This window comes from Alnus glutinosa, chromosome 5 (genome assembly GCF_958979055.1).
Source record: "Alnus glutinosa chromosome 5, dhAlnGlut1.1, whole genome shotgun sequence".
Lineage (NCBI taxonomy): Eukaryota > Viridiplantae > Streptophyta > Magnoliopsida > Fagales > Betulaceae > Alnus > Alnus glutinosa.
The window spans coordinates 2,515,847-2,579,387 of NC_084890.1; the positions used below are offsets into that span (position 1 = coordinate 2,515,847).

The 63,541-nt window shown below is 36.2% G+C and overlaps 7 protein-coding genes across 12 annotated transcripts; 1 reads left to right on the forward strand and 6 right to left on the reverse strand.

The window, feature by feature from the left end:
- Nucleotides 1-2,777: 2,777 nt before the first annotated feature.
- On the reverse strand, nucleotides 2,778-3,224 carry LOC133869817 (uncharacterized). The gene has a single exon (XM_062306896.1). The coding sequence runs from the start codon at nucleotides 3,164-3,166 to the stop codon at nucleotides 2,798-2,800; it is 369 nt and encodes a 122-aa protein (XP_062162880.1). The 5' UTR covers nucleotides 3,167-3,224; the 3' UTR covers nucleotides 2,778-2,797.
- A 14,595-nt stretch (nucleotides 3,225-17,819) lies between these two features.
- On the reverse strand, nucleotides 17,820-20,642 carry LOC133868652 (uncharacterized). Its single transcript, XM_062305589.1, has 4 exons — nucleotides 20,127-20,642; nucleotides 19,592-19,737; nucleotides 19,394-19,504; nucleotides 17,820-18,603 (listed from the first exon to the last, which is right to left on the reverse strand). Exons 1-4 carry the CDS (start codon nucleotides 20,611-20,613, stop codon nucleotides 18,019-18,021), a joined length of 1,329 nt encoding a protein of 442 aa, XP_062161573.1. The 5' UTR covers nucleotides 20,614-20,642; the 3' UTR covers nucleotides 17,820-18,018.
- A 1,587-nt stretch (nucleotides 20,643-22,229) lies between these two features.
- On the reverse strand, nucleotides 22,230-27,033 carry LOC133869788 (uncharacterized). 3 transcript variants are annotated; one of them, XM_062306861.1, is made up of 5 exons: nucleotides 26,860-27,033; nucleotides 25,137-26,095; nucleotides 23,613-23,755; nucleotides 23,421-23,531; nucleotides 22,230-23,054 (listed from the first exon to the last, which is right to left on the reverse strand). In XM_062306861.1, the coding sequence occupies exons 2-5, from the start codon at nucleotides 25,315-25,317 to the stop codon at nucleotides 22,473-22,475; spliced, it is 1,017 nt and encodes a 338-aa protein (XP_062162845.1). In that variant the 5' UTR covers nucleotides 25,318-26,095; nucleotides 26,860-27,033; the 3' UTR covers nucleotides 22,230-22,472. The 3 variants fall into 3 exon arrangements, with proteins under 3 accessions (XP_062162845.1, XP_062162844.1, XP_062162846.1); XM_062306860.1 differs by having other exon boundaries at nucleotides 25,137-26,187; XM_062306862.1 differs by lacking the exon at nucleotides 26,860-27,033 and adding an exon at nucleotides 24,617-24,717 and having other exon boundaries at nucleotides 25,137-25,275.
- Nucleotides 27,034-28,081: 1,048 nt separating this feature from the next.
- Nucleotides 28,082-31,460, reverse strand: LOC133868591 (glucan endo-1,3-beta-glucosidase 1). The gene is made up of 4 exons (XM_062305521.1): nucleotides 31,061-31,460; nucleotides 29,651-30,967; nucleotides 28,578-28,605; nucleotides 28,082-28,476 (listed from the first exon to the last, which is right to left on the reverse strand). The coding sequence occupies exons 1-4, from the start codon at nucleotides 31,134-31,136 to the stop codon at nucleotides 28,293-28,295; spliced, it is 1,605 nt and encodes a 534-aa protein (XP_062161505.1). The 5' UTR covers nucleotides 31,137-31,460; the 3' UTR covers nucleotides 28,082-28,292.
- Nucleotides 31,461-35,241: 3,781 nt separating this feature from the next.
- Nucleotides 35,242-38,140, reverse strand: LOC133868619 (5'-adenylylsulfate reductase 2, chloroplastic-like). Its single transcript, XM_062305551.1, has 5 exons — nucleotides 37,980-38,140; nucleotides 37,637-37,777; nucleotides 37,367-37,493; nucleotides 36,021-36,828; nucleotides 35,242-35,936 (listed from the first exon to the last, which is right to left on the reverse strand). The coding sequence occupies exons 1-5, from the start codon at nucleotides 38,062-38,064 to the stop codon at nucleotides 35,706-35,708; spliced, it is 1,392 nt and encodes a 463-aa protein (XP_062161535.1). The 5' UTR covers nucleotides 38,065-38,140; the 3' UTR covers nucleotides 35,242-35,705.
- An 8,187-nt stretch (nucleotides 38,141-46,327) lies between these two features.
- On the forward strand, nucleotides 46,328-50,185 carry LOC133869565 (lactoylglutathione lyase GLX1). The gene is made up of 9 exons (XM_062306601.1): nucleotides 46,328-46,485; nucleotides 47,076-47,218; nucleotides 47,325-47,449; nucleotides 47,932-47,996; nucleotides 48,085-48,297; nucleotides 48,668-48,715; nucleotides 48,799-48,906; nucleotides 49,007-49,159; nucleotides 49,868-50,185. The coding sequence occupies exons 2-9, from the start codon at nucleotides 47,103-47,105 to the stop codon at nucleotides 49,907-49,909; spliced, it is 870 nt and encodes a 289-aa protein (XP_062162585.1). The 5' UTR covers nucleotides 46,328-46,485; nucleotides 47,076-47,102; the 3' UTR covers nucleotides 49,910-50,185.
- Nucleotides 50,186-51,494: 1,309 nt separating this feature from the next.
- On the reverse strand, nucleotides 51,495-57,355 carry LOC133869538 (arogenate dehydratase/prephenate dehydratase 1, chloroplastic). 4 transcript variants are annotated; one of them, XM_062306565.1, is made up of 11 exons: nucleotides 56,673-57,355; nucleotides 55,760-55,827; nucleotides 55,588-55,680; nucleotides 55,260-55,460; nucleotides 54,587-54,667; nucleotides 54,397-54,492; nucleotides 52,790-52,867; nucleotides 52,623-52,712; nucleotides 52,466-52,533; nucleotides 52,008-52,112; nucleotides 51,495-51,914 (listed from the first exon to the last, which is right to left on the reverse strand). In XM_062306565.1, exons 1-10 carry the CDS (start codon nucleotides 56,959-56,961, stop codon nucleotides 52,019-52,021), a joined length of 1,158 nt encoding a protein of 385 aa, XP_062162549.1. In that variant the 5' UTR covers nucleotides 56,962-57,355; the 3' UTR covers nucleotides 51,495-51,914; nucleotides 52,008-52,018. The 4 variants fall into 4 exon arrangements, with proteins under 4 accessions (XP_062162549.1, XP_062162548.1, XP_062162546.1 ...); XM_062306564.1 differs by having other exon boundaries at nucleotides 51,495-51,911; nucleotides 56,673-57,354; XM_062306562.1 differs by having other exon boundaries at nucleotides 52,008-52,089; nucleotides 56,673-57,349.
- Nucleotides 57,356-63,541: the final 6,186 nt, after the last annotated feature.

Genomic DNA, 63,541 nt, shown 5'->3' on the forward strand with positions numbered 1-63,541 from the left:
TTGAATCTTATTTACTATCTTTGTTAAATTGGTCTATCTTGCATGATTTTTATTCGAGAAACCTGTAGAATGAAAAGTTATATGATGAAAATGATGATGTTCCCAGTGCCCCACCTATTTGTTGTTCCATTCATGAAATTAAACAAGGTGCTGAGAGAAGTCCAACATCTAAAGTATGTAGTACACTACGTGTGGCATGTTCATGTGAAGTTTCAAACAAAAAGGATCGAAATACATTAGAAACCACATCCAGTGTTAAGCCGGAGAATGTTATTGGGAAATGAAACGGGTGAAAACATGAGGGTAGTTTGGTGAAGTTGAGAACAAAAATCACACATGCAACATTTTCCGTCAAGGAACACATAATCATCTAACGAAATGGCTATATTGCAAATTTTAGAAACTTGGTTGAGGTGCATTGCGAATTTTTCACTTTGGAGGCAAGATTTAAAATGCGGTGAAACTTCGCGGGGAGGGGGGGTAAAGTGTAGTTTTCCTTATAATTATATAATTTCTCATTTTGTTGAGATCTCAATTTTGACGAGCTCTTGTTGAGATCTCAGCGAGAGTGTAGATCAATCACTTAACAATTTTTCTTATAAAATAATTTTTTTAAAAAAACCAATTGCAAGGACCTAGCCTTAACGTGGCTCCGCCCTATGTAGGATATATATTTATATCATTCCTTGTTTTGTTGAGATCTTAATTTTGACGAGCTCTTGTTGAGATCTCAATGAGGACGCGAATCAATTATTTAACAAATTTTCTTATAAAATATATATTTTTAAAACCTATTCCGAAGGTCACGGAACCTACTGTCTTTAACGTGGCTCCACCACTGACCGGAGTTCAACAGGTACATAATGTTGAGTATCTTTTCTCAATTCGCTCCTCCCATTCTGATTCATCACATTCGGAGAAACATGTGTGGTGTCCTCAACTACAAAGACCTCAGAGTTGTTTGATGTAGTCGTTGAATCAAAACCCTAGTGGAGTTTCTATTGGAGAAATTCAGGATGAAGTCCTTGTAGCTTTATCATAAGCAAGGGCAGCTTCTAGTGCGTTTGCAAAAGTACCAAGCCACATCCTCTTTCCCCCATTTGGCTGCCAAATTTCTGCAACTCACTTACCCCACGTCCTCTGTCTAACTCCTCTGTATTTGCATTTTGAGTTCTTAGGCCCTCCCTGTCCTTTCATGCATCCTTAACCCAATAGCTTAAACTTTACGAATGACTTGAGTATCAACATTACAAAGTCAAGCTAGGTCTGATTCTCTTTCGACTTGGGAAGAGTCTCAACCACGAACATAGAGGAACCCCCCAGCGTGGTGCTATTTCCGACCACAAACCGTATAACAATCCCTTTCTCTTTCTCCAGTCTTCCATCAAGAGTAAAAAAAAAAAAAAAAAGGGAGGGGGGGGGGGGGGGGGGGAGTGAGATGGGGAAAGAGACATGTAACGCCCGGAAAATCAGAAAATAAAAATACACAGAGGTTAATAATCTTTAAATTACTTTTCTCCTTGTTGTTTAATCTAGACAATGTGGTTGTTTATTTTTATGAATAATACTACTCTTCACAATCATTTCACATCGGCTAATGTGAAATTCTTTTCTTTTCTTTTTCTCTTTTCTTTTTTTTTTTTTTCTTTTTCTAAGAAAGACTTTCCCTGAATTTAAGCACTTGGAATTATGTACATTGTCCAAAATATCAATTATTATCATTGTTATTTGGAATATTTAAGAAAAAAACATTTGCATGGTTTATACCTTTCAAGCAATCTTGTTGTGCTAAAACTAAAACATATATGAATTAAAATGTAACATGGAGTCATAAATATTTATCTAAAAAAACATGGAGTCATAAACAACAAATAATTATCTGTCTTAATAGATCAAATTTATACCTTAAATATTAGCAAACTAATCCTTTACTTGAATAGACAATGCTCATAATGTAACTTTGTTAAGCATAGAACTTCTGCGATGATAATCAATCATTGAAGATCAATGAAATCTATTCAACATATTTAAACAGAAAATAATGAAATGGTATGTTATAGAGTTTTATTCTTATTGCTTCTATTACTTGTTTTTCAACCAATCCACCTTCAAAATCTCTTATTTTTCATGAAAATTGAAAAGGCAAAGGGGTAACACAAGGCTGGTCACCCAAGTTATGTAGGATGCAATTTTCCCCTTTGTTTCCTTTTGATCAAAGTTTACAATATTGAAACCACCATAACTAAAGCTCAGACTAATATCTGAAAGCAACAAGGCATTTCATTTCTGTCTAAAAGATTCCACAATGAAGAGCAACCAAAATACTACAAAGAGAGATCGAACAAATAAAACCCAGACAGTAAGAAACCAAACAACCTTAATTATAGGTCTTTCATGATATAAACCATACCAACAAAATGCACAGTGTAGTTACATAACATAGCAGATTAGTAGTCGTTGGCAATAACAGTCATCATAAGCATCACAAATCACTTCACCAAACCTTTGAGGTTATACAGAAGCTGCATACAATCAGGAGATCACAGGAAGATTACAAAAGCTGCACACAACAATACAAATCCCAAACTTCTCTTGAACAAATTATCATGACAAACCAATGATTTACTGGCAATTAACCTTCAAGAGCAAGCTATAATGATCACTAGGCAACACAAGGAGCATCGACCTCTGGACCCTATTTCTTACCCTCTTTTACTTGCAATATGATAGTCCTGATATAGCCTCCATTCCTATCATGTCAATTGCACTTATTGAAATCATGCAAATCGAAAACGAATCAATCTAACCGCTTTTGCAAAGGCCGGTTAGCAGACAACATCAGATTGGACCCGGTATCATATGTCCATCCCTTTTCTCCGGGCCTTAACTCTGCCCAGGAATCAAGCCATCCATCAGATAAAGGAAACTGCTCATCCAAATCGTCATTCCAATTCATGTCACCACCAAAAACCACATTTAGATATTTCTCAAGAAGGTTAAGGGCCTCCTTTGCTTGAGCCACACGTTCCTCACTGTACATCTGATCCCATTTTGGAGGGGCAGGGTAGGTGCTCTCAAGATGGCTTGTGGCTACAATCAACGGTTTTCCCCCTACTTCAATCTCTGCCATGCACAGTTCTCTCGGCATTTTAGAATTGCTGAACATTTTGCGGCTGAAGGATTTTACTGGAAGTTTGCTCAACTGCAAATGACAAACCAAGTTAGGCTCCCACTCTCTTGGAATATGGAAGAATAATACATCTTGAGAGTCGTAACCCAAAGAGAAGATATAATTATAGAAGAAAAATCACAAGAACAACCATGTAATTGGCTTGACCTCCTTAAAAGGTCAAATGGGAGTGAAAGATGTGAAATTTAATCATTTGAGAAAAGTAAATTTTTCAAGAGTTTGAATAGCATTTGATCTTACAGCTTTGAGCTCAGATTTCTATCCATTAGACATCAGTATCTGTTACGTGCCTAAGTGCTCAAACACATAACTGATAAGTAATGGTAGTTCGAGGAACTCTAATACCTCCCAAATCAACTCAAGAGCTGAATATTAATAATCTTTGCTTACCTTTATTTATCAACCCAATAGGTTTATATAGAATTACAAAGAAATGCGATAAACATAAACTACTTCCATAGAGATGTATCCTATGACTATCCTATCACTAACAACTATTAATAAAGATAATACTCAACTACTTAGGGATAACATACTATCCCTTTATCCTTACTTAAAGATAGACTCTACTAAATAAATAATAACAAAATAACAAAGATATAATAATAACCAAATAATAACGAAACATGACTGCTTGTGAACTCTTTTGTTCTCATCCCCATCTGGTACGTAACATTCTATTCCCCTTAAATTGGACCTTGTCCTCAAGGTCCTAGGATATCTTGAAATCTCAAGAAGTGGATTTGAACTTGGAATTGCAGATGTCTTGAATAGACTTTATCCTCTTCCTAGGCGGTCATTCACCAGTTGAGATTGCTTGTTTGTCACTGAGCGTCCAGATCTGCACTAGTCGGTGGTCTTTAATGGTTTTGTGTGGGTTGGAGACGGTAATTGTTTTTTGGGTCGAGGGATAAAGGTTCTACAATAGGTGGGTCTGATAATTTTTTTGGGTTATGATTGGTGGCCTGTGGTTTTGGTCAAGAGGTTGTTGGTTCTGTAATTGGAGCGATTGAATTTTTTGTGTTTGTGGTGCTAATGGGTTGATTTTTGGTGGTGGAGTTTCTGGTGATGCAATGGGGTCGGTTTTGGGTGATGCTTGTGTTATTGAGTTTTCCAAACTAACAAGGTTTGTGGTCGTTGGATCATGGTGGTCGATAAAGGGGTTGTTGTCATTATGGGTGTTCGGTAGAAATGACCACTGCGAATGAATTTTTATTTCAACAGATATCTCCTCCATTCGCTTCATCATACTCTCTTGTCCCACACCCATTTGGGTCAACATCTCTTCTTGATCAGATTTCATGGATCTTAGCTGCTTCTCTGATCGTTCCCAACGATGGTCGTCCATGGCGAAAGTAACGTGGTAAAACCTGGCTTTGATACCAATTGTTACGTGCCTAAGTGCTCAAACACATAACGGATAAGTAAGGGTAGTTCGAGGAACCCTAATACCTCCCAAATCAACTCAAGAGCTGAATATTAATAATTTTTACTTACCTTTATTTATCAACCCAATAGGTTTATATAGAATTACAAAGAAATGCGATAAATATAAACTACTTCCATAGAGATGTATCATATGACTATCCTATCACTAACAACTATTAATAAAGATAATACTCAACTACTTAAGGATAACATACTATCCTTTTATCCTTACTTAAAGATAGACTCTACTAGATAAATAATAACAAAGATATAATAATAACCAAATAACAAAGAAACATGACTGCTTGTGAACTCTTTTGTTTTCATCCCCATCTGGTACGTAACAGTATCCTTCATAAAATAACCATCCATGGTTTTTATAAGATTGAAATTGCAACTAAGGTTCAACCTAGATTTGAAAAGGATGCATAATATCTAACCTGCATGCATAAATATCGTAGTGTACCAGCCATTTCATCTGAAATTGAGCAATTATATGCCTTCCACCAACTTGATTGCCTAAAAATGTAATATATATAGGGTGTAACCTCCTGCCCAACACACATTATGAGCATAAATATGATAAACAGTTAAGTGGAGATGACCTATGTGATGAAACCCAAATGACACACCTGGAACAAATGACATCTAGAGCATGCAATTGAATAATGTCAACCAGAGCGTCCATCCTCTTATCTATCATCAGATCTTGGAACCAGACGTTATAACTCAGAATTTTCAGTGTACTCAAAGCCATAACCAAACCAGTGTCCCCCGCCACACATTTGGTTTTTAGAACTGCCTTATCATTAATAACAAAAGATTCCGATATGGCGATATAGCAATATTGATATTAAAATAAGCGAGATGGAATATCTGAGTTGACCAGTAAATACAACATGCCCTAAAACAACTCATTATGATTGGAATCAACATCTTCCGTTCTTGCTGGGAACACGGCAGGGAAAGGCATGCTTTTGTAACCACTTTATATTTGGATAATATTGTTACAATGCATTTAAATTTTTCTTTTATCAGTTTCCACTCCAATTAGTTGTCTGTGCTATTGGCATTTCAATTATGATTTTTGTTTATTTTTTTTTAGGGAAAACTTCACAAAAGGGTATCGATTATAACGCGTTTTGACGAAAGGGTACTGAATTAGCAAACCTCTCGAACCCGGGGTTTTAACTATCAAAATGAATCTCAAAAAGGCATTCCGTTTGGTTTCGGCGTTAAAACGTGACGGAAGTCGAGTCATGTGACTTCCACGTGACTTTTTTAATGCGTTCTACCCGTTTTGTCCCCACCTAAACAAATAAATTATGTTTCTTCCCACCTTCCCCATTTACTCTCTCTCTCTCTCTCTCTCTCTCTCTCTCTCTTTGTGTGTTACACGCACGTAAAAAGTTTCCCTATCTTTTTACTTGCCAAATTCAGTGGGTGTTCTGTCCATGCTCAACACCTCACTATTGAGAACTATCTATAGCTCAATATACATGCGTACATGTGTGTCTCTTAATATTTTGAATGCTTTGTGCTCGGTCTAAATCTATCTTCTTTGGACATATCCAGAGTTTGTACTGGATTTGCATGCTTATCATTTTTGTAACGTCCGAGATATTTTGTAGAAATTAAAATACAAAATTTAGGTAAATAATTGATAGAAGTTAATGTAATGTTAGTATAATGCAAAGAAAACATAAAATAGAAAATAAAGAAATAGAAAAGGAAAATAAATAAATGGAAATAAAATATAATAAATATATATATATATATATATATATATATATATATATATATATATATATATATATATATATATATATACAAATGAAGGGCCGTACGACCCTTCATTTGGATTTAGGTGGGGCGCACCTGCGCCCCACGTGAATAAGAGGAGGGCCATTCGGCCCTCCTCGAAAGAAAAAAAAAATATATATATTAAAAAAAAAAAAAGGGAGAAAGTGAGGCGCCAGGTGCCTCACTTAAAAGAAAAGAAAAGAAATGAGAAGGGCACTCCAGGGAGAAAAGAAAGAAAAGGGGGAAAAGGGGGAGAGTCCAAGATTTTATCAAATCAGTGAAGATCTAGACCTCAAATCTCAAGTCTAATTTCGGAAACGTGATCTACACGTGTGGATCTACGTTTTGACCGATTATTTTGAGGTAATTTCGTAATCCCTAATCTTTGTCTAAGTTAGGTCAATTTTGAGTGCTAGACTAAATTGTTAAAATTAGTTTGAGGATTTTGTGTATAGTGAATTCCTATACACTATTTAAGCCATGGGTTGTTGGATTAAAGGATTTAAAACTCTAATTTTGTTAATTGTTGAGGTGTAGGCATAAACCCTAAATTTGATGAGTTGAGTTAAATTTGAGACTTTTAAGTGTTTAAACCTTAGATTATTAATTAGTCGATTAATTGCATTTAGGGTGTTAACTAATCCTAAGTTATCTATGGGTTTCAAAAAGAAAAAGAAAAAGAAAAGAAAAATAGGTATTTGTGGGGCTGGGTCCTAAAGTTAGTAATTTGTATAAATTGGATATTTTAATTGTAAACCTAAGAATATTTCTATGTACATGTTTAGTTAGTTAATGGATAATAAAGTAAACCCTATAATTTTATGGGTTAGTAATTGTAGATAATAAAAGGTTGAATGGAACCTTAAAACTTTATGGGCTCAACTTTTAAACATGTACAAAGAGAAGCACGAGTTTAGGAGTATGAGTGCTAATGTAAGGTGCAATCTAATGCAGCTATACATTGCGCAGCCTTGCGTGAGGATAATCCCGCAAAGCCACGGACTTTGCAAGAAGGTGAGTATTCTACTCACTAAGGAATCCTAGGAACTTAGATTTACGTATTGTTGCATTTTGTTGCATTTATGATTATAGAATTTGTTGGTGAAGATATATGTAATTGAATTGTGAGTTATTGGATTGGGAATTAAAATGGTAAGTTGATATTGATAATGATTGGTTATATTTATGATTATGAAATTTATTGAGAAAATTGTTTATGATTGAGTTGAGATATATTGGTTTGTAATTGTGTGGATAAACGGATATTGAGGAATCTTGGTTGTTTATGATTATGGAACTTATTGAGAAAATTGTTTATGATTGATATGGGATATATTGGTTTGTAATGGTATGGATAAATGGATGTTGATGAATCTTGGTTGTTTATGATTATGGAAATTATTGATAAAATTATTCATGATTGAGTTGAAATATATTGAATTGTAATTGTACGGATAAATGGATGTTGATGAATCTTAGTTGTATATGGTTATGGAATTTAGATGAAGATATGTGTTGATGATTGAGTTGTAAAGTGTTGAATTAAGAATTATGTTAAGGTGGTTGAGATTAATATGCGGGAATTATTAGGGATTGAATGACATGATGTTGAATATATATATATAGGGTGGAATTGTGGATGCGTGTAGATGGAAAAATTGTTTGGACATACATGTGTAACAATAGGGGTATGATAAGGTAATTTGGATTTATGAGAACTCGGTAGTTGATAGATGGTAAGTCCAGTGTTGTAGTATCTGTCATAGTGGTAGGCCATAGTGTAGTAGATCTTGGCTGAGATGAGTGGTAGGCCAGAGGGTAGCAGCTCTTGGCTGAGATGTGTGGTAAGCCTAGCATTGAAGTGCTAGCATTAGTGAGATATGTGGTAAGCCTAGTATTGAAGTGCTAGTTCACGTGAGATGTATGCCCTGCGGGTCGTAGCTTTATGGGCGATGTTGACAATAAGCCTAGCATTGAAGTGTTAGCACTTTGTGAGACATGTGGTAAGCCTAGCATTGAAGTGCTAGCACATGTGAGATGTGTACCCTGCGGGTCGTAGCTTTACGGGCGATGTTGACAATAAGCCTAGCATTGAAGTGCTAGCACTTGTGAGATGTGTGGTAAACCTAGCATTGAAGTGCTAGTACACGTGAGATGTGTGCCCTGTGGGTCGTAACTTCACGGGCGGTGTTAACGGTAAGCCTAGCATTAAAGTGCTAATAATTGTTAGATGTGAGAAATATTTTTATGGTATGCGTGGTATATTGTTTGTAGAAACCGTGATAATATATAAGTGTGTGAAGAATAACGTAACTTGTACTAGATAATGTGTTGTTATGTGAACTTAATGATTTGTGAATGACGCTGTTGAGCCTTGTATGTAATTATGTTTGTGTATAGTGTATACTTAGTGAGTTTTATACAACTGAGGCCTCGACACTTCTTACTGAGGTGGTGAACTCACACTTTCACCTATACGGATGTGGCTACTACCACAACCGTATAGGTGAAGCTTCTTTGGATGCAGGTATTGATGATGCGGAGGAGGACTCCGTTGCACACTATGTGGAGTACTACGACTAAGCACGTCGCTTGAGTCGTAGGAGTGTCGGACTTGGATAGTCCCTTTTGTGTATTTTTTATATGGCTAGTGTGACTTATAACACATAGATGTAACCATTCTTTTGTATGCATAATTTTATGCTTAAGTCCCCTTTGCGTATTTTGTATATGACTAGTGTGACTTGTGACACGTAGAGGTAGCCATTCTTTTGTATGCATAATTTTATGCTTAAGTCCCCTTTGCGTATTTTGTATATGGCTAGTGTGACTTGTGACACGTAGAGGTAGCCATTCTTTTGTATGCATAACTTATGCTTAAGCCTTAAGCAGATAGACATTAACAGGCTCTTTTGTGTAATGAACAACTTATGATTATAATGTTGACTTCCGCAGTTAGATTTCGTATTCCACTGCATATATTATGTAACTCTGATATATCAAGTACATGTTAAGGAATGTGAATTATGAGTTGGCTGGGTGACACGTAGTCATGCCACTGTGATGATTCATTGTATGTTTTAAAAAAAAAAATGGGTCGTCACAATTTTCCATGCATTATGTTGGTTTTTGTGCGTGAGAAGGCTAGGAAGTATGCAATAGTTAAAGAGCTTGATGAGCCTGTGAGTCTAAAGGATGGAACTGTTGTCCTCCAATTTGAGACGCGCTCCAGGAAGGGCTTGAATGTGGTGGTGCATATCTCAAATATCTTCGACCACAGGAGGCTAGATGGAAACCAAATGAATTTGACAATGAGTCGCCTTATACCATAATGTTTGGACCTGACAAATGTGGGGCCACAAACAGGGTTCACTTCATTTCATACCTCTGAATTGCATCTACTCAAGATCAAGAGTATCATTTTGCTCTATTTTAATTATGAAAACGACGAACTTGACACCCATCAAACGAAATCATGTTCGTTTGTGAAAAACTTGGTAGTACATTAAGCATATACTCTTCCATTTGCTTGGCGTACAGATATTATATAATTACCTGAAGGAAGCCCCAGCCTTTGCATTGAAGATCCAGCTTCTTGAGCTCTTCTTTGTCCCCTTTTGCATTGCATCTCTCGTCATGATTCCTTACATATCGATGATTCGACAAAAGCTCAAATTGATTTTACGCCACTACTCCTCATACCCAGTCAAGCCAAACATAGCACAGTTATTGCCCAATAGCCTTGTTGTAGCCACGCTTGGTCTGGTGGAGAACACCTTGTTGTGGACAGTGAAGCAATCTTTGATGAGAGATTCTTCCATAGATTCAGGCTTTCATAAGTCTCAAGATTTTGCTTGGAAGTTTGTGGCATATTTGCTGAAACGGTAGACTAAATTCCAATACACATAACCCACCAAAATCCAAATCACAGTCGCACGATCCATTCTTCAAGCAATCTTGGCTTCAATGGACTTGGGCTTCTTGGGCTCCGGAGGAGGCAACTTCTAGACAGTCACAGTCAGCACGTCGTCCTGGCAAACCGCAGAGATGGCATCGGTGTTGGCATTCTTAGGCAGCCCAAACTTCCTATAGAATACACAGAGTAGATGGAAGCCATAAAAGTATAAAATCCCACATGGCTCTGTTACACTCTGTTTTAGGAAGCTAAAACAGAGGAAATTCTTCTACTTTGACGTAAGCCTAGATTCCTGAATAAGATTCTTCTACTTTGACGTTGAGATAGTTCGCAACTCGTAGCATGCATGCAGCACAAGAAATCGTATCCTCTGATCAAGAACACTGATAACAGCTCCGACAAGTTCATTGAGCCTTTTTATCCCATGGCCACGCTTGTCTACTTCTACGTTCATTGAGCCTTTTTATCTCAAATTCGTGATGATAACCTCGCCGCATAAATAATTGAAGATATGAGCGATAGCTTGTGGGAGCATCCAGAGGTATGAAATTTGTCAGTCTGTTATTACTCCTTGGAATAATATCGAATGTCAAAAACCCAGTAGTGATAACATATCAGATGCAGGGATCCAGAAATGTCATGCTCTTTTGATTCAGGAACTTTGTTAGTTGTGACTCGTGAATATTTGTTGTAATCACAATATTTTATAATGATTTCAGTTATTGTTGTATGTAAGTTAAAATGGTCTGTGTAAGCTCAAGTCCTGCTTACCAGAGCTTCTCTCCGGTTGGGTTGATGACGACAATTACAATCTTCATGTGTGAGTGGAGAGTGGGTCCAGCTTGAGGAGTTGTGTTTACATGCATGAAAGTGAGGGGCAAAACGGACAAACGACATTAAAAAAGTCATGTGAAAGTCATGTGACTCGACTTCCGTCACGTTTTAACGCTGAAACCAAACGGAATGCCCTTCTGGGACTCATTTTGATAGTTAAAACCCCGGGTTCGAGAGGTTTGTTAATTCAGTACCCTTCTGTCAAAACGCGTTATAGTTCGATACCCTTTTGTGAAGTTGTCCCTTTTTTTAATAAATAGACACAATCTTGAAAATACTTCAGCTTTCATTACAATAGAAAAAACTTTGAAAGCTTTCATATTCTGTTTATTTTGTTTTATCAGAGATATTGAATACAAAACTGATACAGTATCAATACATGTAACCAAAGAAAAGACCACCAAAATGAGTTCAAGAACCAGTTTAGTTGTTTATTTCCAGCACAAGGTTCAGAGGCAAATTTCCCCACAAAGGAAACATAGAGAAATATTCTCTAGCTAAGAGAAGAGTCCGTTGTCGGAAGTCTTAGTGTTTGCCACACTCTAAGGTTTCTGAAAGCTTGTTCTGTTTTGGGTTACTATGAAGTTAGAGCTCATTTCAGTTGCAGTGTACTTGACTTTGAAGGACATTTCCTCTTCCCTGTAAAATCTTCTTGAAATTCCCTAATTATCTTTTGCACATATATAACAATAATATAGTAAGTACATAATTGATGAGAAGTTTGGCAATAATATAGGAAAGTGCAAGAAATGGTATTATCTACAAACCACGTTGCCAGATATATCAGAACATAACACATCACCATCACCAAGCAAAGATCATAAACATGTTCTATAAGTGAGAACTGGAAGCAAGTCTTGAGCGCCACCTTAAAGAAGAAAGAAGATTTGCAAATTCAAGTTAGGAGTTAAAAGCACATAAACCGGAGCAACATTCAGATTCTCAACAAAATAAAGTCAACAATCTCTTTGTCAATATGCAATCAATTTCTTCAAATACTGATACAACACCAGGATTCTATTAGAGAAACAGAATACAACCACATTAAGATTTTAGGTTCAATAGTACTAGAAGATTAATATTTCTTGCAGGCACATTTAACAGATCATTAAATAGAATAAAAATAAATTGATATTTATGGATCCAATTTTATCAACCTTATCAGGATTCATCAGCACTGTCAAAATTATATGAAGTGATGAATTAAAAGAGGATGGGGACTATCTCATAATTATTTGAAGTGATGAATTAAAGACGAAATGCTTAGGGACTGAAAACTAGACAAACCTTTTCTGGAAGAAGGCAGATACATCCCACTCTCTAGAGGAGATCTACCAAAAAGATCAGACTCCACTTGATTCATCATGTTAATTATATATCGATACTGGTCAATAGTATCTGGGGTCAAAGATGATGCAGATTTAGATGAGGAGGAAGATGGCTGAGAGTTTTTGTCTGGGCACTGCATAGGCTTGTAGATAGATGGCTGACATCCACCAGATTGATGAGAATCCTTACAACTTCCACCCGTTCTCTTTGTCTTATCATTCTTCTTCCTGGAGGAACAATCCAGCTTCTGGCATCCAGTTCCATAGCAATAAAGACATTCATCTCTTCCAGTCTTGCTCTTATCGCTGTCTTCTAATGATAGAGATGACAATTGAGGATAAATTAGTCCATGCTCCACAACTAACAACTCTCGCACAGCTTCAGAAACACTGGGAAGAGTGGAACGTTGAAGCATATGCTTTCTAGTAGGCTCAAATTTATCTGGTAAAGCTATGAGAAGCTGCAGTAACCGAGACTCCTCGCGGTACTTCTTGTAGCTCTCTAAGTCACTCAATTCCTTTGGCTCCATCTCGGCTAACTGCTGCCAATAACATTGCATTAGACAATATAGTCCCGTTATGGGGAAACCACTTTGTTTCACAGCCTGAATCTCCATCTCCAGCCGATACTTTTAAGCAAAATTAGACTCATCATCATGGGCATATAATCTGGCCAAGTAGTCCCATGCACTCCTGGCAGAATTATACTTCGCCAAACGTTTCCGGAGGGAATGATCAACATACATTTCGATAATTGACAGAGCTGTTGCATTCATAGACTCCCATTGCTTTAGCAAATTGGCATAATTCTTATCTTTCAGGTGAGGACGAGTCACTGACCCACTAACATGGTCCCATAATTCTCCTTCCATCTCGAAATTGCGAATCATATATGACCATAATAGATAATTGGTTCCATCCGATTTCAGGCAACCAGCATCGTCCGAGTCAAAATCCATAATCAAGAATGAATATCTCAATCGAAGAGCAAATATAGCTCAAATCTAACACCTACAAGAAACAAGAATTTGACTGATGCTTAGGCCTGAGGAGTAAGAGGATTGAGAGGACCATAACTGTTGTTATTTTTTTTCTTTTTCATTTTTCATAGACGACAAACAGTCTTCATCCACAATTTTTTTTTTTTTTTTTTTTAGAAAAAAACGTAAATTAATAAACTATATGCTTCAAAACCATAAATAACATCCAATAACTCATATTAATATGTCATGCAACTGATAATTCAGCATGCTTCCATTATTCCATATCCAAATTCTCATTTCTCTGAAGAAAGACAAACAATCCAATTCGGCACAGAAAGAGAGCCAGGCCTTTCTAAAAGATAAAATCTACGTTCAGACAACTAAATCAGTAAGAAAAAGTCTAACACAAAACCAAACAACACTTTAGTACCAAGATATGTGAAAATTTGATCTAATCTCAGAAGGTAATCCTATAATATTATCAGTTGTGTACTAAACTGATATAGAACCTACACCATGTTAAAATGGTTCTAACAAACAAGAACTTTAACACGTTCGTAGGAGTTAGGGCTGAGGAGTAACAGGATTGAGAATTTGAGAGGACTATCACTGGGTCTGGAGCAGCTGCTACTGATAGCCTCTTTCTTTTAACATTGACAAGAAACACACTGCATGCAACTCCAACTTTACTCTCAGGAAAGAAAAGTCAAAGAGCTTGTTTGGCAAAGGCATATACAAAATAGAGTAGTAGACGGTTAGTAAAAAATGATGATGTGATATAAAATAAAAAGAATTTGTATCAAAAAAGTAAAAAAAATTTGTATTGTAGTGAATTTTTTTATTTGAATATTAATAAAAAAAATTATTGATATAATATAAAAAGTAAAAAAAGAGAGAATGTTTTTATGTTGATTGATGGTAGAAAATATAAAAAAGTAAAAAAATATATATATATATATGTGAACAGTAACAGCATTATGCTGTTCGATAACTTAAAAAAAAAAGCCCAGGTCGAGGTGGTCCTTAGCGAACCAACTCATTGACTTAAAAATGATTTTTAAGCGTTAGTACCAGCTTAATGCATTCTCTATCTAAAATTTAGACCATAAAACTTGTTTGGGAAATTCTTAACCCTAGGATAGGTGAGTCGGATTGGGCCCTCGGGCTATATGACTTCGGAATACGCGCTCAGAATATATAGAAGATCTCGGATTAGGCACAGGTCGGGTATGACCAAAATCCTTTGCATTTATTAAGATTTTCAGCATTTATGAGCATTTATGAACTTGGTTAAATCAAGTTAAAAGACTGACTAGGCATCAGTATTGAACACCGCGCCTAGTCACTGTCACTATACCAGATTACTTCACCTCATGATGAGTGGTTGGAAATTGTAGAGAAAGGGGATCACACACATGCAAGGCAATTTAGAGAGCCTATAAATAGAAGGCTTAGCAGGTATTTCCGCCGCAGGGGGAGAGGGGGCGGGGAAATTAATTTAGAAGGGAGAATTTTTGAAAAAGGCAAACTCTTTTTAGCAAAAATTAACTTAGGCATCGGAGGGGACCCCATAAGGGTCCCTTAGGTTTGCTCATTTTGCAAAATTCTTGAAGAAAGCTTAAGGAACCTGTAGAGAAGATCCAACCAAGAGCAGACACATCACCAAGTCGGAAACTGTAACAACAAAACTCAATTTATTTTTTTTTTCATTTTTCACTTTTCAAAACGATTATATATCAATTTATCTATTTTTTTTTTATTCTATTAACATAATACTTTTAATATTAAATAGATCTTTCATTCTCTCTCACATTCAGCCTTCTCTCTAGCAAACAATGCAGATCTTTTATCTGCTGTTGTGCTCGCACAGAAGAAAAGAGGACGGTAGAAATTTAGATCAGTATTATAACTCAATGTTAATAGGATAGATCTTAGAAATGAATGACAAATAGATAAGCCAATGCTTGAGCACTCATTGATCAATGCCCTTGTATAAACGCGGCATCCTGTAATTAATGTGATAGAGTTAAGGCCTATCAGTCTATTATTATTTTTTTAAGTTTTACATTTGTAACATATGGAGGAGGAGAAACAATCAAACAAACGATATTCTTCAGCTTTTTGAGTGACAATAACAATTTCAAAGTGTTCTTTTCAAGAATACGCCGTTCTTCCGTGCGGTTATCTTTCAAGAAGTTTGTTTCCAAAAAGAAAAAACAGCAACAGCAACAGCAACAGCAGCAGATCATAAGCGAGACTATTACAAACTAATATTACATTTCAAAAAATTGTTCTATATTATCTACCTCACCATGGAGCCATAAAAGGAATGAACAACAAACTATTGAAAGCTACGACTACCAAAACGTGTAACCCCTTGTTGATTGCACTTATTCTGTAGCTGCATAAAGATAAAGATTGTATTATATGGAGTACATGAGAGAACAAGAGAAAATGTACAAACATGTGGAGCCCATTTTGCTTGCAATAATATTGAAGGAAAGCGACCACATGACATGCCCAAGGCAAAATCTTAACCAGGACAACATTTCTAGAATCTTTTGCAGTGCCGGAACATGTGTATATATTAATATATATATATATATATATATATATATATATATATATATATATATATGGGGTTCACAGACGAACCAATGTCCAAAGGAAGATCATTGTTCAGAATCCTTCACACTTCCGATTAGGAAATGCAATTAACAAGCCCTTTTTCCAACATTCCAGTCACAGAAGAGACAATGTGCCTCTGCCAGGTGAGGTGCCACAACACCATTCAGTCTCTGAAGCCATCTGATGCCCTGTGACCACTGATAATATCGGAATGCCCAGGTTCAGAAACACAACTTGGCAATTTGACCTTTGTTCCCCTAAGAGATGGTCCCAATGTATGGGAAATTGGCTTTCCTGATCGTACAGCTATTGGTTACTTCGTTCCTGATGTGAATCCGATGTATGTCAACAAGTTATTTCTTAATAGCCCTGAGAAGTAAGCAACTTTGGCCTCTCTTTTGTAATGCTCTAAATTACTGGTGAAACACGTAAGAGTAGTAGTAATACTACATACTACACCATCATTCCATTAGGCTGATGTGGCAATGCTCATCAGTCATTGAGTTTTTTGTTTTTTTAATAATGACTAATAGACACTGTCACATTAGTCTAGTAGAATGAGAGTGTAACATGTAGTATTACTCAACACATAATATATATATTCCTTAAGCTGAGTGTATCAACATACAGGTTCAGGCAATATGGCTTGTGGGACAGATACACTGACATACACCCTGAACTAGATCAAGTTTTTACTATAGGCATCAGTGATCCAAAGAAAGTCTGGTTTTTTGCCCATGTAGACAGGTGTTTCCTTCTCTTCCTTCTCTCCTTTACATAAGAACCTAATATAAATGTACTTTCACCTGTATTTCAATTACAGTAATTTAACTAATTTGAGAAGGAGAGGCATTATGTTAGTTGGCCAAAATGTTTTTTTCTTTTGAAATTCTGCACTTCAAAATGAACCTTTTGCCTTGACAAGGGGAGTGAATTTTTTCAGAAAAGGAGCAGATGGTAAGTATCTTCAAACAACATGGAAAATACAGTTTAACCTTGATTCACTAACCAGTGGAATTTACAAGCTGCGACTGGCCATTGCATCAGCAACCCGTTCTGATTTTAAGGTAAAGATTGCAGAAATTGTGAGAAAATCACATCCCTCAGTTTGATCAATTTCTCTTAAGATTTTGCCTTTGATACTGTCTTGCAGGTCCATGTCAATTATATGGAAATAGAACATCTGGTGTTCCAAGTTATGAACCTAGGGACAGATAACACGGTTTGTAGACATGGGATTCATGGACTGTACCGGCTGTTTAGCATCGACGTTCCCTCATCATTTCTGGTCAAGGGAGATAACTCCATATTTCTCACACAGGACAGGGGTGGAGATGCACTCTGAGCAATCCTCTACGACTATCTTAGACTAGAAGCTCCTGCATCTCCAGAGAGATCTAAGCGGTTGAATGAATAAAAGCAGGGGATAAAGCCTAATTCAAACAGGATTAATATTGGCTTAAGTGTTCCTCCTACCATGGCAAAGGAACATAGAACTTCAACAAAGAATACTGTCTTTCGGTCCTTGCCTACCACAAAACTTGTTGACTTACTGTTAAAGTGAGACTTATTGATAATAAAAAGCTTATGTTGCGATTATTTTAACAAGCATACAATCAATATTACTAGAAAAGAGAGCTTCTTAGAGAACAAACAATTAAGTTCTGGAAAATCTGTGACTTGAGGCTAGGGATGACAAGACAAAATAGTCAATTTAACAGTCCAATAATAGCAATAATATTTGGAAGTACATCATTCTTTGCAAAAAGTTGCATACAGAAAGCAAAACAAGATGCCCCTCATTTACATCATTTCTTTTTTAAATCTATACAAAACTGCATGTAAGAGCATGCACAGAAGCATCGACAAAAAGAAATCACTAGTTAACAAAGCTTTACCATAAACACATTACTGTTTCGAGATGGTTAAAAGCAAGCCATAGTGATCACTCGGCAGAACAGGAAGCTCCAGCTTCTTGATCTCTTTCCTCACTTTCTTATCCTTGCTATATGATAGACCTGGTATCGCATCCATCCCAATCATGTCAATACCACTTATCTTGAAATCACGAAGATTACAAATAAATCGATCAAGCCGCTTCTGCAATGTACGGTTACCAGCCAACATCTGGTTGGACTTGGTATCATATGTCCATCCATTTTCCCCTGGCCTTAACTCTTGCCACGCATCAACCCATCCATCAGGAAAAGGAAACTGACCATCTAACTTGTCATCCCAGTTCATGTCACCACCAAAAACCACGTTTGGATTCTTGTTGAGAAGGTTGACTGCCTCCTTTGCCTGCTCTACACGTTCCTTGCTATACATCTGATCCCATTTTGGAGGGGCTGGGCAGGGGCTCTCAAGATGGCTAGTAGCGACAACCAAAGTTTTGTCCCCCTGAACTTCAACCTCAGCAACACATAGTTCTCTTCCCATTATAGAATTACAAAAGGCTTTACAGCTGAAGGATTTCACAGGCAATTTGCTTAACTGCATATCAATTTAAGGGCATGTCACATATTAGAAGCTCATAATCCTCAATTAAATAACTTATAAAAATAAAAAATAAAAAATCAACAATTAAACAAACCACGCAAGTTGCAAAATCAACAGTGCCTTATTTCACACGATTAACAAAATAAATTGATTGATCATACGAAGCCAAATCACATATAAGTGTAAAGCATGCCACCAGGACTCCTGGAAAAGAGGTTGACAATGTCATTGGCTTTGGCAGCAAGCATATCAAGAAAGACATACTTATCCATGGTGAGTATTGCAAATACAATTGAACATTGGGCCTGGAAACATTAGATGAGCAAGGATGATGGGCTCACCACAATATGTTAAAGATAATAGCTTAAGTGAATGAGTAATATATAACCTTAAACAAAATCCTACTACATCCTATTTTTCTATTACCATTTTCCAGCATAACCAAATTAATAGGTAATGCGCATCATCTGATTCAGTCAATCTCCCTAAGCAACTACATAAGAAACAACAACATATGTGTCCATGTCTAAACAAAGTCAGACACAGAAACTTAAATAAAAAATGATCTACAATACCCAAAATCGTGAATGAATACGTATTCTCTTACATCTATAACATGGTTGACATACACATAAACATCTCTGTCAAACATAATCTGCCATATGTACTCAATTTTTTAGGACTAGGCTGGAAAAGGAGCATCTTGAATTCATCCAGCATGCTAATACTATGATAAATCAACATACAGTATGAACTTTACTCTAGGAGGTGATGCAAACCTTACCAGCATGCAAAAGTAAGCACTTGAATTAGCAATCTCATTTGAAACTGAGCAACGATATGTCTTCCACCAGCTGGATTGCCGAAAAACATGATATATACTAGGAGTAACCTCCTGCAGATCAAAGTGACCATAACTAAGATTTATACATATATAAAGCAAATCTAGAGAGAGAGAGAGAGAGAGAGAGAGAGAGAGAACCTGAAAACAGATGAGGTCTGGGGAATGTTGTTCAATAAGGTCACCAAGGGCTTTCATCCTCTTATGCATTTCCAGGTCTTCTCGAAACCAAACGTTATAGCTCAAAATCTTCAACGAACTAGATACTGTGCCTGAACCAGTGTCCTCTGCCACGTGTTTAATTGAAGTCCATCACATTTGGTCTAAAGTTCACCAATTATATAAGTCATAGAAAACTAATATCAAAAAGTAACGTTTGCAGACGCAAGATAGCCCATCTACACTAATAACAAGGGAAAGATAATGAACTAATAACAAAATATGCACATTTATATTATACCACTAAAGCATAAAACACAGCAAAACCATTCTAACTCACAAGCCAAAACACAAAATCCGAACTTTACCCTAAGAATAACCAAACATTGTAGACGCAAGATAACCCCTTTACACTAATAACAAACGAAAGCATAAAACAAAGCAAACCCATCAAAACCCACAAGCCAAAACCCCGCAAAATCCAAACTTTCAAACACCCAGAATTAAGAAAACTCACCCAAGACAGCCACCGCCTTATTCGATGCCTTAATCCCTCTAAACCCACCCAATTCAATGCAATCTTCGTCACCCACAACTGGGTCCCGCACCTTCCTCTTGCAACGCTGCAGTGGCAAGAAAACGGACCCCACCACCCCAGACTCATCATCATCAAGATCAATATCGTTCAAATCATCGAAGCTCGATACCGAGGCCCGAGTGCCACAGACCTCGCAGTTAGAGCTCTTGTAATGGTTCAAGAAAGTGCAGGCCTTGCATGACCATTTTGGGGCTGAAGGAGAAGAAGGTGGAGATGAAGAAGAAGAAGCAAAGCAGATTTGGCATGTGGGTTTTTGAGAAGGTGGGTTGATGAAGGTGCATCTTTTGCAGGCCCAAGAAGACATTGGAATCGAAAGGAGACAAGAAGGTTTTCTGGGGTTTACTGTGAGAGAGCGAGTGTGGAAAGGGAATGAAAAATCTGCGAGTTTTATCATTGAGAATGCCATTCGAATTGCTTGCCGCTTTTGCTGTGGGCCACGCTCGGCTTCGTTGCAGTTTTTAACTTTCTACTCTGAATCTCTGATTAAAGGAGTCGTTTTTACACGACAAGTCGTTGAGGCTACTTTTTGGACCCATATTTGCCCGGAGTAATGCTATTCAACGACTTAGGGTGCGTTTGAGATTGCGATTTCGTAGACAATAAGTACAATTTTAAACCAAATTGCAGAACATAGATCGTTTGAGAATTGCGTTTTTAAAAATTGCGATTTGAAAACGCAGAAAATCTGTTTTTTCAAATCGCAGATAAGATGATGCTTTTTTGAAAACACATAATTTTAAAGGTAAATTCACGATTTTAAATGTTAAATTGGGATTTTGCCAAACGCTTAACTGCGTTTTTAAAAATCATTTTTTTCAAATCGAACTTTTTAAAATCGTAAACCCAAACGGACCCGTACTTTATATTCATTTATCATACTCAATTCACACCGGTTCCTATAGTGTTTTAAGTGATTTTCTTTTGATTTTTTAAGTGGCTAATATAAGAAGCCACTTAAAATACGTCACATTAGCCGATGTGATAAATGGATATAAAGAATAGCAATGTAGCATTACTCTTCGCCTTATGGTTTAATCTAGACAATAGGGTTATTTATTTTTATGAGTAATTCTACTCTTCACAATCATTTCACACTGGGTAATACGACATGTTTTGAGTATCTTTTTTTTTTTTTTTTTTTTTTGCGCCTTTGTTTTTCTAAGGGGTTGATATGGAAAGTTACGTAAAACATGCTACGTCAAGTAATGTGAAATATGTGTGATAAATAAGTATAAAAAATAATATTTCTCAATTTTTTTTAAAAAAAAAAACGCGTATGCGTGTGTGTGTGTATATATACACATGCACATAAGATGCAATTTTCCTTCTTTTTTTTCTTCTTCTTTTTCTTAAAAAAGACTTTCCATGAATTCAAGCATTTGGAATTATGTACATTGTCCAAAATATCAATTATTATCATTGTTATTTGGAATATTTAAGAAAAAAAACATTTGCATGGTTTATACCATTCAAGCAACCTTGTCGAGCTAAAACTAAAACATACATGAATTAAATGTAACATGGAGTCATAAACAACAAATAATTATCTGTCTTAATAGATCAAATTTATACCTTAAATATGAGCAAACTAATCCTTTACTTGAATAGACAATGCTCATAATGTAGCTTTTTGTTAAGCATATAACTCTTGCTATGATAATCAATCTTTGAAGATCAATGAAATCTATTCAACATATTTAAACAGAAAATAATGAAATGGTATGTCATAGAGTTTTATTCTTATTGCTTCTATTACTTGTTTTTCAACCAATCCACCTTCAAAATCTCTTCTTTCTCATGTCAATTGGGTAACACAAGGCTGGTCACCCAAGTTATGTAGGATGCAATTTTCCCCTTTGTTTCCTCTTGATCAAAGTTTACAATATTGAAACCATCATAGCTGAAGCTCAGAGTAATATCTGAAAGCAACAAGGCATTTCAATTCTGTCTAAAACATTCCACAATGAATAGCAACCAAAATACTTCAAAGAGAGACTGAACAAATAAAACCAAGACAGTAAGAAACCAAACAACATTAATTATAAATAATCTGCTATGTTATGCACAGTGCAGTTACATAACATAGCAGATTAGTAGTCGTTGGCAATAACAGTCATCATAAGCATCACAAATCACTTCACCAAACCTTTGAGGTTATACAGAAGCTGCATGCAGACAGGAGATCACAGGAATATTACAAAAGCTGCACACAACAATACAAATCCCAAACTTCTCTTGAACCAATTATCATGACAAACCAATGATTTACTGGCAATTAACCTTCAAGAGCAAGCCATAATGATCACTAGGCAACACAGGGAGCATCAACCTCTGGACCCTATTTCTTACCCTCTTTTCCTTGCAATATGATAGTCCTGGTATAGCCTCAGTTCCTATCATGTCGATTGCACTTATTTTGAAATCATGCAAATTGAAAACGAATCGATCTAACCGCTTTTGCAAAGGCCGGTTAGCAGACAACATCAGATTTGACCCGGTATCATATGTCCATCCATTTTCTCCGGGCCTTAACTCTGCCCAGGCATCAAGCCATCCATCAGATAAAGGAAACTGCTCATCCAAATCGTCATCCCAATTCATGTCACCACCAAAAACCACATTTGGATATTTCTCAAGAAGGTCAAGGGCCTCCTTTGCTTGAGCCACGCGTTCCTCACTGTACATCTGATCCCATTTTGGAGGGGCAGGGCAGGGGCTCTCAAGATGGCTTGTGGCTACAATCAACGGTTTTCCCCCTACTTCAATCTCTGCCATGCACAGTTCTCTCAGCATTTTAGAATTGCTGAACATTTTGCAGCTGAAGGATTTTACTGGAAGTTTGCTCAACTGCAAATGACAAACCAAGTTAGGCTCCCACTCTCTTGGAATATAGAAGAATAATACATCTTGAGAGCCGTAACCCAAAGAGAAGCAAGATATAATTATAGAAGAAAAATCACAAGAACAACCATGTAATTGTCTTGACCTCCTTAAAAGGTCAAATGGGAGTGAAATATGTGAAATTTAATCATTTGAGAAAAGTAAATTTTTCAAGAGTTTGGATATAGCAGTATTTGATCTTACAGCTTTGAGCTCAGATTTCTATCCATTAGACAGCAGTATCCTTCATAAAATAACCATCCATGGTTTTTATAAGATTGAAATTGCAACTAAGGTTCAACCTAGATTTGAAAAGGATGCATAATATCTAACCTGCATGCAGAAATATCGTCGTGTACCAGCCATTTCATCTGAAATTGAGCAATTATATGCCTTCCACCAACTTGATTGCCTAAAAATGTCATATATATAGGGTGTAACCTCCTGCCCAACACACATTATGAGCATAAATATGATAAACAGTTAAGTGGAGATGACCTATGTGATGAAACCCAAATGACACACCTGGAAACAAATGACATCTGGAGCATGTAATTGAATAATGTCACCCAGAGCCTCCATCCTCTTATCTATCATCAGATCTTGGAACCAGACGTTATAACTCAGAATTTTCAGTGTACTCAAAGCCATAACCAAACCAATGTTCCCTGCCACACATTTGGTTTTTAGAACTGCCTTATCATTAATAACAAAAGATTCCGATATGGCGATATGGCGATATTGATATTAAAATAAGTGAGATGGAATATCTGAGTTATATGTGACCAGTGAATACAAGAAAACAACATGCCCTAAAACAACTCATTATGATTGGAATCAACATCTTCCGTTCTTGCTGGGAACAGGGCAGGGAAACGCATGCTTTTGTAATCACTTAATATTTGGATAATATTGTTACAATGCATTTAAATTTATCTTTGATCAGTTTCCACTCCAATAAGTTGTCTGTGCTATTGGCATTTCAATTCTGATTTTTTTTTTTTTTTTTTTTTTAATAAAATAGACACAATCTTGAAAATACTTCAGCTTTCATTACAATACAAAAAACTTTGAAAGCTTTCATATTCTATTTATTTTGTTTTATCAGAGATATTGAATACAAAACTGATACAGTATCAATACATGTAACCAAAGAAAAAGACCACCAAAATGAGTTCAAGAACCAGTTCAGTTGTTTGTTTCCAGCACAGGGTTCAGAGGCAAATTTCCCCACAAAGGAAACATAGAGAAATATTCTCTAGCTAAGAGAAGAGTCCGTTGTCGGAAGTCTTAGTATTTGCCACACTCTAAGGTTTCTGAAAGCTTGTTCTGTTTTGGGTTACTATAAAGTTAGAGCTCATTTCAGTTACAGTGTACTTGACTTTGAAGGACATTTCCTCTTTCCCTGTAAAATCTTCTTGAAATTCCCTAATTATCTTTTACACATATAAAACAATAATACAGTAAGCAAATAATTGACGAGAAGTTTGGCGAAAAGGAAAGTGCAAGAAATGGTCTTATCTACAAACCACGTTGCCAGATATATCAGAACATAACACATCACCATCACCAAGCAAAGATCATAAACGTGTTCTATAAGTGAGAACTGGAAGGAAGTCTTGAGCGCCACCTTATAGAAGAAAGAAGATTTGCAAATTCAAGTTTGGAGTTAAAAGCACATAAACCGAAGCAACATTAAGATTCTCAACAAAATAAAGTCAACAATCTCTTTGTCAATATGCAATCAATTTCTTCAAATACTGATACAACACCAGGATTCTATTAGAGAAACAGAATACAACCACATTAAGATTTTAGGTTCAATAGTACTAGAAGATTAATATTTCTTGCAGGCACATTTAACAGATCATTAAATAGAATAAAAATAAATTGATATTTATGGATCCAATTTTATCAACCTTATCATGATTCATCAGCACTGTCAAAATTATATGAAGTGATGAATTAAAAGAGGATGGGGACTATCTCATAATTATATGAAGTGATGAATTAAAGACGAAATGCTTAGGGACTGAAAACTAGACAAACCTTTTCTGGAAGAAGGCAGATACATCCCACTCTCTAGAGGAAATCTACCAAAAAGATCAGACTCCACTTGATTCATAATGTTAATTATATGTCGATTCTGGTCAATAGTATCTGGGGTCAAAGATGATGCAGATTTAGATGAGGAGGAAGATGGCTGAGAGTTTTTGTCTGGGCACTGCATAGGCTGGTAGATAGATGGCTGACATCCACCAGATTGATGAGAATCCTCACAACTTCCACCCGTTCTCTTTGTCTTATCATGCTTCTTCCTGGAGGAACAATCCAGCTTCTGGCATCCAGTTCCATAGCAATAAAGACATTCATCTCTTCCGGTCTTGCTCTTATCGCTGTCTTCTAATGATAGAGATGACAATTGAGGATAATTAGTCCATGCTCCACAACTAACAACTCTTGCACAGCTTCAGGAACACTGGGAAGAGTGGAACGTTGAAGCATATGCTTTCTAGTAGGCTCAAATTTATCTGGTAAAGCTATGAGAAGCTGCAGTAACGGAGACTCCTCGCGGTACTTCTTGTAGCTCTCTAAGTCACTCAATTCCTTTGGCTCCATCTCAGCTAACTTCTGCCAATAACATTGCATTAGACAATATAGTCCCGTTATGGGGAAACCACTTTGTTTCACAGCCTGAATCTCCATCTCCAGCCGATACTTTTTAGCAAAATTAGACTCATCATCATGGGCATATAATCTGGCCAAGTAGTCCCATGCACTCCTGGCAGAATTATACTTTGCCAAACGTATCCGAAGGGAATGATCAACATACATTTCGATAATTGACAGAGCTGTTGCATTCATAGACTCCCATTGCTTTAGCAAATTGGCATAATTCTTATCTTTCGGGTGAGGACGAGTCACTGACCCACTAACATAGTCCCATAATTCTCCTTCCATCTTGAAATTGCGAATCATATATGACCATAATAGATAATTGGTTCCATCTGATTTCAGGCAACCAGCATCACCCGAGTCAAAATCCATAATCAAGAATGAATATCTCAATCGAAGAGCAAATATAGCTCAAATCTAACACCTACAAGATTATAAGCACGTAAGAATGTAACAGTTTCCACGCACCCAAAAGACAAATCAATTGCAGAAGTTGAATAGACATGAAGTACCAAAAGTCACTCTTAATGCATCATTTATAGTAACAATTAAGATGGAGGAAAGAAACAAGAATTTGACTGATGCTTAGGCCTGAGGAGTAAGAGGATTGAGAGGACCATAACTGTTGTTATTTTTTTTCTTTTTCATTTTTCATAGACGACAAACAGTCTTCATCCACAATTTTTTTTTTATTATTTTTAGAAAAAAAACGTAAATTAATAAACCATAAATAACATCCAATAACTCATATTAATATGTCATGCAACTGATAATTCAGCATGCTTCCATTATTCCATATCCAAATTCTCATTTCTCTGAAGAAAGACAAACAATCCAATTCGGCAAAGAAAGAGAGCCAGGCCTTTCTAAAAGATAAAATCTACGTTCAGACAACTAACTCAGTAAGAGAAAGTCTAACATAAAACCAAACAACATTTTAGTACCAAGATATGTGAAAATTTGATCTAATCTCAGAAGGTAATCCTATAATATTATCAGTTGTGTACTAAACTGATATAGAACCTACACCATGTTAAAATGGTTCTAACAAACAAGAACTTTAACACGTTCGTAGGAGTTAGGGCTGAGGAGTAACCGGATTGAGAGGACTATCACTGGGTCTGGAGCTGCTGCTGCTGATAGCCGCCAGGAACTGTGGTTTTTGTTTTCTTTCTTTTTTTCATTGACAAAAAACACACTACATGCAACTCCAACTTTACTCTCTGTAAAGAAAAGTCAAAAGGTGGTCCTTAGTGAACCAACTCATTGACTGAAAAATGATTTTTAAGCATTAGTGCCAGCTTAATGCATTCTCTATCTAAAATTTAGACTATAAAACTTGTTTGGAAAATTATTATCCCTGGACATGTGAGTCGGGTTGGGCCCTCGGGCTATATGACTTCGGAATACGCGCTCAAAATATATAGAAGATCTCGGATTAGGCACAAGTTTGGTATGACCAAGATCTTCCGTATTTATTAAGATTTTCAGCATTTATAAACTGGGTCAAATCAAGTTAAAAGACTGATTAGGCATCAGTATTGAACACCGCGCCTAGTCACTGTCACTATACCGGATTACTTCACCTCATGATGAGTGGTTGAAAATTATAGAGAAAGAGAATCACACACATGCAAGGCAATTTAGAGAGCCTATAAATAGAAGGCTTAGCAAGTATTTTCGCCGCCGAGAGAGGGGTGGGGGGGGGGGGGGGGAATCTTAGAAGGAAGAATTTTTGAAAAAATGAAAACTCTTTTTAGCAAAAATTAACTTAGGCATCGGAGGGGACCTCACAAGGATCCCTTAAGTTTGCTCATTTTGCAAAATTCTTGGAGAAAGCTTAAGGAACCTGTAAGGAAGATCCAACCAAGAGCAGACACATCACCAAGTCGAAGACTGTAACAACAAAACTCTATTTTATTTTATTTTTCATTTTTCAAAACGATTATATATCAATTTATCTATTTTTTTTTATTCTATTAACATAATACTTTTAATATTAAATAGATCTTTCATTCTCTCTCACATTCAGCCTTCTCTCTAGCAAACAATGCAGATCTTTTATCTGCTGTTGTGCTCGCGCAGAAGAAAAGAGGTAGAAATAACAGAGTACGGTAGAAATTTAGATCAGTATTATAACTCAATGTTAATAGGATAGATCTTAGAAATGAATGACAAATAGATAAGCCAATGCTTGAGCACTCATTGATCAATGGCCTTGTATAAACGTGGCATCCTGTACTTAATGTGATAGAGTTAAGGCCTATCAGTCTATTATCTTTTGAAAGTTTTACATTTGTAATATATGGAGGAGGAGAAACAATCAAACAAACGATATTCTTCAGCTTTTTGAGTGATAATAACAATTTCAAAGTGTTCTTTTCAAGAATACGCCGTTCTTCCGTGCGGTTATCTTTCAAGAACTTTGATTCGAAAAAGAAAAAACAGCAACAGCAACAGCAGCAGATCATAAGCGAGACTATTACAAGCTAATATTACATTTCAAAAAATTGTTCTATATTATCTACCTCACCATGGAGCCATAAAAGGAATGAACAACAAACTATTGAAACCTACGACTACCAAAACGTGTAACCCCTTGTTGATTGCACTTATTCTGTAGCTGCAGAAGGTGATGAATCTTAGACTGTCCGCCGCACCACTTGTTTCTGTAGCGTTCATGACCTGTCTTGTCTTATTGGTTATCATCTTACTGTACACAAATTTATATACAGCAAGTTTAATTCAAATAATGCTCTAAAAAATTGCTGCATAAAATTACATAATGTAGTTGTAAAGGCCAGTTTTTCTCACCTTCCAGGATATATACAGCTCCCGTGACCTGCAAATAATTCCCCAAAAGGGAGGAAACAAACAAAAAGATTGTATTATATGGAGTACATGAGAGAACAAGAGAAAATGTACAAACATGTGGAGCCCATTTTGCTTGCAATAATATTGTATGCTCATGAAATGGAATTTTGCTTGCAATAATATTGAAGGAAAGCGACCACATGACATGCCCAAGGCAAAATCTTAACCAGGACAACATTTCTAGAATCTTTTGCAGTGCCGGAACATGTGTATATATTATAATATATATATATATATATATATATATATATGGGGTTCACAGACGAACCAATGTCCAAAGGAAGATCATTGTTCAGAATCCTTCACACTTCCGATTAGGAAATGCAATTAACAAGCCCTTTTTCCAACATTCCAGTCACAGAAGAGACAATGTGCCTCTGCCAGGTGAGGTGCCACAACACCATTCAGTCTCTGAAGCCATCTGATGCCGTGTGACCGCTGAATTCTCAGTGACTGAAGCCGTGGAGCATTGTGTTGTCTCCATTGAAATGTATTACTTTACCACAGTGGAATAAGCAATCAAAACCAAAGCTTTTAAGGCCTTTCCTATGCTATAACTAGGCCTAATAAGGCCGACAATTATTTACACTCCCCGCTTGAACCCAAAACAAAATTTGCAGATGAGGGTTTAAGAGTATGAGCTATTGAATTAGATTGATTGGATTAAAATTAATCTATATAGTCTTATATCCATGCTTCGATACTTACACGAACCCAATGTGCGACATTTAGAGCTGATTCGTTTAATTAAATAGATCGAGTTATGATTGACCTATAAAGTCTTATGTCCATATTTCAACACAACTCGAACCGACATGCGAATACAAATTGCTAAACCCTAATTAGCCACAAATCCTTCTTCAAGTGCCTAGCCAAATTGGGTCTCTCATTAGTCATTAAATACCATAGTTTCCAACTTTAGCAGCTAATTGCAGCACAATCACACTAAATTCAAAGACAAAAATCTGAAACACCAAAATCCTTTGAAATCGAAAACATAATTAAACACTTACTAGGGTCAGTGGTGGTGATCATAGCCACACCCTTGAAGTCACAGGACCCAGCAGCCTTCCCTTCCTTCTGGTAATAGCTATCAAACGCATAAGAAGCGTGGCTCTTCACATTATTAGGCTGATAACAATTCTCCCCCGGCTGAATCTCCGAGCAATTGGCCCTTCCCGGTCCACACGCCCAATCCAACGCCGCCTGCAACGTCTTCGAGTCCACCTCATCCATAACCACACAATACGTCTGGTTAGTCGTATCGTTAGCCAGAAAAGTCCCACTTGCCGAAACATGAAGCAAGTACACCGGCGTCGAATTCCCGTAAAACAACCCCCAATTTGCCTCCGAAACCGGCGGTGACCTCAGGTCCTCGTTGAACAGCTCGTATATGTACACACTGGACGTGATCTCCGGGCGCAAAGGGGTGCCGCTACGGTCAAGAACGTGCTTGATCAGGTTCGAATTATACGTATCCGCATTGTCAATCGTGGCGTATGGCTCTTTCGAGTCACCCTTTGAAGGCCAACCACTCTCGGTGACAAGGACAGATACGTCGGTGACATTGAGGTTCTTCATTGAGAAATAGGCAGCGTCGATCATAGCATCGAGCACGTTGGTGTAGTGGAGCAAAGTGTTGGGATCAACCATTTCTTTAGAGGGTGTCAATGGCTTGAACAAAGAGTTGTCTAAAGGAACCACACCTTTGTTCTGCATAAAGACATAGTAAGGATAAAGGTTCATCATCAAAGGGGACCCAGTTCTCGAAAGGAACTGAAGCAGAGGAAGGACAACAAAGCTCAAGCTTTGGTTAAAGAAAGCTTGAGAAGGTGGGAAAGGATCGAGAACTATTGCCGCGGCGTGTGGGGTCGAAATCTTGATCTGGGTGTGAAGGTTTGCTGCCACTAATGCGCTGTAGAGTCCCTCAATGGCTGGGAGAAGCAGAGGAGCAGAGGAGGGCACTGTGGTCAAGACCTCGTCGCCTACCGCAATGGCTGTGATGAGGGTGTCGGGGTAGAAAGCGACGACATTTTTCCCGATCCAGGCGGCCGCCGTGGTGTTGGAGGAGCCAATGGCAAGGAGCTGGTTGTTGGGCACGCTGATGATGACGCGGATCTTCGTGCGAGCCAGAGCTTTGAGAAGGTCAGGGTCTGCATCGTAGATTCGGATGTGGGTTATCTTTTGAACCTGGAGAAAAGAGACTAAGGCTGATGGTGATACTCCACTGGAGACATCGGTGCCAATGTTCACACCCACAAAGGGTTGAGTGTCTTGGCTTTGCGCTTTTTGCTGCTGCTTGATTTTTCGTAGTTCTAGCGGAGATTCAGCTGCAAGAAAGAACATCAAGAATTGAAGATAATGAGAAAGCTTTGGTTTCTTGAATTTTTTTTTTAAGTGGGTTTTGTTTCTTTTTCACTTACCTTGTGAGACAGGGGAAAGTACTGTGAAGAAGAGGGAAAGGATGGTGATGAGGAGGGTGAGCTTAGAGGCTGCCATTATCGAAGAGGGGCTTCAGCTTTACTTCCTCACCCTCTGGCTCTGGTTCAGCTACAGATCCTTGCATTATCTTCCAAGTTTTCTGCTTTTCTTTTGGGGTTTTTTTTCTTCTTATTTGTGGTTTTGTTTTGTTGGGGGTGGGGGGGAGTTTGGTGCGTAAGATTTGGGTCTGACAGACCCGCAAGAGATCTACAGTGTAAACAAGAGAGAAGACATAGAACAGAGGAGTCCGCGTGTGGTTTGGGGTTTCTCAACTTTTTGTTTCACAAAAGATGCTTAATTTTAGCTCAACATTTGCCCTTTTTCTTTCACTGAATTCACTCAAATAACCCTGTGAATCATGAGCCGACAGTCATGTGGAAGTGAAGTCCTCCGGCACTCTCTCTTTCCCTTTTTGTGAGCTTGGGGCAAAAATGTCATATATCATTTTATTACTCTTGGATTTTTGGCCAAATACTTGGGAGAAATTTCCTAAACCCATGATTAGGTGCTGTAAAAAGGAGAGAAAATGAGAAAAATGATCTAGATCTAGTTTTAAGTGTATTATAAAAAAAAAAGAGTTAATTATCTTTTAAGGCACCTAAGCAAAACAAGTTGAAAAAAAAAAAAAAAAACAGTAGTAGCTGTAAGAATCACTGTATTTGAAGACTCTGCAGATGTTTGAATTTTGAAGGCACAGTGGGAACATATTGGGGGGGGCATTTTGTGGTGTTATACAGGGGTTTGGAGTTTGGACTATATTGTATAAGTTTGTAACTCAATGATGTGGAAAGGAGAAGAAAAGCAAAGAACTGGCTTTCTTCGGACCTTTGAGATGGTTCTTGAATTACAGCCTGGCCTTTTCAGAGAGACGTTACTGCAGCCGCCTTTATGGTGTGCTCTCATCAACTCTTAATACACCTTTTGGACTTCACAATTCAGCTCCATCAACGTCCTTTCAAGTTTCAACTAGGAAAGGGAGTAAGTAAGGGACCCTCTTTTAATTTAATTCATCACACCCAATTTTGCTATATATATATATTTATATTTTTATTAATTGTGTTTTGAAGTTACCAACTTACCATCCCCTCATTTAACAACACAACACGCTTTCTGAGAAGTTTTTTCAGGCAAAAATGATAAATAAAAGTATTAACAAACAACTTCAAATGCAAAACACCCATTTACTTTCACTTTTACTGTTTTACTACATCATATGACCAAACCTACTCTAAGTATGATTAGAGTTGCTAATCAGCCTATGCCATTGAACAGTAGAAATTTTGCTGATGGAGAGGACATCAGTAGAGTGGAATTGTACAGAAGGAAAAGTGTTTGCTAGTGCTTAACACTGCCAATTGTGATTACTAGCAAGGCAACACATTTGAAAAGTGTAGTTTAATTCATAATTGTAAAATTTGGACAAACTTTTTTCAACGTATACTTTACTGAAGTAGACCCCCCACCCTTTTTTTGTTGAAATAAACATGATGTTTTACACTTTTTTTCCCAGAGTAATAATAATATAAGTGCAAGTGCCATGAAAGCCCAAGGTTTAAGGTTGTGAGCAATTATGTGACAACATAAACTATATAAAATTTGTGAGAGACGGCAAGTGTGAAGACATGTACCAAAATTTTACTGAGGGTGAGTGGTTCAGTGGCAAAGCGAAGCAATGACTATCGTATGATACTTTAATATAATTAGGTATCCGATGGGACTGAAATCAAGCAATGACTAAACCCATTTGAGAGAGCGTTTGCAACATTTTTATGATTAAGTCTCTTAAAATATTGGTTATCCAGTGATTAAAAACTATTAAAATCACACCCAGTTATGATCTCCACGGTAGAGTAGCTTGTGTAACCATCATTTACAACCATCATTTAGTCACGAGCACAAATGGGAGCACTTGATTCGCTTTAAATAAAATTAGTCCCGCAAATGGTGGATTTCACATTAAATGGGTGGATTGTAAAAGTGTTATGAGTGTTAACTCTTATATTGATTCCTTACTATATGAGAGACTAGGCCTTATAAGCAATTATAGAGAGCTTTAATTTTAACTTGACTAATCTTTTTAAGCCGATAGAACAAATGTAACTTAACTTTTTTCTGGGTTCGTTACGTTACATGCATGCGAGTTACCACTCGCCAGTTGATCAGCATCAAAGAAGGGAGAAAACAGCAACATGCCTTAATGCCAGATTTGGCAGTGTTAGAAGTGAGTAAAACCTAGTCAAGTAGGAAATTTGTGGGCATCAAATGAACAATCAATCATCTGCCTTGATGACTTATTAGGCAATTGCCCTTGGGGGGTTTTTGACAACAGTAATAAGAGAACAGAGAACCGCTTAGGTGATTGCCCTTGTATTAGTTATGATTGCTTACATAGTCCCTGTCAAATAAAAAAGAGAAAAAGAGGAGACAAGAATGATATCCATGATTCCTTTGTACAAGTTCTTCCTTTACAGACAACAGAGAATTCCAAAAAGGTTTGGTGCGTATAAAGAATGTAATGTGTATAATGCTGTTCAACCACCCCACTAGGTTGCTCAGCTGCTTTGGATCTGCAAAGCCAAGTTTGCTCGGCTTATTGGAATCATCATCTACTCTAAAGACAGACGTCGGTTTCGGTTTAATAAACTGAATTGGGGAGAAAAACTTTGTTGTTCAAAGAACATAAGGGTACCTGTTTTGATTGATTAAGCAAAAGGAAATATGCTTTTAGAAAAGGGTTGAGATTCTGAGCAATTTAAAATTGGAATTTAAGGGAGGTTACTCATTTCTTTTGTGCATAAATTATAACTTGAGGACACAAAACATGATGGTTGACCCACCATTTTCTGGTTGCTTCCCTTTGCTAACACCGTTACAACTAACAAAAACTTTTGGAGAATTGACAAAGTACTGGATCCTGTAATACTTTGGAGGATTCACTTTGCTACTAAAATAGATAGAATCCAGTAGCTTGTCTTAATTCTCTAAACTAATAAACTTCCCACGCGGCCACTTTGTTTACCATGGAGATAAGAGAAATGTTATATAAAACACTTCTACCCAACTTTGATAATGCAGCATTGAATCTGTTCTTGTTTAAAAATAAATAAAAATATTAAAGACCGATTATATTCGAACTAGTGGCTCATATTCTCATGGGCATGGAGAGTAATACGAGAGTACCAGTGTAGTGGCTAGTTGGCGGAGCATCATGACGGTACAGGATATTTTTGAGGTTTTCGTATCTGTTCGTACAATAAAGTTTTGTTATAAATATATTATACTGTAACCCTAAATCATTATTGAATATAGCTGCACTCTTATAGATTTAAACACATTGCAGAACCACGTAAATCTGTGTCTTGATTTTATCTTGTTCTCTCTCTCTTTTCCATTCTATATCATTCATCATTGTTGTGCACGGTAACAACAGATTAGCAATGCCACATCAACAAAGTAACAACAAAAAATAAATAGAACTTTCGATCTGCCCCTAGCTCTATAATCCACCCGCCTTTCCTTGTCCTTAAAAGCCCTCGTCTCCTAGGCTAGCCCTCTTTTTCAACTCGAGTCTTAAGGTTATTGGCTTTCATCATTGACGAACATGTGCGCTAATAAAACAAAAAAGTGGGAGTCTATGCCTTGAATGAATCAGTAACAACAAACTAGTGGAACGTGGGATCAAGAGAGAGATTGTGAGGGGGGGGAGAGGGGAAACGGATCATTTGCATTTCAAATGAAATAAAGAGCATCCATTTAGTGTATTTAAGAGGGGTAAAATGGTATTAAAAAAAATCAAACAATTTTACCCCTCTAAATACACTAAATGAATGAATGCTCTAATGAAATGGAGAGGATCCTTTCTCTGCGGTGAGGGGGTGAATGACTATCAATCATCGGTGCACCTTCCCTTAAACCGGTCACAGAGCTCTCAACTGAGTTGTTTCTGGAATTTCATATCTAACTGTATAGCAACGAGGAGATCCTAGCCCAAGCTAAAATCGAGCTGGGCTAAGGTTGTGGTCTCTACAGTTGACATGCTATGGGAATTGGGAAGATATCACCAATTGTTTTCACACGCCAAAGTTTCTTAAATTCAATCTATTCAACTATATATCCCGTGTGCTTAAAATGTGAAAATGTATTTTTTATTTTTCATATCACCAATTAAATTTCCAATTCCGATATCAAAAGATGAAGACAAGCAGACTAATTGGGCTTTATGCTATTGTCTTCCAATGAAGCCCATGATGGACACAAAACTGGCAATAAACATCCAAAATTGCAAATTACAAAGACTACTACATGATCCTATTCCACCCACACTCTACTGATCCCAGACAATCTCCTCTACAGACTACATACCAAGAAAGCAGATTTCCTTCATCTAAATTAAGCAACTCTTACAAAAGAATAACACGAAGACACAGACACTAGCATACACTCTAATGCTGTTGACACGCCTCTAAATGCCATCGGCACATCTAAGTACCAATTCTGCTGGGCTGAAACCAATGTTTATCGTGAAACTCCAGGCTCACCTCCATACTTCTTGTATTTACGGTTTTTTAATATCATTTTTGCTTCACATCACCGGAGAGCGTTTACAAAAGCCATCAACGAATCAACATCCCTCTTCTCCGTAGGATACTTGATTGCCCGAGAAGAGTATTTAGGGAAGAAAAGTATTGTGGGGAAGCTTCCTAGTTGCAGTTCTCGCTGGGCATACTCCTTCTGCTCACCATCTGCTCTGAACTTTCCCACCTTCACCCCACTCCCTGCCAACTTATCAGCCAACTCAACGTAAGATGCTTCCATTGCCTGTTCAAAATTCAAACAAAATCCGATTAGAGTAAAATCCAGAAAAGAGTAACAGAATTTTGAGATGTCTGGAACATTATTTACCTGGCAGAAGCGGCACCATGGCGCATAGAGGACAACAATCCATGGTTCTTTTCGGTTCTCCAAGCGTGCCAAGTTCTCGATTCCAGTCCTGCTCAAGGTAACCAGATTCTCAGTGTTGAAAATATCAGGAATCGTGGGGGTGGTTCCATTTGCATGGAGTGCACCATTTCCATTACCATTTACGTTTTCATCCTTAATATTTCCTTTGTGGAGGCCGCACTCCTTGGCCTTGGCGTCCTCCCACCACCACCTTCCCTCCCTCTCATGCTGCCCTGGCAGGACAGCCCTCGTGCACGGCTCACAACCGATTGAGACATATCCTCGAGAATGCAATGAATTCACAGGCACATTCATGGCACGGAGGAAGTTCCATACGTCTTGACCCTGAACATTTGCCACCGGATTCCACTTCACCAGGCTACCAATCCCACCATCCATTCCCTCAAAAACTGGGTCCACCTGAACAACTGGAATCTCAGACCTAGTACCCGGAGACTGATCTTTTCTTTGGCCGGTGATCCAGGCACGGAGCCCCTTAAGCGCCCTCCTCAGGGGTCTCACCTTCCTCACACGGCAGCACTCCTGGTGCCCATCTTCATAAAAGGAGAACAGACCCTTGTTCCTTACTAATGCCTGAACTTCAACAGCATCAGGAAACATGTATTCAATGTGGATGCCATAGCGCTTCTCCACTGCGTCAAATAATTGATATGTCTCTGGGTTTAGTCTCCCAGTATCCAGGCTGAAGACCCTAAATGGTCGCCCGGTTAAATGTGCATACTCGATCAAAGCAACATCTTCAGCACCACTGCAGAAAAATTACATATTTGTTTACTAACCAGATTGTTTCAATGGGTAACACTATACAGTAGGTAAAAATTTCAATTCAGAAAATGCTATGTACCAGTAATGCTACAACTACTGCTCGTAAAATTACCGCTTATCTCAATACACTAATTGAAATGGAGGGTAAATAACGAGTAGGTTGGAATTTACAACAAGCTAAATCACCATTTAACTCAAAAGTTTAAGCTAATAAAAAATTATTGACTTAATAATTTAATTAACATTTTAACGTATCAGCATGTGATTGAAGCCTTAAAAAAATTTAGGCTTAATAGAAATGATTGTTTTGATTGTTAAAGGGCCTTTGGTCCTGGGGATCTAGCTAGCAGGTTTGCTGCTAGAGTGTATTGTTCATTTTGTTTGGTCTAATAGCATTTTTCATATACGTAACTCAATACTCATGTAATCAGTGCAGTGAAATACAATCGTTTAACCAAAACTCTCTGCTTATCTTATAAACTAACACAAAGTTAATCGAATTGAACAAAGAGAAAGCCTACCTGAACGCAATCGCAATGTCGTTGCCGAACTTCTCAAGGGCTCTATCCATGATTTCAAGAGGAGATGAATTCTCAAGCTCTTTAGCCAATTGCTCATAGTCCTCTACCTCTACTTTCTCCGCCACTTCTGCAAAATTATTCAAAAAAAAAAAAAAAAAAAAAAAAATTAACACAATCAGAATTGTCTCACAAATCAATGAAATCATCGTTATCATTACTTTAATCCTCAACTAATCAATCGATGATGTCATGCACATGTACAAAACTCACCAGGAGCAACGATAGTTGCCGCGAAAGGAACAACCGAATCGCTCCGCTTAGGCTCGGCGTTGACCGGTCTGACCGAGCACCGTCTTTGAGAGAAATTCACGGCCCGATCCGATAGCCGAAACGAACCGATTTTTTGTGGAGCTGTAAACCGAAACACAAACACACGCATTTAGACGTAATTCACAAGAAAGAAATTTTGTCTCTTAAGCGACGCCGTTTGATTTCAGTTTCTGGCAATGAGAAATTGAAATTCAACGAACCAAACAGTTACAGCTACATTATGATTGATCAAACAAAATCTAACGGATGTGAAAATTCGGTAAAAATAAATAAAATGAAGTACCTTTGAGTTCATAGGAAGAACTGGAAAATGGAAAGCCAGAGCCAGATACAGCGGCGGAAGATGCAGAAGTAACAGCGAACGCCATTTGAGAATTGTTCAAAGAAGCTTTCTTCTTTTTTTTTTCCTGAATCTAATTTTTTTCTCTCTCTGTTGTTTGATAGTCCTGAATCAGATGAAGGTTTAAATAAGGGCCAGAGAAAACAGCGAGTTTTAACGTTCATTGAACCTGGACGCTATTCCGTACATTAGGCGGCCTTGGTCGTTCTGCTTTCGTGGCAGATTCTCATTGGGTGGGAGTCTATCGCGTCGCTCAGCGATTTCGTCACGTCGCGTGCCCAGGTAAGAGCCGTGGTCAATTTCCGAGATTCTTCTGGGTGTTGTCTCGGTCCACAAGATTACTGTTAAAGTCGTTGATTATGGAAAACTCTTGGCCTTTCGATTTGTATTTGTCAGGATTCTAAGTTACCTGGGTCCCGTTAGATAATGGCTCCCTGATTTGAACTTTGAAGGAGGGAAGGTGATAAGGAAAATTCAAAATCAGTTTATATAATTTACGTGATTTATAAATAGTTTCTCATAAAAGTTTACATCTCTCTTTTAAATTATTATTTAATTGCAATATTCCTTCAAATTATCAAAATATTGTCAATGTATCTCAATTTTTCAATAAAACAATAATACCACTATAAGTTAAAAAAAAAAAAAAACAAAAAAAACAAAAACAAAAACAAATTTTTTTGTGTTATTATTAAAAAAAACTAAAATTTTAATTTCTTAAAACAAATCCAAAATTTTAATTTAAAAAAAAAAACTAAAAACTTTTTAATTTTTCTTTTAATTTTTAAATTTGGCCACCCTTCGTTTTTATGTATTTATTTTTAAAATTTTTGTAATTATTATTATCAATTTTATTTTATTAAGGGTATTTCGTCAATGGGGGAGCATTAATAATTTTTTAAAGTTTAAAGGGACACTGACAATTTGGTGATAATTTTAAAAGGGGTAGGTGGACTTTAACCTTAATTTTATTTGGTACTAAAATGAGCTTTTTTATTTTTTTGACGGAATATTAAAATGAATTTAAAGGCTCTTAGGGTATGTAAAAAAAAAAAAACAATGCTCCCAACCGTCAAATTTCGTCAAAAACACTTTAAAAAGTTTCAAAATCTCAACATTGTTTTTAGATAAATGGTTAAAATCTTGTCAATATCAATATTTATTATTTTTAAAATATAAAAGATATATGAAAAATATTACTGAAGCTATTAATATACTGACCTGTTAAAAGTGATGAATATGGTAAAATCTCAACCGTTTTAATTTGGAAAACAATAGTTAAAATTTGAGAAAATCTACCATAAGTATTTTAGACTATAAATAAAATATAAAGTAAGCTTCTTCTTTTCTTTTTTCTTTTTTCTTTTTTGCTATAGAAAAAATAATAAAAAATTATTTGCAGTGTGAATAGTGACTAGGCAGAATAGCTAAATAAAATACCGTCTCAAACAAGTCACAATATGGAAAGATTCGCATCAATTATCATGGTTGCGATCCTGGCTAGTGGCCGCTAGAATATTCTTTATCCGAATATACAAAGCTTCCCTCCCTCCCTCCCCGAAAGTTCTCGCGCCTCTTCCACGTCCATTCATTGGTCCCCAACTCTTTTGTGTAGTGGGGGCACGTCAAAACCACACCATATATATAGAGAGGAAAATTAAGGACCTTCGAATCTACGTATGACCATATTAATTATTATATCTGAAGTAGTGGTCGAGAAATGCTACTGGCATTTCTAAATTGCATTCCGTACCCACCGCCGGTACAAGACAGACTAAAGCCGGCCGGCCACTATATTTTATTATTTCGTCATTTCTTACTGTATTTTAATTGATTAATTTGAGCAACTATGATATCCAGCCATCATGGTGCATGATTCGGTGAAGGTGATGCAGGCAGATTGTGATGTGTAAAGGTTATTCCAATTGAATTGAAAGAGAGAATAACTGAGGCCATGCAATAGCATTTGTGGTTGGTGGTCTCTGCGTACGTCAAAAAAGTGAACCAAAAAATATGTAAAGTTCAAAAACTATTGGCTGGCTTGATTCCTTTGGATTTTGTTGTTGTTGCTCTTTAAAGTAATAATTAAATACATAAATTTATATTTTAATATCATTTTAATTTTTTTAAATAATTAGTGATTTAATGAATAATACTATTTAGTAGGAGATTCAAATGTGATTCGAAGTTGGTGCATCTAACGGTGTATATAAAGTCAATGTGTTATAACATCTTTTGAAAATTTAAATAATCTACAATCATATACTTCTAGAAAGGGTCACTCCAGCTCATGGGGTGACCACGAACCACTTTCGGGGGTGGTCGCTGCCACCTCATGGGCTAAAGTGCCCATTTACTTTATTATTATTATTTTTTATTATTTATTTTTTGGGATAACTTCATAAAAAATGATATCGAATTATACGTTATTTTGAGATAAGGGTACCGAACTAGCAAACGTCTCAAACTGGGGTATCAAAGTTTCCAAACGTCATACTTAAGGGTACTCAGTTAGGATTTGTCATTAAATCTTACAAAAATTCTTAAAATATCCTTATGTTTTTTTTAAAAAAAATAAATTATAAAAATTTTCAAAGATTCATGCATAGGTATTTTTGCAAATTCCGTTAAATTCTAACCAACACCTAGATCATAACATCTTTTTAAAATTTTTTTCTTAAAAAAATAGGGGTATTTTGGGTACTCCATTAGAATTTAACAGCAAATCCTAATGGAGTACCCTTAAGTGAGACGTTTTGAAAATTGGATACCTCAATTTGAGACATTTGCAAGTTCACTACCCTTATCTCAAAACAACGTATAATTCGATACTCTTTTGTGAAGTTATCCCTTATTTTTTTCAAATGATAAGGGTATTATCAGAAGAAAAAAAAATAATAATAATAAAAAAAGACATTTTTAGAACCTGATAGTAGTTTAATGAGTCACTTTAACTCAGGAGCAGAGGGACGGGGGGTCGAGAGGGGTCAACTGCCCCCCCCTCCAAGAATTTTCCCTGCTCTTATAATTTTTTTTTTGAAAGTCATCGTGGCCCCCCCTCAAAAACTCATCAAGGGGCAAATATTTTTTAAGAGATTGAGCTTTATAAGTCACACCATATTCTGCCATTTTTTTACTGAATTTTTAACCTAAAACCAGTCACCAGGTCGAAGAAGATGAGGTTGAAGAAGACACTTTCTCTTTTGATAAAAATGCACCGTTTTGTTAAAAACAAAACGTTCGTTTGAATTGTTTAAACCTTCCGTCAAAAAGAAAAAATAAAAAAATAAATAATGCTGCAGCAAGTGGGGGAGGACACGTCTAAAGTGAGACACTTGAAAGAAGGACACGTATAAGAATCTAAAGTAATGAGACTAGCTTCTCTTTTAATAGATGAAAGGAAACGTCTGAAGTAATGAGATTTGAGATTTGTGACTTCTTCGAGACAATATTACTTTCTACTGGAAGTCTTCAACAATTCAAATCAATTTCTTAACAATTTTGTTTTAGAGTTTGAGAGGTATGTAATTAAACTTTTACATTGATTAAGTTTTTATATTTAAATTGTTCTTTTATATATATATATAAAAGTTACATTTATATATTTTAAGCGATAATTAAATTTTGTTGAATTATTTATTTATTGTGTTAGTTATTTTTTTAATATTTTATTTATTTTTTATTAACTTTAGATTTTTTTTTTCATTTATCAAATGAAAAAAAAAAAAAATTAATTATTGACCCCCCTCAAATAAAATCTTAGCCCCGCCACTGCTTTAACCCACTTCAAAATTCATAGAGTTATTATAAAATCGACGGTTAATTATAAGGCTTTTTTATATTTAATCATTTTTTATAAAATCACTTAATGTAAGTTATTTATGTATTCTCAATATATGACTGAAATATTACAATAAAACCCAATAAGATGGGGTGGCGGGAAGATGCATTACTAGCCAGAGATTTTTTTTTTTTTTTTTAAGGAAATATTAATTTTCATTAATCAAGATAAGGGTACATAACAAGCCACCATAAAAGGTGTACACAAGAACCACCATAGAGGTGTACATAAGTCACCACCATAAAGGTGTATACCCCAAACTTGAGCCAACAAACGACTCAAACCATTACAGACAGAATACTACAAATAAAACTTAGTGGACCAAAATGATGCTGCTGCGTTAACATAAAACAACTCTACTTGTACAGAGAGTCGGTCACACATTTTGGGCTAAAAGTAATGACTAAGTTATTAAGCACAAAGCAAACTACCAAACAAACACACAGGTACAGGCAGAGACGGAGGGAATGGGGGGGCTGGCAGGGGCCATGGCCCCCCCTCCCCCCAAATTTCTTTAAAAAAAATATATATATTATAAGGTTGAAAAAATAAAAAATAAAAAAATATAAGGTAAAAAATAAAAATTTAGCTTATTAGCCCCTACCAATTTTTTTTTTTTTTTTTTGCCACTGGCCCCTGTCCATAAAAACTTATGGTTCCGTCCCCATACAAGAAAACCTAATACAAAAAAATGCCTTCCAGGAGAATCGCTGCCAGAGGCGGCACGTGGGGCACACGCGCCACCGCAAGAAGACCCCCAACAGTGACCGTTCACCAAAAGCCTTTGATCTCCACCATACACGACAAAAACAACGGTTCGTTGTCATCACGAGCAACTCAAAACAGAAACCACCCAAGCGTGAGATAACCACGTGCCGACCACAAGGACTAAGCACAGCCGTGGAAAGCGGCTACAACACCAGAAAGCGACGGCGAACAAGTCTGGAGGGCGCGTGTCCAACATAAGACAACGGAAAATTGCAGATCTGACCTCCATGAAAACTAACGTTTGAAAACTTAGCCAAGATCTCCGCCATCGGCACGCACAGGATCACCACTCCCCTCCGGCACCTTCTCCAGTGAGTTTACCTGCCAAAAACAAACTAAAAACAAGAAAAAATAAAATTCCATAGTCCAAAAGGACTAGGAGGATCAAAACCACCAACGGATCTAGTTTGTGGGGATTGGAGAAATGAAGGGGGGTGGGAGAAAGGAATCGGGGAAATGGAGGGAGAAAGGGAGGAGGAGGAGGGGGGCTAGGGTGTCACATACCTGCATGTAAGTGGATTACGTGGCACTCTGGTGGGCTTAGAAGCATCTGTTAGTTTGGGCTACTGGATCAGTTAGTACAAATGGGCTTGAGTTTGTTAGATAGTTGAGCTTGTATCTTAGTATAAAAGATGTTTCCCTCTATTCAGATATGCATGAAAATTGTTATGATCTTGTATTAGCTTTAGTGATTAGTTATTAAATAGCTTAGCGATTAGATTAGTGATAACGGGAAGTCCGATCTACCTCAAATCAGATCATACTTGTAATTCTCTATTTCTGTTGATTTTCAATACAACCTTCATCCATTATTTTTTATAGAAAATTACAAGAAATATCCTTAAGTAACACTCGGGTGTGTTACATAGGGTTTCGGTGAGGGGTTTTTTATCTCTACAGTCCACACCAGTTCGGAGGGAGGAAAAAAAAAATTAAAAAAAAAAAGAAAAGAAATCGTACGTGTAGTCAAATCAGTACTAGCCAGAGAATTGGTGGTGGGTGGTGGGTGATGGGAATCTGAGAGGAGGGACGATGACCCTTGGATTCCGAAAGGGATGCATCTTTTGTGGGTCCCAACACACAAGGGCTGGCAATATATAATTTTATTTATTTATTTATGGGTCCCAACACACAAGGGCTGGCAATATATAATTTTATTTATTTATTTATTGATGTCACTGTGAGAGGGACCACGAGGTGCAAGTTGAATGATGCATGCAATGGCGTCCGCATGCAATAGGCTGCCTCTCAATAAATTAATAATATCAAATATTTTTCCTGACTTTTTGTCAACCACCCACCCACGGCCCACCCACCTTTTAAATATGTTGTACAGTAAGGCTAGCTTGAACTTTATTACGTCATCAAAAAGAAGAAAAAAGAAAAGAAAAAAAAGGATACCTTGGGAGGGAAAATTTTAGGAGAGGGCGATAAATTTTTTGAAGTCAAAATTAATTTTGGAGGTTCCATACCATTTCATAAAATTACTTACAATTTAAAATAAAATTTTAAATTTTTGTGACATTTTAAATTTTGCACTAGGGGTGGTTTTTCCCAATAAACTTTTAAAATTTTAAAATCAATCCATTTTTTTTTCGGTCTTTAAGTGTCTCACATCAATTAAGTACAATTTTAATCATGTGTACGTAAGCTCTTGAACATACTCATATTATAAGTCGATTTTTAAGGGTAAGTTCTACTTGAGATTTGTATCATTTTGGTATTAGAACCAGCCAAAACGTTGGGTATGGAATTAGACGCAGCATGTCGAGTATGAGTTCAAATAGGTTACGGCTTTGTGGCCAAGTCCGAGAGGGGCCGACCTATAGGTTAGATTAAAATATATTGATATTATAGGTAGGCTTAATATTAAGTCATTAAATACTAATAAGTGAGTGGAGTCAATAAAAGAAAAATGAGTTATCATCGGATCAGTATCAATAAAAATTTTATATACACATGATTAAGATTACACTTAACCGATGTGTAGCACTAAAAATTTGGATGTTATTGACAATATTATAATACTTGCATGTATTCTCAAATATTTGGAAGTTTATTTTATGTTAGATATGTGTCAGTTTTCGGTATGCAATTGATTTTATTTATTTATTTTTTAAATATTTTTAACACTCTCTAATAGCATGCTAACACGTATTAATTGAGTTGTACATAAAATAATTATAAATCTAACATTTTTCTTCGTCTCATCCAACTGGAACTCTATGTATACCAACATTTGAGCAGATCATTTGGCTCAGTGCCCTCAAATTATCTAGATTCATATGAAACAAGAAAAGCCTCGTTTAGATATCAAGACAAGAATTTGATTGAAATGAATTTTGGGGTTTTGCTAGGATTTGGGTCTAGGGAACATTGAGGAATTGGGGCTTGACATAAAAAAGAAAATGGGAAAAGGGTTTAGTTAATTTATACATCTGAAAATTGTTTCATTCTTCTGATATTAGATTATACATTTACTGGTATATGAATGCTCAATGGGTATAGATGCCATCAAGCTGGTCATCCTGTTCAATGATGAGTGATAGTTAGGGCTTCTAATTTTGCAATTGCAGTTAAGAAACTCCCATTGGCCCATCATTGGTACCATGGACAAACCAGAGACCATCATGGACAAAGTTTAATGTCTTATTTGAGTTGGGTGGTGGGCCTGGTGGTTCTAAACGAGGCCCTTTTGCATTCCCCTTTTGTCCTCTACACTAGAACCTTAAGAGTTTAAGGATATTGGAGAAAGTTCTAGTAGCTAAGAATTTTTCACAGTTTCTGAACACTTAACCAAAAAACATTATCAACGAGTCCTCATGATATTTTCTGCACAAAAAGGAAAAAGAAGAAAGCAATCCTCATGATATCAATCCCGTTGTCCAAAACTCCAAATGCAAACAACCAAATCACTAGCCAAAAGTGGCACCCTGCTAACCACAACTTTTCCTGCAAAGCGACCCTACAATTAAAGTGCATAAGCATATGCCTGTACCATGATACTTACTGCAAAACCAAAAGGCACATTGAGGTCGGGTGCAATAATATTGCACCTTTCCTAAGATGAGTCGTATTAAATGAACGGTCTAAATTTTGTCACGTATTTAAAAACTTTAATTTTTCTTTCCATCCGTGTTCACCACCCTCGCCATTGTTCCGTCACTACTAGATCGATCTCCCACCGTCACCAACCCACCGCCGCCAACATAAAAAGTAGCGGACTATTTCTTTAACTGTTTTAGGAGTAATTGAACTATTTCAATAAGGGTGGCTGAACACCCGTTTTAGCCATCGGAATAGTTCAATTATCTTATAACTGATTTGGAGATGGCCGATCTACCTCTTTGACTTGGCCTAATTAGGAGTGACCAATCCGTGGTGGCTTTTATGCGACACCGTCTCCTTTTTATGTGCCGACAGATTATGGGCTATTGATTTAAAATGAACACATTTAGAGCCGGTTGCACCCGATCTCCTTTTTATGTACATTTCATATTTAGCTGACGCGGCGCATCGTGAAGACACCACGTGTGTCACACTGGCCGTTACAGCCCTTGACTTACAGAGAAAGCCAACCGTAGGTCAAATCCTTGGGCTATCACCTGGGCTAGTCTGACTGGAAAAACCGGATTTCTCGGTGACTGGCGTCTCTCATTGGATCCTCCCCGCCACGAGTCATCGTTTTCCACGTGCTTGGAAATCATGTTGGACAGTCATTTTGATCTGCAGTAACGAGACTGTTACTCTAACTTAACTCGCTGAGGGAAGATAATATAAATCCGACGTGTTGCGCACAAGATCATTCTAGGGCATTTCACACTCTTCTCCTCACTCTCTGTAAGCTCTCTCTGTCTCTATGAAGTTTAGGATCTTGAAATTGAGCTTGTTGTATGTTATACTAATACTAGGTTTGCTTGTTTATAATTCTAATTGTGTTTTGTTGGTGTATCTATGATGTTATTTATGAACAAATGATGATTGTACCAATGTATTTAGCTGGAATTCAAAGACACCCTTTGGACGAGGTCGCCATTAGAAGATCATGTTTTGTGTGTTCAAATGTTGTCTGTCTTTGATTGCCTAATGGCAGACGGCAGTTCTTTCTTTGATTCATGAAAAAGAAGTTTATGTTTTGTTGGAGTTTGTGGTAGTTTAGTATAAATATAATATTGTTGGGCCAAACTCGGAGGTTTAAGTTTTTGGGTTAAGATGGTATTCCAACTTGTGGACTCCTCAGCTGTTATTAGAGGTGGGTTTCTCATATGTTCAACTTTTTGTCCCAAAATATAATATTTTGTCACTGTAAAATGAAGTGGGCAGGAATGAATAAACGCTTCTCTTTTTTTCTTTTCTGGTGTGGAACTTGAAAGTGTGTATTAGTCAACATTCCTATGGGCTTTTATTCATTTCTTGATGAATGGTAACAGAATAAATTGCATCGATTTGGTTTTGTAATGGCTGAGGCTGCACCTGTTGCTCCTAATGCGGAGTTGTTGGAATGGCCGAAGAAGGACAAGCGCCGATTACTTCATGTTGTGTATCGTGTCGGTGATCTTGAACGCACCATCAAGTATGCCACTTAAGACATTGTTATTGAAGCTCTGGATGAGTTTATATATCTTGGGGATACTTTATTTTTATTGATTTCCTGCATTTTTGTATTTTGGGGGTGGCAGGTTTTACACTGAGTGTTTTGGGATGAAGCTGCTGAGGAAAAGAGACATTCCAGAAGAGAAGTACTCCAATGCTTTCCTTGGGTTTGGCCCAGAACAGTCTAATTTTGTTGTGGAATTGACATACAGTGAGTTCCTTAAACTTACAATTTTGATTATCTTATTATGATACATTGAGTAGTTCAAGGATTGGATTGTTAATACGGTTTGTTCGTGCTCTCTGATTGACCATTATTTCTTGATAATGAACCACAAGAAGAGACTAGCATTGCCATGTTTTGGTGATTTCTTGTTTAGAATACTTTTAAGGTTTGGTTATTCATCTGTTGAGATTATTTTGTTGCTGACATTTGATGCTTTGGGATTTGTTTCCCTACTTCTAGAATGTAACTTAGATATAGTAAAGAGAGCATAATATCAGCTCACATGGAACCCCTTCCCTGGTCCCCCCATTTCGTATCTCAATACTTGTATATCGATGGATAGATATCACTATTCATGACTTATATTTATGGGGGAAAAGGAAGAGAAGTAGCTGAGTAAGATAGTTACAAATGGTTTCTTTTAACTATATGGTCTCTGAGAAATTATCTTGATATTGTTTTTACAGATTATGGTGTGACTTCATATGACATCGGAACCGGTTTTGGTCATTTTGCCATTGCGACTCCAGATGTAAGTGTCATTCTACACTCTAGAGGGATTGTTGATGTGACTTTCGTTTTAGTGCTGAGACTGAATTATGCATTCCTTTAACTTTTAGGTTTACAAATTGGTTGAAGACATCCGTGCCAGGGGTGGCAATGTCACTAGGGAGCCTGGCCCTGTTAAAGGTGGACAAAGTGTGATTGCCTTTGTGAAGGATCCCGATGGTTATGCTTTTGAGCTTATCCAAAGAGGTCCAACTCCCGAGCCACTCTGTCAAGTAATGCTTCGTGTTGGCGATTTGGACCGCTCAATCAAGTTTTATGAAAAGGTAATCAGTCTTAGACTATTTATAGTATGCCATATATGTGGGCACACATATGTATGGAATGTGTATGTATTTGAAAGTTTGGTATATCAAATAAATATTCAAAGAATTATTCTCTTAGATCTTTCTTCGTATGGAGGTGTTAAAGCTAGTGGTGATATTTTGGATTGATTACTATGTAAATTAGTGCTAAAATTCCAAATAAGAGAGAATGAAGACTCGGCCTACGGGATGAAGCCTTGGAACCTTTATGTAGCTTGTACATATAAGCATGTTAAAGCCACGCCATGATCAATATAATGCTATTCATCAAATCCATCTTTATTCTGCCAATGTAAAGTACCTAAATCTTTTTGGGTTCCCTTCTTTGCAGGCCTTGGGAATGAGGCAATTGAAGAAGGTTGATAGACCTGAATACAAGGTATCTTTCTCATATGATTTCACACAACAAATTTAGCAGAAGCATATTAAAATTCCTTAATCTATATCGCGCGCACGTGACAGTACACCATAGCCATGCTGGGGTATGCAGAAGAACATGAGACAACTGTCCTGGAGTTGACCTACAATTATGGTGTGACTGAATATACCAAGGGAAATGCATATGCACAGGTCAGTTTATTGAATATATTTTCTCATTTAGAAGTGCCTTAGTTTCTTCATTTTTGGAAACTTTTTCCTCCATTTTTTATTATTGTGATATCCATTCCAGATTGCTATTGGTACTGATGATGTTTACAAAAGTGGTGAGGTTGTCAACTTGGTCATTCAAGAGCTTGGAGGAAAGATCACTCGACAACCAGGACCAATTCCGGGACTCAACACCAAGATTACCTCTTTCCTAGATCCAGATGGCTGGAAAACTGTAAGTTTTCTGTAGTACTAGTAATTTGATGTCTTTTTAGCTTATTTGATTTTGAAAGCACTGCCGCCTAAAGGGTGGGAACAGTCATTCTATGGGTTCTGAGAATTGACATTTGATCAGTCTAAAATAGTGTAAAAGACCTCTATGCATATGATGTTGTTTTCTAGTAGATATAAATTTTACAATTGGCAGGAAAGAGGTGGGTTGATTAATAATTGGGTTTGCATAACTGCATTTCTAGTTAAAAATGAAAAGGCATTTAATCCAAGTGGAATTTAGAGTGAAATCGCAGAACCTATTCAAGTTCTAAACATTTGAGCATAATTAGTTATGCCGTATAGGTAACAACAGTCTCTAGGTTTTTGAAATTAGTCTTCATCTGTGGTTGATGGGATTACAAAGCCAGAAATGAAAAATTTCTTTAAAACTTTTCGTGTATCGAACTCAAAGAAATAGAAAGTCATATTGGTTGGAGGTCTGAGGGATATGTGCTGAATTAATAATATACTATTTGTAATTATATGTGCTGAATTATTCGTGTATCCGAGGTTCACCCGACAAGGATGGGTCCCAAAAGGGCCCTACCTCAAACTCAAGATTGAATGTGGATACTGTTCTGCACATGAACGTGCTTGTTCATTATCTTCAATTTACCATATTTTTTCATTGCTAACTGCATGTTATTGTTCTTTTGCTTCGTATTTATAGGTCCTCGTTGACAATGAAGATTTCCTAAAGGAGCTGGAGTGAAGAAGATCGCTTAATAGAACAGATTATGATGATTAACTACTTAAGTTCTATTGAATAAGTTAGTGTGTAGCATCAATCGGTACCTCTATATGCTTGTTTTAGTATGGTTCTCAGTGACCAGTATGTGTTTTAATATGCTTCTTGCGACTTGAATCATGTTTAAGTATTTATATATGTTGCATCTACTGGTAGGATATGGAGCCAAGTTTTATGTATGGAATTATGTAGTAAGAAATTTGAGTTTTAATTATCTTTAGTCACTGTGACTATTAATAACCTCATGGTGTGAGTGGCAACTCTTGTCTCTCTTCCAAAGTGATTTTGACGTTTAATATTCATCGAATCGCTCATTAAGATATGTTTTATTATCAAATTTTTTAACGAAAATCATGACATGCAGACATAAAATCATGTCAAACTCAATAAAATATAATTTCGTGTGCATATTAATATTATTCACATTACTTTTTCTTCTTTCTTTTTTTTTTCTTCTTCTTCAAGTGTTACAGGAGAAAAAAACACAACCAAACAAACTAATGTAAACATAACTTATACTTGCTTTAAAATGACATCATTTTTGTGAATTTATTAAACATAATAGATATAAAATATACATCTGCATATCTTAATACTGTTATCCGTGTCCGTATGTGTAGATGGTAATTTTTGCTAACTGCATCTGTATCAGATGCGAACGGTTAATATCTGCCCACATGGGGGTTAGTAGAGTGGCCATCCACCCAGCCTCCTCTCTCTCTCTCTCTCTCTCTCTCTCTCTCTTTCTCTCTGCGTGTCATACGTCAAATTAAGAGAATTCACATCTGACTAAGCAAATTTGCTTTTCATTTAAAGTTAAAAGTTACATTTTTCTATTTTAGCCATCAACTTTTTTGAAACACCTACATCTAACTCTCTATTTTAGTTATTAATAACTATTCCATTTATATGTTCTTTCTCAGGGATTTCTTTATTCTTTATTGAGATGAGAGAAGATGTTAGAGGATAAAAAAATGTTTTGTTTTTACATTAAATGAGTGAATAGTGCTTACCGAATTTATTGTGAGCACTATTCACTCACCAAATGTTTGTTTAAATTGTTGAGCCGGATGGGAAAGTTCTAAGGTAAGTTTCTTGTACGAGTTGAACTATTTTATTGAGTATGATGTATTAACAAGGAATATACTATAATAAGTGATTTGATCAAATTTTAAATCTTAGGGAGTAATTTAATAAAAAGTTAAACATTAAAGACCTCTACAGTATTTTTCCCTTGAAATACAAATTAGGTGTAATATGATGTGAATAAGGTTTCAAAGATATCTTTTCCATATATATATATATATAAAAGCTTTGATCTCATGAAAATTTAAGACGTTTTTCAAAGTAGCTTGTTTATATTCAAGCATGAGAGGGGGGAAAAGGAACCAAAAACCATGGTGTTAATACAGCGTACATCTATGTAGATTACAAGTGGCAATTGGTTTTTGATGGATAGCCCTATAGCAATAGCACTTGATTTGGGCATCTTTGTGTCAGAGTCATACTTTATAGAGAGAATGGTTAGAAGTGATTTCAACATAAATAATGAACCAAATTCCAGATCTTTGTATTTAAAACAAAGGGTAAAAACAGAAGAAGAAAAGAAGAAAAATTGCCTGCACAAAAGCTTATTGCCCAATGCAAGTAGCAACTTTGCGTGTAATAAATACCCTAAAATCATGATATCCTGAAACACCCCCAATGGGAGATGAAAAGAATCATGAAAGAAAAATAGAGTGACCCCTTCAAAGAAATTTTCCTCCTAATCAGAAACTTTGCACTAATCCAAGTAAAACGCCTTCCAGCATTGGCTTCTGCAGGATGAAATGTATGTACAACACAGGAGGTCGAACTTCCAGCTTACAGGTTTGACCATCCAAGTAAAATTGGCTCCAGAGAGGGCCTTCTATAGAACTGTATCTATCGGATAGCTACCGAGGACACGAAGAAATCTCGAGAATTCCTGCTTAAAAAATCAAAAAAGATAACAAAGAAAAAAGTAAGAAAACCTTGAGTTCTCAAACACAAGACACTGCTACATAATGAAATATAGACTGACCTGCAGATGCCCTAAAGCATATTGGGCGCGAGGCTCAGCCATAGAAGCTTCGAAGTCGATAAAGAACAAGTAGTCAAAATACCTGCCACCAGAAAACATTCACCACTACAGCATGGAGAATTTCAGGACACAACTACTATTCTGAAATCCAATGGCCATTGTCTGTCTACATCTTAAGTCAGCCATAGAACTTTAAACATATCACATTCTGAATCACTGATTTCAATTTTTTTTAAAACGTCAAGTTAATATAATGAACCCTATCATTTCTTCTCTTCTCTCTTTCTATGAATTATTTTGGTGGACAAGGACTGTTGCTTATTTAATTCTACCTGGAATTTTTTTTAAAAAAAACTATTCATAACATTTACGACCAGTCAATACGCACACAAAATCGAGGATAGCTTAATATCAAATCCACTGTTGCAAATTGCAATTCAAAAGATAGTGTCACTCACTTGGCACTCCCGTCATTAGAATCATCAACAACCCTTAAAGGTCTTTGTTTCTGTGGGCGACTCTCAATCTGAAATTTTTCCAAAAAGGAAAAGATAGCAATCAAAGCCTATTTATACATTGATAGAAGTAACATAACTCAATGTTACTTGAGGTTACCTTTGATAGATTAATGCCCCTCAGAGCAAACACTGATAAAGCTTTAAACAGTATACCGGGACCTTCTTCTAGAGTAAAAACAATGCTTGTCTTTGGAACAAAATTAACAAATATTTCGTCAGTACATGGACAGAAAAGACATATCAATGCATATTAAAAATTTATACCTTATAGGGCCTATCAGTTCCTGGAATTATAGGTTCCCTGGCAAGTATCAAGAATCGTGTAATATTATCATCATCATCCTGGCCAGGACAAGGTGAGACCAATTTAGTTAAGTTGCATTTACCATTGTTCATGACAGTTGACATTCTTCATAACCATGAAATGGAAGAGACAACTCAGATAAGAGCATCAAACACTACCTTAAAGATGCCAAAATTGTTATCGGTATTATAAGTAAACAAAAACTTTCATGTACAAATTAGTGAGCAGTTGCATGGATCACATTCAAGGTATGTAGACCAGATTGGCCAAGGCTTCATGGAGAGGTTTGAGCAGAGAGAGAATGTTTTAGGAGGGGATACTTGTGATTCTGCAAGTACCTGAGAGATCGCTTGGCTATGGATCTAGGGTCGTTTGAGCGAAATTGTGATAAGTTTTTTCGTTTGATGATCGCTCGAGCGAGATGCTACGGGAGGCAAACAGAAAGTTCGCTCGATCAATTGCTCAACCATGATGATTCACTCGAGTGAATTTGCGATAAAAGTTTCGCTCGAGCGAGTTTGCGATTATTTCGATAAGGGCTAATATCGTATCTTTTTTAGGGCTACGTGACTACGTCCCTAACTTCTATTTAAGCACAAAAAGGATGGCCTGGCTGCTCAATTGATCTTATTATTAAGTTTTCTCAATAAAGAATACTCCAGGGAGAGTTTTCTCCAATTTTCCTATAATTCTTATAGTTTTCTAGGATTTATAGAAAAGTCATGAGTTTTGTGTTTGCAGATTTTGCTTCTTACTACGCCGGTGCTACATTAGTATGTGAAGGGGTGAGCAATACTGCAGCTTCACTGCTAGGTCTGATATCAGCACTTTTTAAAAATGGGGAAGATATTGGTTAAACTATATTTTTGGTCCCTGAAATATATTTTACGTTTCAACTTAGTCCCTAGATTTTACAAAGTTCCAATTCCTTCACTGAAATGTTAACTATAAGTAATGTAGTCATTCCATTAATAAAAATTGATGATGTGGCAAAAATTGAGATTAGACATGTTATGAATTTTTGTGGCAGCTTGATAATCAATTTGGATGGAATAATTAAATTTCTTACAATAAGAATTTCAAAAATGAAGTTGAAACCTTCTGAAATTTAGAGATCAAATTGAAATCTACCCAATATTTCAGGGACCAAAAGTATAGTTTAGCTTAAGATTTCTTGTTTAAGTACAATTATAGACAGCAAAATCTGCATCCACCATCAACCCTACCATAAATCATGGAAGATATGAGGTAGAAGAAAGTATCAAACATCAAATCAACTTCCAAGATTTAATGGCTTCATCTCATAAATGGATAAAAGATACAGTTCTATTTGATTTTGTTTTCGGACAGCCTTTTGTTTTCCAAATCAAAGGAGCAAATATAAAGTGACACAAAACAATGCTCAGCAGCTTGTTTGGTTCAACTCTCTCAAAAGTTCTGAATAAGGACCTTTTGCTGGACAGTTAGTAGTATTCAACAAAAAAAAGTACTTACCACAGGATGGCTGTGGAATCAATATTAACATGATACATGCCAGAGTGATACGAAACTGAAAGGGAGGCCTTACCTGAATCTTTTCGGCAAGAATGTCAAGCCCATAAATTTCTGCGGCTCTAGAACTTGCAATGGCTGCAGTATCTCTCAAGCCAGTTGATGCCACCATCTGTCCAAAATGTTCCAATCATTTGTATATCAACAGTGTCTCATGTAATTAATAGTAAAATATATGTGGAAAACACCAAACTTGCATGGATGACCTGAGCAGCACCAGCAGTATCATCAGCATTAATTCTGACAACGCCTAAATTACTTAGCATCATGTCACATTGATCAAGAGCCTGCAAGTGAAAATTTTGTTAAGACAGCGTCTAAGAGAACTTTGGGGACCCACATATTCCATCTCAAATGAAGGTTTCTTTGTATAATAGTCAACTTTTTTCCATGTTGTGTGTGTAAACCCAAACGTGACATAGCTAAAGTTTTGAATTAAAACCTTTTCACTAACCTTTCACTGTGGGCCATGTTTGTTAAAAATTTCGTTTTCTGTTTTCAAAACAAATACATTAACAAACTCAAAATACTCCCCAAAACACACTTTTTCATAAATCTATATTCTTCACCTGCTGTAAAAATATTTTGACAAAACAAGATTTCGCATAGGTCATAGCTAACTTCTTATTTAAAAAAAAAAGAAAGAAAAAGGATGGCTGTGTGGCTACCGAGTGGAGGCTACCTTTTTTCTCTTTTTAAAATTTTAATTTTTTTTACAAGTAAGGCTTTACATCTGTTTTAGTTTTTCAAAATAAGCAGAGGTACTCTATAGAAAACACTTCTCAAAACAATTTTCATTTGTCACTTCATAATACTTTTTCAAACCAAAATTAAAAAACACTCCTCAAAACATTAACAAACATACCCAAGATCACTTACCATAGGATGGCTCAAAACACTTTTTAGGTCCTCTTTTCTTACACCAGGCAACCCTAAAAGGCAATGGATAACTTGCATCTGCACCTCCCCGACTATGTGCAGCCTATGTCGAAGGAGCAAGTCGTAATTACGGTGGATGCTCCCACCAACAGAATTCTCAATGGGAAGAACTGCTTTATCCACTAACCACAGTTCAACAGCCTGTGAAATGAATCCAGCTCTATCAATTTAGCAATAATAGGTAAAAAAAATTCAATACTGATAAACATATAAAAAATAAAAAATAAAATTAACACCAATTAAGTGCATAAATAACAATTATTTGAACCTTGAATGCTTCTTCAAACTGGTCACATGGAACAGTCTCAGACTTGGGGTATGCTTTCAGTGCCGCAGCCTCGCTATATGCTCCTGGTAACCCCTATATTGGACAACACAACCAATATGAGAACAACAAGAATGCCATGTGCACTAACAAGAAGAATGATCAAGGGGTATACCTGATAGGCAACTCGCACTTTTGAACCATTACTTGGACAAGAAGAGAGGTCATTTGCGGACAACGGTTCTGCGATTTCATATATTCAAGCCATGAGATTGCAATGCAAAACAGAAAGAAAAGAATTTCAGACAAAAGAGGATCAATATCATGATGCACACTAGGTGTACATGTTGTCATAGAAAAACAGCAGATTTTACCGACATCTTATTAGATCAAATAAATGGGATCAATATTAGCAATATATGTATCAAACTAAAACTTATGAACAAAATCTTTATATACATTTTAAACAACTGAAACTTTTAGACCATTAGAGGACCATCCCATTACCTAAACCATTTTAGTTTAGTTGATATCCAATAATCAAGGAAGCCACATACTACTTCCACGAGAGCAATCATTACCTCGATCATATGTCACCTAATTTGAAAACATGCAAAATATGACCATATATACTCAAACATCTAGAAGTTGTGGCATGCATGAAAAGGGCCGCCTTCTAATTGGACTGATTGCCATGGCATTACACAAATTTCAAAATATGCTTGTCCATAATAAATGACTAAATACTTGCAAAAATTATCTTTGACCAAATATAATTACAACTCTGAATATAACAATTTCTCAACCTTCTTAAGAACTAACCTATTCATTATAGTGCAACACATCACATCAGCCTACATTGCCCAATTGCTAATCATGATCTATTGGATATCAATTTCAGGCAAAATCTGTTCTTCCAACTAGGAAGAATAAAAAAAAAAAAACGAACTTTAATATATAAATCCCAACAAAGCCTAATTGGCAAACAAAGACCATTCAGTATTATCCTCCAAATGAAAACTAAACATATTGCAGTAAAAAGAAAAGAACTTTCAATCTGAAAAGGATGTGAGATTGAGTTCACTCACTAGGAAGAAGGTTCAAATCCTTGTGAAACCCCCTCGACTCATTGCCCTGAGTCGACTCAACGGCCCCAGAAGACTCAACCCCGGGCATGTGCGGCTTCTCATCTTCCACAGGAGTGATAGCTCGCTGGGCCAAAGCACCCAAACTACAACATTCCCATTTGCGAAACTTTTCCAAATCGAACCTCAAACTGACAGCTGACCCAGAATTCCTAGACCCCAAATCCGAGGCCCCGAGATCAGAACAAGAAGTTCTGGCACAAACCCAGATGGCTGCACCCTTGAGAGCCATTCACAAGGAAGCCAATCTCGGAACCCAGAACACAAAGGCTTAGAGAAATGCAAAATGTTGTGGTTGGTGAGGAGGAGGTTGTTGGTGAGTTTTGGTGAAACCAGCACTGCATTGTCAAGGAGGTGGACGAGAATGGTAGTGGGACTAGTTTGGACCCCACAAAAATGTCGTTTGTCAGTCTGTACTTCGCACCGTGCTCAAGTGAAAGTTGTGAAACCGAACTTTTGGGTGTAGAACTTTGAGAGAGAGAGAGAGAGAGAGAGACCAACTGAAGAAAAAAATAAAAAAAAAAAATTAAAAAGAGAGACTTTTAGAGGAAGAAAGAAGGGAGAGGGAGGGAGGTAGGTGAGCACAATGTTAGGACAAGGCCACGCGTTTTATCGGATTGCCTGAGATTCTGAGAACGAGTCCTGGAGGCCCATGCCCCTGTAGCCCCAAGCATCCATTGAATTTTGAGTCACCAGTTACCCAAACAAAAACATCCTTCCTCTCTAATTGTTCACCAAAATGGTGCCTATCCATCACACTGTTGGTGTAATTCCTTACGGGACAGAAATTCCCTTTAAAAAAAAAACTCCCTTGATAGTGATAAAACGAAAGAGTTATGCCTTTTGCACATTATTTACATAATTTTTGCACGATTCTAACTCTTTTTTTTTTTTATATATTATCAATTATTGAATTTGTATTTTTACATGTCGGCCTTAAATATTCAATAATTAATTTTTTAAAAAAATTATTAAAATTGTACAAAAATTATGTAAGAATTGTATAAAAAACATTACTCAAAACGAAATGAAGAACTTTCACCTCATAGTTCACATTTTATTTAATTGGATTTATTAAGATAGAGTGTTATGTTATTTTAAAAAATTAAATAATGTAAACAACATATTTACCATACACTAATATATACCATAAAAAGTTGAATTTTGTGTTTAATAACATAGATACATGCAGGATCAAAGTTGCATTTTGTAACATCAAATTGTATTTGTCATAATTAAATTTAGTGTGATGTTAATTAATGATTATTAAGTAATGCTACACATACAACTCTTTTATAATTATTAACATGTGTTGGCGTATGAATTGAACTAAAAGTTGTAAGCATTTAACACTTTCCAATATAATTAAAAAAAAAATGAAAAAGGGTATACGCCTAGAAATTTTTTTGATTATGATTATCTTTTTTACTCATTTAGAAAAATATCTTATGAAGTTTTAGATTTTATAATTGTTTATTTTAAAAAATATTTACCAAAAAATAACCCTTTTTTAAAAATAAAAAATAAAAAATTGTCATTGTTTTAAAAAAATTCATTAGGTGTCAAGCTGAGGTGATCCGTGATACACATGACAACATTTTATTGGTCTTAGATAGATTTTTATACATGTTAAAAAAATTAGCTAAGTAATTACATAAAAATAATAATAATAATAAAAAAAATAGCTAAGTTATTAAAGCATACATGGACGGAATAACTTTGAATTAAAGTACCTTCTTAACCCTCTAATATTTAAAATTAAATTGTACGACAATATTGTCGCTGTCGTGTTTCCCTCTAAGTGCCCCAATTAGTCTAGGATGAGTGGACGTAGTGTTGCCGTACGACATGATGTTTCCTCTGTTGCCCTTGCGCCTGGGGTAAAAAAACTTAGTGCGTTCATAAAGAGTTTTACCGTGGATTTTTAATTTATAAAGTAATAAAAATTGGTTAATGTGATGCGAAGGTGAAAATTTAATTTAATAAAGTAATTTAAATTAATTTATAAAGTAATAAAGTAATTTAATTTAATTTAATTTTTTAAAAAATGAAAATAAAGGAGAGATAGCTGCCAAATGCTGCCAATTAATATTTCGGGATTGATATTAATGATGAGTGAACAATGGCTTTTTAGATTATTTTACTATTATTATTATTATTAGGTTTGAGCTTTCAGGGTACCTTGGGGAGGAGGATACCAATCCTCTTTTCAATATATATTACACGTGATAAATAATGAAGTATTAATAAAATGTAAAAATTAAAATACTTGTAGAATTAATGCCTCTAAAAATCTATGAAAAGGCTTAATCCAATGAACAATAAGATGGAGGAGGATGCATGTCTTTTCGACATGCTTTTCTTTGAAAGTGATCAAATGATCTCATTTGTGGGGTTTGTATATTTAGGAAGTTTGGTGGGGATGTTTAGTAGAAGTCCCCACTTACTCTCTAGTTACCTAACTAATTCGGTGAACAAACACAAAAATATTGCTTAATTAATTTATAAAGTGAAAAAAGCCCACAAGATAATAAGCTTAGCCAACCCTTCCTTGCATGCATGTATAATACAACCAAACTAGTCCACAAATTAAGATTTGATTTGGTGAAGTCAAAGCAGCTCTTGCAACAAATCCAAAATGTTAATTCCTTGTTTAAGATTGGACTACCTAATCTTAGAGAGGATCTTTTAATTAAGAAGTAATTCTCACTTCAGATCGTATGATTGATTGGTGCACACGACAGAGTCAGTAGAGAGCAAGAGGAGGCAAACGTCTTTTTTAGTTGCGTTGAAAATTTTATTCATGGTAGGTTAACATGCCTATTTGTCTTGTTCCGCCCTAACAAAGAAAAGTTGCTCCCAAATTCGTATTTGTAATTGGAGTCAAATAGAAATAGAAGTTTACGATGGATTTCAACCGAGTACGTAACATAATTGTCAAATAGTAGTAAACTTTTTCCAAACTGAGTACTGCTATATGCAAGATTCATTTATTATCTTTATCCTTTCAAATATTACATTCCTTTTAAATTCACAATTGGATCAAAATTTAATAGTGATTTATTATAAATTCAATGGTGATTTTAAAAGACATGTCATATTTGGGGGATAAAAGTGAGATAGAAGTAGGTCCCCTCCAACTTCTTCTTTTTTTTTTTTTTTTTTTTTTTTAGGATGATGCCTCCAAAAAAAAAAAAAAAATTGTCTAACTCTCTTCTATTTTTTCTTTAAAAATATCTCTACAACACCACAACATTTTATTTTTTTTGCAATGTTTTATATAGGCCGATTTTAATAATTGGGAACAAAACTAGGATAAAAAATTGTTTTTTAAAAAAAATATTTTGTAATAATTTTTTTTTGAAGAAATCAAGGCACACATCGAATTTCTTGAAATTTTTTAAATATATTGTCAAACTTTCATATAGATTTATTTTATCAATTTACACTTAAGTGAGCAAATTATCTTTTTAAATTTTTATATTTAATTTGGATTGTTATTTTAAGTTAATTTGTCAATGAGTATATAGACATCCTTTATATATTTTAATTTTATAAAATAAACTTGTAGTTAATGTTTTGATTATTATATAGAAATTATTTCAAAATTAAAAAAAAATGATTGAAAACAACTAAATAATTAATGAACGAATAAATAAAATTAATTACAAGTTACATTTATATGTTTTAAACAACAATATATTAAACAATATTTAATTGTTCATTTATATATTTTGTTTTTTATATTATCTAATATATAGTTTTGACAATCAATTTTGTTTTAACTATTTCATTTAATTTTGTCCCTCCCGAACCGAAATTATGGCTCCATCACTGATGAATGTTAGTGCATCTTCTTAATTAATTACGTACCAAAGATATCCACCCCTTTCTCAGCAAAATCAAGTTATGGTATGCCTCCAAAATAGGATTATTTTGCATGGTGGGCCAAAACTTAAAAATAAGAAAAATGATAGAAATACATCACTTTTACAACTGTGGGGCCAACCCATGTGAGAGGACTGTTGTAAACTTGTTGTAAAAGTGATGTACGAGAATCAATTCTCTAAAAATAATTGTGTAGAGAGGGGTCACTTTACACGAAAATACCAACCCTATTAATTCTTCCCTCTCTTTATACTTTCGATTCCCGGCCCCTATACCGTACCCTCCACTCTCCTTTTCTCATTTGCTTAGGAAAAAGAAAAAGTTTTAATAAGCGGATAGTTTTTGACACGATTCAGAAATTTGATACGAACGTAATACAGGAATTAATAAATTATAGTTAAAGAGTTTGACCCGTTTAAGTAAATGGTAAGGTTAGCGTTAACTTACATAGTTTTATACTCATGCTTCTTTGACATGACCCAATCCAACAAATAACATGTAAGGCTGACAATTTTTGACATAATTACCCGCGAATTCGACATAAACCTAACACAAAATTAACGAATTAAGGTCGTTGTTAATTAAATGAGTAGGGTTATAGATGACCTATACAATCTTACATCTATATTTTAGCTTTAGGCGACAACACTTGCTAAGAACTCATTTTTTTTTGTTACAGAAACTCCTATAACAGGAGAGAAATCAATTCCAATTAATCCAAGGGATAATTGCACCGTTGGTCCCTGTGGTATGCCATAATTATTTTTTACTCCATATGGTTTAAAAAGTGCATGTGAGATCCTTGTGGTATGCAATAATTACAAAACGATCCTTGGCGTCAAATTCTGTTAAAATTGTTAACAGATTTTGTCAAATGCCACGTCAGCGCCACGTGTGGACATGGACATATTAATAAAATAATATCAATTTATTAAAAAATAAATAAATAAACTTATTTAAAACAAAAAAAGAAAAAAAGAAAAAAAGAAAAAATGGGGCAAGGGGGTGGCAGCCACCCCCAAAGGGGTGGCCCGATGGCCACCCCCGGCGGCCACCGGGGGTGGCGCATGGCCACCCCCTTGCCCCATTTTTTCTTTTTTTCTTTTTTGTTTTGTTTTTTTTTTTTTAAAAAAAATAAGTATTTTTATTTATTTTTAAATAAATTTATATTATTTTATTAAGACGTGCATGTCAGCGCCACGTGTCGCTGACATGGCATTTGACGGAATCTGTTAAAAATTTAAACAGAATTTGACGCCAGGGATCGATTTGTAATTATTACATACCACAAGGACCTTTCATACACTTTTTAAACCATAGGAAATGAAAAATAATTATGGCATACCACAGAGACCAACGGTGCAATTATATCTTAATACAAACCATATATGACATTGTAATTAAATCTTGCTGCAGAAAGAAGCTGTACGTACGTGTATCCCATATGTGGTTGCCACGTTCAGTTGCCAATTTTAAAGGAGATTAATTTGGTGCTACCTGAGCCATATGCGCTTCTGGCCGGCAGATTTGGTGCTATATATATATATATATATGTGTGTGTGTATATGTTCCTCTATGCATGTGATACCTCATCCATTCGTTTATTATCTTCAAGAATATTTACTTAATTAATTTGTTTCCTCGGCCAATCAAAGACTCCAAAGCGACCCCGTCAATGCAAAAATGGCGTATTCACAAAATGCATCACAATAATTAAGATCGATCTTAATATTACATCATTAATGGAGGACAATTCCAACAAATGAGTTCAATCCCGGCCAGCTTACATATCCTTATCTACTCAAAGAGTAAATAATTAAACAATAACAATCACAAATTCACATATCATAACAAATTGAGATACGATACATGCATTGTTACCGCAAGATACAATTCGTGACTGTTTTTGTCCACGTAATAATTTTTACTTTTACTTTTACTTTTGATAGTTAGGAGACCACCTTACCACATGGACAAGATTACCGAGAATCATGTCTTAAAGACGGCAAAAGATCGTATCTCCAACAAATTTGACAAAACAAATGGGCGGCCGGAAATTAGTACTTTTTGATCGGCCGGCCGTGTGCCTAGCTCATAACCGAGAAAAGGTTGCTCCAACTGGAAAGTAAGTGACAGGAATTGGAGGGCGTTTTCTCTTAGATTTGGCTTCATCATTCGCGAGTACTCGAGCTTTGCTGCTCCGTTTGCTGTGTACCGAATCGTCTCCTTCACATGCAACCCTGGTGCTAGAATCAGATAAGCAACTAAAAAAGCTTGAGAAGAAGAAAGCCATGGCCGGAAGAATTAACTGGTGATTTAATTACTTGACTACGTTCTTTGAAGAATATATGAAGATACGACTCATGATGACTTCCTCTGGATCCCCCCTATATATAGACTATAGTCATAGACACCCAAGTCTCAAGGAGCGTTAACTACTTGAGTTTTATTGCAGTTAGTTAGTTCCTGGAAGTATCTTGGAGAACGAGATGTTCATAGCGACAGGCGACAGGTGTTGTTGGATCGGAGGTGCCTTCCGGGTAAAGGAATCGATCATCGCTGGCCGACTGGCCGTGTTTAATTGACTGAGTATTCGTGCATGCATGATTAATTGGCTACGCTTACGGAACTGTTGAAAATTCAAAAATGGCAGGACTGGTCAATCGTGCACCCAACTAACATGAAGGACCACGGTTATCGGTTGCATCAAGCCTAGGTTATTGTACAGTACGCGACATTTCAATTGTCATAAATAATGGACATGCAGACAGCACGTGATACACGTTATACTGTCGTAGCTACCAGGAACTTCTCCACATCCCGGCGGCCGACCGTGACCATTGTAAGAAAAGATAGCGTATTAGAATTAATAAGTTTTATTTTTTATTTTTTTATAACTATTTTTTAGAACAAAAATAGAAAAC

Excerpts from the sequence above, each read along its gene's own strand:
- LOC133869565 (XM_062306601.1), top strand. The coding sequence starts at position 47,103 with ATGGCTGAGGCTGCACCTGTTGCTCCTAATGCGGAGTTGTTGGAATGG. Across the intron at positions 48,907-49,006 it reads AGGGAAATGCATATGCACAG|ATTGCTATTGGTACTGATGA; the intron begins GTCAGTTTATTG and ends TATCCATTCCAG. Across the intron at positions 49,160-49,867 it reads ATCCAGATGGCTGGAAAACT|GTCCTCGTTGACAATGAAGA; the intron begins GTAAGTTTTCTG and ends TCGTATTTATAG.
- LOC133868591 (XM_062305521.1), bottom strand. The coding sequence starts at position 31,136 with ATGGCAGCCTCTAAGCTCACCCTCCTCATCACCATCCTTTCCCTCTTC. Across the intron at positions 28,606-29,650 it reads GATCACCACCACTGACCCTA|GTCACGGGAGCTGTATATAT; the intron begins GTAAGTGTTTAA and ends AATTATTTGCAG. Across the intron at positions 28,477-28,577 it reads AGCTGTATATATCCTGGAAG|TAAGATGATAACCAATAAGA; the intron begins GTGAGAAAAACT and ends ATTTGTGTACAG.
- LOC133869788 (XM_062306861.1), bottom strand. The coding sequence starts at position 25,317 with ATGCAGTGCCCAGACAAAAACTCTCAGCCATCTTCCTCCTCATCTAAA. Across the intron at positions 23,756-25,136 it reads TCTGCCTTCTTCCAGAAAAG|GGAACATTGGTTTGGTTATG; the intron begins GTTTGTCTAGTT and ends AATGTGTGGCAG. Across the intron at positions 23,532-23,612 it reads CAGATGTCATTTGTTTCCAG|GAGGTTACACCCTATATATA; the intron begins GTGTGTCATTTG and ends TGTGTTGGGCAG.
- LOC133868652 (XM_062305589.1), bottom strand. The coding sequence starts at position 20,613 with ATGGCATTCTCAATGATAAAACTCGCAGATTTTTCATTCCCTTTCCAC. Across the intron at positions 19,738-20,126 it reads TAAGGCGGTGGCTGTCTTGG|AGGACACTGGTTCAGGCACA; the intron begins GTGAGTTTTCTT and ends AACACGTGGCAG. Across the intron at positions 19,505-19,591 it reads CAGACCTCATCTGTTTTCAG|GAGGTTACTCCTAGTATATA; the intron begins GTTCTCTCTCTC and ends TTTGATCTGCAG.
- LOC133868619 (XM_062305551.1), bottom strand. The coding sequence starts at position 38,064 with ATGGCGTTCGCTGTTACTTCTGCATCTTCCGCCGCTGTATCTGGCTCT. Across the intron at positions 37,778-37,979 it reads TTCTTCCTATGAACTCAAAG|CTCCACAAAAAATCGGTTCG; the intron begins GTACTTCATTTT and ends TTCGGTTTACAG. Across the intron at positions 37,494-37,636 it reads GGCAACTATCGTTGCTCCTG|AAGTGGCGGAGAAAGTAGAG; the intron begins GTGAGTTTTGTA and ends ATAATTTTGCAG.
- LOC133869817 (XM_062306896.1), bottom strand. The coding sequence starts at position 3,166 with ATGTTCAGCAATTCTAAAATGCCGAGAGAACTGTGCATGGCAGAGATT.
- LOC133869538 (XM_062306562.1), bottom strand. The coding sequence starts at position 56,961 with ATGGCTCTCAAGGGTGCAGCCATCTGGGTTTGTGCCAGAACTTCTTGT. Across the intron at positions 55,828-56,672 it reads GGATTTGAACCTTCTTCCTA|AACCGTTGTCCGCAAATGAC; the intron begins GTGAGTGAACTC and ends ATGAAATCGCAG. Across the intron at positions 55,681-55,759 it reads AAGTGCGAGTTGCCTATCAG|GGGTTACCAGGAGCATATAG; the intron begins GTATACCCCTTG and ends TGTCCAATATAG.